We start from the raw sequence: 72,089 nt of genomic DNA on the forward strand, positions 1-72,089 counted from the left end.
TTGGCGCGTCCGAGAGGCCGAAATATAGCTAGATGCTCCGAATGATTCTCACATCAAATGGATATGATGCTGTAAAGCAATGTCTTCAACTGACAACAATGCTAACGCGGCTACTTGGTTTGCAAAATCGCTCTCGGGACATGGCATGCCTCTCCCCTGCATGGTTGTACCTTCCGATGCTCTTAGTCGCCCGAATATTGAAAACACAGTGAAGCAATCGCCAAAAAAAAAACAAATACTAGCAGTTATTTTATAATCATCATCGACTAGGACGCCGGAGACTTGGAAAAAACGCATTGCAAGTAGTAACGAGTTATCGCCGCCGCCGCCGTATACGCGGGATCTAACTTAAACTAAGCATGGAACGTGGAGTCCGAGTGGCACACACTCACAAACGCGTGCACTTCCGCTCAAGAGAGGAAACATTCGCACAATAGGTCTACAACCGCCGTGTAGCGGACGCCGTAGTCAACCACTGGTGAACATGCGGAGAACGCTAGTGACAGCTAGGGAACAGCGGGCGGTCTGCTGACTGCGCGGGGCGATGACACAGTAGACGAAACGCCAAAGTGATTGTTGTCACCATGCCTACAAACCACTCCGTACAACAGAAAAACGAGGCGTTTGACCTATATTCCATGGAACCAGCCATTCAGTTTACGTCGAGGCGAACGCCAGGGCAGCCTTCTATTTCTCGACGTTCTGCTCACAAGGCACAAGAAAGGCTTACGGTTCTCGTTGTAAAGAAAGCCAACCCACAAGAGACAGTGGCTGCATTTGTTTTTCAGTCCCTTACTGTCCGGGACTACTTGCGGACTCGAGTCCGGTATTTGATTATCTCGGGCAGCCCGAAAGCACCGCCCACCTGCCTGCATCGCCATAGCAACGCGTTCGTTTTTCGCCAATGGCAGTCCGCGGGCTACTTGGGGCTGCGGGAAGGGCAGCAGACGACAGCTGCGCGCCGCGCTCGCAGCCATATTGTGTTAGACTCCGTGTACATTTTCTGTACTTTTCGTGTTCCTGGAGCACGGTATCGTGCGTTAAACCTTCACATGAGCTCCGTAGCTGCTCTCTGAGCCATCGTAAGACTTTGTTCTTGCATCTTCGTTCTATTTTCTTGAAATCCACCGCACACGGACGCGCATTCAGAGCTGCGAGCGCGTATTGTTTGCTTGTGTCGTCAAGAGGTTCTTGTTCGCTTGTTTTGCGACATGCTGTCTGCGCGCTTACCTGAAAGCATCGCAGGTGAACGACTCGTACACTGGAGCAGCTGTAGCGCTTGTTGTCAGCATTTTTTGCGAAAGCTTTCGTCTATCTGCCTATCCGCAATGAGTCGGACTGCTTTGTGCAAACTTCGGCGCGAGCAGTAGCGGCGAGCATACCTCCGAAGCTGAGTTCTGTAATGTACCTACGCTAAGCTGACAGTACGGTCTTCAAATCGACTCAGTATCATGATCGAGCGCACGGCGTTGCTTCGGCGGCGTGGTGGCCGTGGCTTGCGTCGTCTGCTAGCAGATGACAGCGTTCTGGTACGGTAATCGAGGGGGAGCCCGGCTCTGGCGGCGAGTTCGCAAGCAGCCAATGGCAAGTATGTCATGTGACCATGACGCTTTTTCCTGTCAGAGCGGAAGCCGAGACCTGTCAGCAAATTGTCCGCGACTGGAAAAACAAATCCGGCCAGTGCCTCCAATTCAGCTCCAACCAAGCAATTTGCCACGTCTGCCGTAAGAACCAACGTTACTAGATTGCTTTTTCAGTTTGCAAACTCCGACGCCGCGGATGTCGCCCTTGCCTGTATCGCCGAGCGGGGGCGCTCTCGTCGCTGTTTGACCGGCTTCTCGATACCGTAGCCGCGCTGACCACGTCAGCGAAGACTACAGCGAAGCGTTTTTGTGCCAGGCGTTTCTTGGGTTAAACTGCGCTGAAAGTTGATCGCTGCTCTTCTGTGTCCTTGCCAGATTTATAAAAGTGCGTTTCGAGCGACGCAGCTCGTGCGACATTGGCTCTGGCTGCAACTCACACAAAAGCGCAACAGCGTCCGTGCACCCGTCCGTGAGTCGGTGTGGCCGAGCTGTCGACCTGTCCGCTCCCAAACCATGGCAATATAAGCGTTCTACGTAATGTGCGACCGCAATTCACACTGGCCATCGCCAAGGCTGCAAACATTTTCTGAAAAGTGTTGGAAGAGCTAGAGAAGTGCAGCCTTGCTCGCTTGGGTTGTGCTGAGCACGTGTCAGCATTCACTTGTCAGGTACTGAATGTTGTTATTGCTGCAAGAATGCACTTTTTCTCTGGCACGTCTCTTGTCTCTTGTAACTGTTTGGCACATTAAAGTGGCTCGCATTAAGAGGTATATGTTTTTTTCATATATGAATTGAATAAACTGCTTTCAATCTGACCTGTGCTATTACCGTCACTTTTCGCGTTTTATGACCTTAATAAAGTCGAAATTTCACGGTGGTAGTCCTTCATCTCCCTTTAAAAAGAACATATGCATCGTTGGCTGTCTTGCTTCCAACCGATGGTATATGGCCTTATATAGGTTTCGATATTTTCGGCAACATGCGACTCATTTACAGTGTCGTGGCTCGCCGCAAGCAAAGATTCATTTAGTTTGTAGGGAAGTAAATGAAACAAAAAACTATACCCCACCAAGAACCAGATGTCTCATCGAAATAGCTAATGATTCACACATCCCGATCGTACCTCTGCCGCCCAGGACCGTTCGCGCAGCATTAATGACACTGTAGTTGCACATTCAGAACAATATTCGTGCCCTATCTTGGAAATATCTTCGTTGAACAGGAATTACCGGCCTAAAGTGGCGTGAAACACGGCGCGCTCGTCTCATAGCGATAGTTCGTGCGACGAGAGACCGGCCGGAGCGGGCCAACAGCGTCGAAAGCGCCACCTCACGAGAGGTAGCCGAATGGGGCCACGTCTGGCCGCCGAACTGCAGCGGAGTTTGCAAACTGACCAGGTAAGAACTTCATTGAAAAGAGCGGACAGCACCTGTTCCGCTCCAGAAAAAAAAAAGAAGGGAAATGACCGAGTTGTCTCGGACCTTTGAAAAAACAAAATCTCGGCCTCCTTCATTAAGTGTATTATCCAGAATCAAAAAACACTCAGTAAAAAACAAATATAATTACACACCTCGCCCAGGCACATGCCATCGGGAAAAATGCGTTTGCGTTCCTTATGTAAAAGCCGTCAATGAAACCTTAGCTCTTATTCCGGAAAAGGAAAGCAACGACACGCAAACCGACTTCCACCGTCGAACGCTGTACCGCCACACAAAAGCACGGCACGCAAAATAAAAAGCCCAAGGCGTTGTATACAAGATACTCTGTTTGAAGTTCTCAGCATCTTAATATGGTGAAACCAAGAACTTCTCCGGAACAATGAAGGTGCCGATATCGGAGATATCGGATGTGAAACATTGAACAGACAGGGATCGATGAGAGTTAGCCGAGCGCTGCAAGACATGTAACGAGAAGACTGAGTTTGATGGAACCATTGTGCTGGACATCGACCCTCGTCCACGCAGGAGGCTTTTACTTGAGCCATGGTGCATTTAACTGACGCGGGGGAATGTTAACCCCTCCCTCGGTACTGTTCCCCCCCCTCTTGCATCAAAGATATTCAGTCAAAGACCCCGCGGCTGAATAAATGTGGGCTTAAAAAGGAAGCTGCAACTCAAGCGCCGGCAGAAATGATAAGGGAACCGAGTGTCATCTGCAACATAGAGTTATTTCATTTCTTATTGATGTTCTTTTCTAAATTCAATTAAAAATTTTTCCTAATCTGACACTCCTCTGTACAACTATTTCATTTCAAAGTTCGTGTTGCATTGTAAGTGTTCAGAATTGGATGAATTGGAACTCCCATGTGCAGGAAATTTGCTTTCATTGCTGAACATAAGCATATCATCAATTCTAGATCGGGATGAAATAGCGAATTTGTTTAAGGAGGTGCGTAGAATAAGCAGGTACATATCATTCGCTATTACTATCGACATCTTCCCTGGCAAGCATGTTTCCTCGCGACTTGAAGATTACTAAATTTACTCCTGTATTTTTTTAGGATTAGCGCTTTGCTAATGAAACTGTGGATATCATGGAACTGCGTCTTACCGTGAGTAATATTCGCAGAGAAGCATCAAGCGCTGACCAGCCATCAGAATGATAAAAGGTGTTATTTTGTTGAGTTTTAATGATTGGTCGGCCTTCGTACTTTTATGGAAGACATTACTAATTTTCGAAATTTATGGTCATTGTAATCTTAGTGTGTTGCATTCTTTAGTTACACACGTTCAGCCAGTGCTTAATATTATTTTTTTGTACCCTCCTAGGGCGTAGTCAGGCTGATGATCACGGTGACGTTTTCGTTATAGCTTTGGGAGTGAACTGTCACAGGTCTTATACCTTTTGTTGCCCGGCTGACTAAGTTTCTAGATCCATTCCACTAAACACAAATAAATTTCATGTATTTCGCTGAGGACCTGGCGAAGAAGTTTATTTTAAAAATTTGTCTTTCCTTTTTCCAGCTTTACAAGTAAGAAAGGGTACCAGAGTGTTTATGCGGACTGGGTCTTGGACGTTAGTGAGCCCTTTCATGGACCCACAAAAGCTTCTACATTTTTTTCCTTTTCGCAGGGGTTCTTTGATTCCGCTTCGTTCGCTTCGCTTAACTTGAAGTAATTCGGTAGGCTTTACCTTGATTTATGGAGCGGCAGCATTAGCCTTATTGCTATAATGCGTAATGTTGTGCAGTTATGTCAATTTGGAAATAAGAATTTCCGGAACATTTGGGCCAGAAGAGTTTTAGTAGTCTCCACAAATTAGGAGTAGAAAAACATACGTAGTATAATTGGATGACAAGAGTGCAACAATTGATGCGTACGGTACGAAACAGGCTGTGAAATCTCACCTGCAATCAAGTCACTTTGATAAAATAGATGATTTGATCGATCTCAGGTGTTTAAGGCGGGATGGTAGGCAAAGTTGACCGAAAGGATTTTTGACTTTGCAATTTAAAAATTACCGGATCCCTTAGGAACATACCGTTTGAATTGCGTGATTGTGCGCATTGGAAAAAAGGTCTTTAAAATGGTTCCAACCGCACCTCGTCAATGTTTAAAGCAATGTGACTTAAGGCAGGCTTCAGTTTTGTCGCTTCTTTTCTTTTAAAATAAACAGAAGATATCCTAAAGCATCTCTTCCTTTTAGAAACTAGACACAGCACCCTGGAGAAAAATATTATACGTGTAATAGTTCCATTTTTGGTAGAAGAGCGCTGTGCTCTAGTGTTGAACCGCTATCAGTTGTTTTACTAGGCATGGAGCCTAGTTTTTTTACTTAAAAAAATCTGAAACCTGCTTGGTGCTTTTTGAACACATTGCGAAGACAGTGATGTCCCAGTTCTCGTAGAATTCCGCGTGAGAAGCGCATATTTTGAGCAAAGTAGTGTGCTCTACAAGGCATATTTTGTGATGTTGTGCACAAGTACGTGAATAACAACTGCAAACAAGGGCATACTTACGCATCAGGTTCATTTCTCTGCTGGTACTGCGCAACGAAAGTTTAAAACTGAGTGGATGAAACCACGGCATTAGTTTATTTAGTTAACACTCTCGTGAACCTTCAGAAACGTTGTACTGAAGCTCTCAAGACTTATCAATTTACGCCTTGCACATTTACTCAAATAGAAAAACCTGGATACGAATAAATGTTTGTTAAAATACATATTTATATCGTGGAAGATGCTCTGAAAAACTGAATGTCAGAATTCAGAAACTGATTTTGTTTTTCAGAATAAACATCCATGTACAATTCCTGTTGTTATGTAAACATTTCACTTATTTGATAGTATTGATGCAAATTTCCCTGCTTGTGATGGCAGTAAGCACTTGAAATTGTACCGTTCAAAAAATTCCAAAGAACGCCTATTGTTCTTCTAATAAATTTGCACTGGCACAATATATTCCAAAAGAACTTTGTGCACTTAACGCAAGCTTACTATATAAGGAACACTCCGGAATTTTTCAAGTTTTATGTCGCAAAACAAGCTCAGAAACCTGCACAAATTCATACCCATATCTTGCGAGGTACCATTCCCACTTAAAGTACAGCCAATTACTTTGTTCACGACCAAAAGTGTTTACGACTCGGACGCCTTGCGAAATCTCATGTAGAGCGGGTTTATTTTCATTGTGCCGCCTCTTTTTGTATGTCTCCTCCTTCAGCAGTTCCTTATAATACATTTGCGTAGCTTGTGTTATTAATACAATAAGATTAATGCTTTGAGGCACAAGTGAAGCTTGCTCAGTTCGAATATTCGTTTACTTCTAATAAGGTCCTTTTTCTTATTTTTCTTCCATCCACCTCCATGAAATCAATAATAAAAAGCTGATTATTTATTTTAGTTAATGCAGCTCTTTTAGTTGAGGTCTCCTATCAACTAGATTATCTCCCGGCGTCGATAAAGCGGCAAATATACTATTCATTAATACATTCCCGTTTAAGCTACTGTTCCCTTGTATGGTTAACGACGACACAGACAAATCTAAATTCTCTCCTTGCAGTTCAAAACCGGGCATTACGAGCTATTGGGAAAATACAGTTATTGCACAGCTGCCGGCCTTTATTTAGGTAATATGTAATACTAGAAATAAGTAAACTGCACACATACAAACTATGTCTCGAAATATTACGCCAGTATAAACTAAACAAAATACCCTTGAAACCCCCTATCACAGTAAACTTAGCACATACGAACTTCGGAAACAGTGTATAGAAACACTTCGTGTACGCACAAATTATGATTTCAGAGGTTAGGATGGCAAATTTCTGACTTAATTAATCAATACCCTATTATTATGGATGCTGCGCGCCACACTACCTCTATACGTAAATACAAAATATTAATTAAAGCAATGCTCATAAATGAAGTTCAAAGATGAAAACTAAACGTATGCCTATCACCTGTATAGGTTTGTAAATATTGCTATGGCCTAATTGTGGTTAAAGTACGCTGTTTGTTTTCGCCGAAAGCCAGAGTTTTCTAAAGATGTCTTAATATATTGTGTAAACAATGAATGTGTTTTTCTATCATGTAATGCTTTTGTTTATTTTTGTAGCCTGTGGCGCAGCCTGTCATCCGGGTGGCGTGTTCATTAGTGACTGCGACATTGCAACTAGCGTGGCCTCGTCAGGCAATGTACGCCTTTTGCTACGTCACCATGGACAACCTCTCCGTTGTCTGAAATAAATTCACAATAAATTAAACTATCGTGATGCGAAGAAATGTGAACAGCGCGGTGACTAGACGTTCTGCTGTTCTGTGTTCACTTCATCGCGCTTGTATTTCAAAGGTAAAAATAAGACGCTTGAGGTGTCTGTGATGGCACTGTGGCCGACTGAGCTACAATCGGGATGAATCAAAACGCGAATAGCGAAGCACAGACTCGCGGATATGTTTACCTTCTCTTTTCATTGTCCCTTTAGAGTACGGCGGGAATGAACGCGAACACGCATACGTTGTGCTTTTCCACTTCGCAGCAAGGAAGGTCATTGCAACTGGTTTATGAAAACACACTTCAATACTGCATTTCCCTGTAGCTACGAGTCAGGTTATTTGTAGACTTCATTACAAGGTACAATCTTTTTTTTTTTTAAAGGCGCTGCTCATGCTTCGTTCCCGCTTCACTGTACACAGTCTACGAATCACAGTAGAATCCACATGCACAAATACCTCGACGCATCTGAATGTTTTTAAAATACAAATCTGTACATGTTCCTGGAGATCACTCCGTACTTCAACAACGAAAATAAAAAAGACGAAAAATATGGGTGCCGTGGAGTTTAACAAATGAAGCGGCCAAAAAAAAAAACACTTTCTGGATAGATTAAATTGCTGCCGTTGTGATAGAAGTGCACTCTTTATTTGGGGAGAGGTATAAAGATCACTCCCGCAGATGCCTCACCATTTGGCTGTGAAAATATGGACGGTCGCTTAATTATCACTAGCCGAAGAAAATGCTATCATACTTTTTCTCAGCATTCTTGAGTACACTGGCTTGCTGTGCCTACATCAAGTTGTTACCCAAACTAGGGTGTGCTCAAAGAATATTGTGGCGCCCTCGGAGCATATAGCTGCGCAAACTACATTGGCCCCCGCGTCCATGTGAAGCACTACAACGCGAAGTCCAAGTACCTGAACGCTAGTGCCAGGGAAAATCATGAGCAGACGAAAAGATAGGAAGGTGGAGATTTGTCAAAATTTGCGCTGACGGTAATTTGCATCGTGTTCTTAGTTGTCATATTCTGGTTCACCTATCAAGTTTTGTTTCGTGGTTGAGCTATGTATTTCATGCGTGTATAATAAATAATTGCGATCAACGTTCACCGAGCGTTTGCGACATTTTGTGTGGCAATGGAATTTTGGATGGAAAAGTGGCAACAATCTCTGCCGGCCCCAGCTTCAATTGGTTTCCCATTTCTGTTTCCAAGAGACAATCCAGGCTTTTTTGTCTACACATTTTGATACTGCGCCTATTGACTCCTCTTCTAAACAATACTCTTTTGTTGCGAAAGCAACACTAGGCTAGTCGCCGAGCCATATCGCGGAGCCGAGGAAAGGCCACACTGCGCATGCGCCAAGAACAGGGACGCCACACGCGGAAAGCTGGCTCGCTGCCGCCGTCGCTGCATGGGTGACTGAGAGGTGCCGCAACCGCGCTCGCCAGTTGCGCATGCGCCGTAGAGGCGCACAGCTAGTGTGCGGGGGCCACGGGCACGCCAGCCATGCGTAGTGACGTCACTTGCTCCTCACGCATGTGCAATATGGTCGTGCAAGAGCACGCGAAACGGCGAGACTGTGGGCAGTGTAGCTCACGCAACAATATATGGCTACGCGCAGATGTTGCTTTCGCAGTCCTCCAGGTTTAACCAGAGGAAAACCACAGCCATTTTTTTTTATCTAAAGAATGTCTCAGATATGCTATTGAAGGGCACATGGGGCAAGTCGTAAGTGCTTGTAGATTTATGATCATGCAATTTTCGCTGGGCTATCTCTCCAATTTGAAACCCAGAACGTTTATTGCATACATAGTGGATATAACGTTTCTATAACCAATGTACAACAGGCGGCAAAATAAGTCCGGACATGCGACAGGAGGCCAGAATCAGATAAAACTTCATTGTGTTTTTGGGGTGGAGACATCGCAGTGCGCGTGCGCTTAATTTCGTGCTTGCAGCTGACTAGCTGCATGCAGCTTTTGGCGGTATGATTCGCTTTATTTATTCACTACGTCACGCTCGCACATAGGCGGGCGCATGGCAAGGGTGAAGCGTTCGCTGCTCGCTTTCCTCTAATTGGACAACGGATAGCAACGAGACAAAAAAAAAACAGAAAACCTAAAGAGGCTCCCGAGAAGGGCACTGCGAAAGCATGAAAATTCATCCACCTAATTAACCAGCTGGTTTTCACTGGTTAGTCTGGAACGGGGCTGTCACGCCGTTCCTTTACCTTCACCCGCTCGTCACGTATTATAAATACATCGGCCAGTGATAATTTGTAGAGGTATGAGACCGTCGAACGGCGAACAAAGGTGGGTCGCCTACTGAACTAGCACCATGTGTTCCGATTGAAGACCGAAGATTAATCGCCAGACTTTCTGCGGAAGGTGTACCGCGGGGTCAGATATGCCGAAGAACTGGTACGTCGAGGACGTCGGTGGACCGAATAATCCATGGCTTTCGAAATGAGGGAAGACTCGCGGACGCCAAGTGGTCTGGCCGGCAAAGCGTTGAGAACAATGAGGACGACATATTGGTTGCTGCGGCAGCTGTCGGGCCTGCATGCATTGTGGCAATACACAATGGCGTCAGGAAAGATGATCTTTATGCCCGCCCGATTGGCACTTGTTCTGTTAAAAAAGCGTGCAAGTATCGCTGCCTTTGTGTGGTGAGTCAATAGAAGCCTATGCGTGGAGGCAATTTACTTCTTTTTCTGGAGTCTGGATGAGCTGTTCTTGCTCGCATGTTTATTCTTCAGCTTGTCGCACGGTTTTTCTTTTTCAAAACTGCAGGGCCTCCCTCTCTGCAAGCTGTGCTTAAAAGGCGACTGAGTTGTCCAGTGGCTTATCTTTTTGTGTGTGTCCTTCGTGAACTTGTCACATGCGTTCCCAGGCCCGTTGTGACTCTGCGGGGGTTGTAGTCATGGTCTCAAGCGATATGCGGCAGTCTTATCGCGACAAGCGCGGCGAGAAATCACCTACCGTGTGAGACGGGGCGTGGTCGTGTGGTGCTCAGCTCTCAACGATCGCAAGTCAGAGAAAGGCCCGAAGCCAATGGTTCACAAACAAAACTTTATGCAGCAAAGAGAGGACAGGGAAGAGTTTCTAATGGCTCGTACGAGTGCAAAGAGACTGGTTCACAAAATAATGTAACTGATGCAAAGTAACACGAAAGAGAGACTAATATGCAACAAAGGCCTTGCACCTAAGGTGCACTCATGGAGGAGAGAGACAAGCAAACAAAACACAATTTGTTCACCGGGCCCCGCGACAGTCCGGCTATCGGAGGGCACCAACGGGGCCGTCCCGTGTACTGCCCCACGCTGTCTCTCCACTCCGAGGCTGGGCGAGTGGTGTCGAATCCGGGAGTTGTGCTGGCGCGCTTCTTCGAAACTCCACGGCGGCAAGGACTGGCAGCGCTGAACGTCGTTCATATACAGGGCGCTTCACCTAATACTTCGCGCACATTTTTAATTTATTTATTTTATGTATTCATTTATTTTACAGGTACTGCCAACCTTACGCAAGGTCTTGGGCACGAGTGGGCGGCTATTATCACATAAGAATATATAGATATGACAAAAAAGCGCACTTGAAGATAACAGGTCGTCAACAGGGACAAAATTCATGTGGTTCTTGTACGGAGTTTGACTGTGACCAGGAGAGGCTTTTTGAATTAGAAGGGTGTTTTTTTCGGCATAGCGTTGCCATTAGTTTAGTGCATCAGAATACCTCTAAAACGTGCTAACAGCAGGTTGGTTAGCAAAGGGTGAATAGTTAACTTTTCCAATATTACTGCGAAGCATGTTAATTATTGAGGGGCCTGTAGCCCACCTTAATATCCATATGAATTTTTGCAATCTCAAACACATAGTTGCCTTCGGCGCCGTAGACCAGTAAATATTGCCTACATTGCGCCAAAGGACATGAGCTTTCGAGAAGCTTGCAGGACAAGCAACCTCTCCAGTGCGCGTAACTCGTCGAAACACCCAAAATTTGTTAGGCTACTGTGTTGAAGGTAACGGCATTTTCGAAACTTAAAGAAAGTGGTGTGGATATTACTTACGGCAAGCTACATGCCACTCAGTAATTAAGGAGCCTAACGGCAGCAGTTAAAAATATAGCTTAAAAGAACGTCTTGCTGGGCAAGTTGGTTAAAAAGTTAAAAGTTAGGTATTCTATATTAGTTAACCATCGTGTAGTTAACACGTCTTAGCGGTATTTTGATGGACTGCGCCGCTGAAAATGCTATGCCGCAAAAAGCGCTCTTGTAACTCAAAAAAGCCTATTTTAAAAATTATGTTAACTCTTGGCTGAGGAACCGTGTAAAGGCGCGCCCCGAGTGTGTTAGTTTTTTCTTTTTGCGTCAAGGCAGGCGCGCACAAACAGTATGAAGCGCTCAATTTCACTCTAATCCTCGCGGCGAACGCGCGTCGCCTCTGTTCAGGCGTGGAGCTGGTTTTCAGGGAATTAGAGTCTGTTCTTTCCGCCCCTCCGTCGCCGGCAGGTGAGCAAAAGGGAGAGGGCATCACTGAACAGGCTGAAGGCCATGCACTCTTCTTTAGCAATGAGCACGGTGTAAGAGCAATGAGTAATATTTTCTCCAAACTTCTGGAATGATCGACGGAGCGCGTGGATGTGATACCTGCCGAGCCGCGCCGGCGAGAGCGGTGGCGAGGGCAGCAACACACGAGGTTACCCGCTCTCCGGGGTTCATTTATTCAGTGCTCCAGAATGGTCTGGGCGCGCACTGGCGAGATAGCTTCCGCGCCGGCTTTTCGACAGTGCGTGAAACTTCATGGCCCCGTCCCGACTAGTGAAGGCCGTGGAAGAGCTTCGTGCGGTTTTCTGAAGAAAGTTGCTTATTTCCACGTTTGATTTCCATCCACACTGTGCGTTTTCTCTGCAACATTTGTTCGACGCGTCAACAAGCTCCATCAAAATGGCGCTAATAGCATCTTTATTCCCTGTTTCTTTGTATTGGCAGCATAATGTCGGCTTTATGGAAACGGTTTAAATTGTGTGTCCCTCTAATATTAGAAGTCGTAATGAAGATCAGTACATTACTTACTTGCGTTGAGTCCATGGTAGAGAGAGGGTGTGGTAGATGGTCCTTTGCGACAAGGTTTCGACAAGGGGACTTGTCTTCGTCTGAAGACAAGTCCCCTTGTCGAAACTTTGGCTCAAGCAACCTGAGGTTTTCCCCTCCCTTGTTCATTTTGTGATTACTTGCGTTGAGGCATACCTGTTTTATCAGCAACGGGTTGTATGAGTTGAAAGCATAGATTCGGACGCCGCATTGCCACAGTCCGGAATTCTGCTGGGAAGCGTACTCCGGCAACTTTTCTTTTTTTTTTTTCATCACTGGTATTACTCACCATATACAAGTGAACAGTAGCAAAGCAGACATTTGGGCTAGTTGGCGTGAATTCATGGTGGAAAAAAACAGCGCTAACTAAGACAGAGAACACAGAACAAGAGGGGAGACACTACATGCGCTGCTCCTGTTTAGATTCTCTTTAATACCATGCACGTAATCTGTTTCCCCGTGGTTATGACGTAAGCAGTTGTGGGCGGTTACTGTATATATTCTGTTCTGTTTTTCTAATAAACCTTAGTTGCGAGTCAGCGCTTGTAGTGTCTCCACTCTTGTTCTGTGCTTTCTTTCTTAGTTTGCGCTGTTTTTTTCCACCATGGAGTGAGCAGTAGCTTGGTTTGCGCTAGTTGGTAACAGTTCTTCGAAAACATAGCGCAAAAAGGACACTGACGACACAGAAGTGGCCGGGTCAGGCGCTAACTTGAAATATTATTCTCGAAAGGCCACCACGTCTAATATATAGGAGCCGATCACCACCATCAATCGATGAGCATGCGCAAAGAAGAGCAAAATCAAGAGTACAGTATGCGGAAAATAAGCAAATAAGAAAAATAAGATAAAATAAGAAAAAGACGGTGCCGGGGGGACAAACGGACACAAAAGATGCATCACGCACTGAAACCTAATTACTGCAAAACTGAGCTTTTTTTAAGCTTCTCAAGGTTGACGCCCATCACATAGCGTGGCAAAAATGAGGAAATAAAAAGATCGAGTAAAAGATGGAGTGTACAAGGCTCCACACTAAGACAAACATGTGCTGACGAAAGGCAGAATGACGATGGGAAAATTACATTTATGAGCGTGGCAAGGGAAGCAAAAGCTAACAAAAATTAGGCCGAAAACAAACAAGGGATCAGAAACTATCTAATGAAATTAAAAATTAAGAACTATAAACTATATGTATATATAAAAATAAAAGAGAGAAAGAAAGAAGAAAAAAGAGAACGATAGAACGAGAAGTATAAAACATGAGTGTACAGTTCTGTGTGGTCCATATCCTTTCTGCGCTACGTTTACGAAGAACAAGTGAACAGTAAGCTTTTCCAGACGATTGCATCCTCTCCTCCATCAAGAAATTGAAAGTCCAAACGCTCTAGCCCTCCTACAAATAGATCTATCGAAAAATTCAGGGGGGCGCTTTGTCGACCTAAAGTGCGGTGAGGCCAAAGCCTTAAAGGGAGACTGAAGCACTTTTTTTGAAAATCCGGCTGGCAGCGGCGTCCTATAGTTTTTCATGCTGTATGCTCGAATATCGCATCCAAATAAGGCAAAAACAAGCGCGAAGTGCCTGTTTTAGCAGAAATATGCGGCCTGTGCCGCGGGGCACGCCGCGCGGCGCGCCGCCGCCCGTGATTGGTCAAGAGAGGTCGTGACGTGACCTCGAGGACTGGAGAAGCTGCCGATGCGGGTCAGGCGCTGCGCTGAGTGCAGATCGCAGCTTTCCTCGGTGTTGTAAAAGCGAATATGGCGACTTTTTTTTTTACTGACCTCCGAAGAAAAGTATACTACAGTTTGTTCATTCCACGTATCACCTGAAAGCAAAAAAGACACGAGCAAAAAAGTCTACGCCTAGCACAAACATACGCTAGCGTGAAAGACACGTAAGCAGACCATGCGTAAAAATCAGGGGCACTTTGACTGTCTAAAGTGCGTAGAGGCGAAAGCGTTTTCCGCTCCACTTTGACTGCTTCTGTGGCACTGGTGGCGTCACATGTAATTGAGTACTAATTACTAAGTGATGACGATCACTAATTAATGGTTAATTACTGATTAATACCTGGATACTAATTAAATGCTAATTAATGACGCTTAAGCTTCGCCTTTAGGAGTGGAACGCGACAGCGTGTTGTAGCGCTGCCAGGGAGTCCACGGAACGCCAACACCCGTTCGGCGCGATGCCTTGCCGTTTGAACGCAACGGTTTTTGAGGAAAGGAAATGACGCAGTAATTCTCTGTCGTCTCGGTGGACACCTGAACCGCACCGTAGAAGAAGGGAGAAGTGGGAGTGAAAGAAGAAAGACAAAGATGGCCCGTAATGAAGAAAATGAAAATTGTATTTGAGGAAAGGAAATTACGCAGTAACTGTGTCACATATCTCGGTGGACACATCTCAGTGGACACCCGTCAAAATTCAGGGGCGGGGGGTGCACTTTTTTGACCTAAAGTGCGGTCACTGATGTGTCGTTAAGATATTAAGCTTCGACTCTAAGAGTGGAACGCGACAGCGTCTTGCAACGCTGCCAGGGAGTCCATAGAACGTCATCGCCCATTCGGTTCTACGCCTCGCTCGTCGGCAAATTGGTTTTTGAGGAAAGGAAATGTATCTGTCTCTCATATCTCGATGGACACCTGAACCTCGCCGGAAGGGAAGGGAGTAGGATGGCAGTGAGCGAAGACACCGTATTCACTAGACGCGCCTGTGTTCATTCCAAACCATCGAGCTGGCATGGCGGAGTGGATAGCATGCTCGTCTCGCACTCCGGAGACCGGGGTCCGATTCCCGTACTCGACAAATTTCCTACTCGGTTTTATTTATTTATACGGCCTCACAAGAAAAGTTAATTAGGCTAATTGGGTAATTAAGTAATCAACTAAGCTCAGTCCCACTTAGAGCATCACTATATGATCCCTTCAATTGATTGTAAAACATTTTATTCGCCGGGAAGAGCTTTTCAAGAGGTCGCGTTAAGTGGTCGAGAGTACATAGCCCTCGACGACTTTGTCAGCCCACTCCACCGCCAAAACTTGCGTTCTGGGGTCAGAGCTAGCCAGCACGGTCTCCCACCGCTCGAGAGAAGGAGCTGTAACTAGATCACCCGGAGGTGGCTCTATTTTGCAGTCCCACAGGATGTGATCGTAGGTAGCACGTTGGCCACAGTGTTTGCAGTTTGGGTTGTAAAGATCTGGATAAATGTGCGCGAGGAGTGATGGGGTGCGTATCGATCTCGTCTGTAGACGACGCCACGTAACCTCTTGCTCTTTAGTAACGCTTTTGTCTGGAGGGGGGAAAATTCTCCTCTCTAATTTAAAATGATTGGTGAGATCATGATATGTGATCATGGAGTCCTTCGTGAAATTCAGGGAGCCAGACTCATCCACTGCCCGGTCGACGAAACCTCGGGCTTTATTGTGGGCTGCCTCGTTCCCCGGATTCCCCGAATGGGGTGGGACCCATATCAATTCGGAATAATTTGGTGAGAATTTGGTTGCGTTAAGGATTCTAAGGGAGGTGTTTGTAATTCACCCTTTAGCGAAATTATTGATACCCATTTTGGAATCGCTGAGGATGATGCTCCCTTGGGTATGTGCTAGGGCGAGGGCTATAGCCGCCTCTTCTGCCGTTTCAGAGGATTTCGTTTTGATTGTCGCCGAGACGATGTGGTCGCCATTCTCGTTCACAACCACAATTGCAAAGGCATTGGTATTTTTGTATTCTGCCGCATCTACATAAAGTGTTGCAGCGCACTGTCTGTATTTGTTATGTAAGGCTTTGGCTCGTGCTTGTCTTCTACCTTCATGGTGTAAGGGGTGCATGTTTTTGGGGAGTGGTTTGATTAGTAGGGCCGTCCTATAGTCGCGGGGTAGGTCTACTTTAGCATCGTTATTCGTAGGTTGAAAATTAATTCTGAGCCTGGTAAGAATACTCCTGCCAGTTCTGGAATTGGCTAATCGCGCTGTTTGAGCCATTAAATGGGCTTCTTTCAGTTCATTGCAGGTGTTATGTATTCCTAACCTCATAAGCCTTTCGGTTGAGGCATTTAGTGGGAGTCCTAACGCAGCCTTATAGGCCTGCCGTATCATACTATCCAATTTGTCCTTTTCTGCTTTCGAAAATTTGAGATAAGGGGTGGCATAGAGTATCCTGCTTAGCACAAAGGCCTGCACTAGGCGGCATAAATCTCTTTCCCTCACCACTTGTCTGCGGTTAGCTATGCGGCGGATTAATCGCGCCGTCGCTTCTACCGTGCGTTTTAGCTTAGTGAGTGTGTCAGTATTCTTTCCATTTGTTTGTAAATACAACCCCAGTATTCTCATGGTCTGTACCTTTTTGACAGATCGTCCATTAACATAGACGTTTATTTGCGAGGGGGATGTTGTGGTACGCCTACCTCTTTGTTTACGACGGATCACGAAGAGTTCAGATTTTTGCTCAGAACAAGTGAGGCCGGATTCCCATGCGCATGCCTCAATGATGTCCACTGCTGCTTCGAGTGTGTCTTCTATGTAGCCTTCGCATCCTTTGGTTACCCAAAGTGTGATGTCATCTGCATAGAACGTGTGATGTAGGTCTGGTATTTGTGCCAGTTTGGGGGGAATTTTGATGAGGGAGAGGTTAAAAAGGAAAGGGGACAGGACAGAGCCCTGTGGCGTTCCTTTACTTCCTAGTGTGATTGGGGCAGACTCTATTGTTCCGACCGTTATCACTGCTGTTCTGTTAGTGCGGAAGGATCGCATGTAGTTGTACGTCCTTTCTCCGGGGTTGATTTCTGACAAGTTTGTCAAAATGGCTTTGTGGGTGACGTTGTCGAAAGCTTTAACAAGGTCTAAACCCAATATTGCTTTCGTTCCTGTTCCCTCGTCAGCTTCAATTATGTCCTTGTTAAGCTGCAAGAGTAGGTCCTGGGTAGATAGTTGGGCCCTGAATCCTAACATTGTTTCAGGTAGGAGGTTCATGTCCTCCGCATAGTTTTGGAGCCTATTGAAGATGACATGCTCCATGAGTTTGCCTAGGCATGATGTTAATGAAATTGGGCGTAGATTCTCAGTGCTGAGTTTCTTACCCGCTTTAGGAATAAAAGTGATTTTCGCGTGTTTCCACTCTGGTGGTATGTTGCCTGCATGCCAGTATTTGTTCATAAGGTCTGTAACCGCCGCGATCGACGTTGCGTCTAAGTTCCTGAGAGTTTTATTTGTTACTTTGTCTGGTCCTGCCGCAGATGTTGTCCGCAGTTTTCCAGTTGCGTACCAGACCTCTGCGTCTGTGATGTCTGCGTCTAAATTTGGATTAGGAGTCCCCCGGTAGTCTGGTTGTGTGGTACCATCATCCGTGTTTAGATAACGTTCTGCTAGCTCTTTGATTAGGTCTTCAGTTGTACCCTCATATTTATGTATGAGTCTGTACAGTTGACTTTGTTGCACGGGACGTGTTTGTTCTGGGTCGAGCAGGTGTCTGAGAAGATGCCATGTCTTCTTATTTCCGAGCTGTCCATTGACGCTTTCACATATGTGGTGCCATTGTTGTGTTTGGAGAGTAAGTGTATGTTCCTCGATTCTCCTCTCGATGTCAGCGATCTTTTTGCGTAGTCGCTTGTTGTGTTTTTGCTTCTTCCAGCGTTTTTGGAGGCCTTTTTGTGCCTGACACAGGTGTAATAGTTTTGAGTCTGCAATCTGCTCCTCCTTATCAACTGGCACCACAACGCTAGTGGGGCTGACATCCTCATTCAGGGAGATAACCCAGTCGCTAAGGTTAGAGATCTCCTTTGGAGCTGTCTTGTCGCGAAGTTGCCTGAACTTGTCCCAATCCGTGGTTCGTATTTCTTTTGCTTTGTTTTTAAGTTTTGTCGTGGGGAAGGTGATGCTAACGATGAAGTGATCACTACCAAGGTTTTGCCCGGTGTTGACCCACTTTGCGTCCTTGACGTTTTTAGAGAGGGATAAGTCTGGAGATGTGTCTACACATACACTGTTACCCATGCGTGTGTGGTCACTCGGGTTTTTTAGCATTGTGAGCCCTAGTGACTGTATGATTTGCCAGAGCAGGTTCCCTTTCGGAGTTGCTTTGGTATATCCCCATGCTGGGTGTTGAGCGTTGAAGTCTCCCACAATTATTAGTTGAGCCCTAGCAGACAGCCTTACTGTGTTTATCAACAAGTGTGGGAGTCCATTGCCTTTGTTTCTGGGCGGGTTGTATACATTAAGGATGAAGAGATTTGAGTCTCCTTTTTGCCTTGGTACTATTTCAAGTAGGGTGTAATCTTCTTCCGAATCATTTATAAAATGTTGAATTGCGGTGATATTTCTATGCACCAGAGTGGCTGTGAAGGAGCCGGCTGCGTTACTAGTATCGTAATGAGGTGGCAGATATGCTTTATAGCCTGGCAGTGTAGCCCTGCCGCTAGCTTCTTGCAATGCAATCACGTCTGGGGTTGGAACAGACGGTGCTTGTTGGATGTGGAGCTGCAAGTGTGCCCGCTTGCGGCGGAAGCCTCTGCAGTTCCATTGCCAAATTTCAAATTTTTGGCGTTGTGCCATGTTGGGTTATAGATGGTTGTGGCGTCGTGGACAGATCCAAGATGGGGGGTAGGCGGGCCTCGATAGTTGTAAGCCCATCCATTATTTGCTGCATGCAGGTGGCTATTTGGGATACCTGTCCCTCTAGTGTTGCAAAGCGAATATCTATCTCTGCAAATTTGGTAGTAACGAGGCCTTGGAAGGTTGCTTGTTCTATTGATATAGCGCTAGTTCTCTCTGACAGAGTATTGATGTCTGCCCTGAGTTTGGTAGGCGCTTTCGATGGCTGCGGGGTGTCGGCTACCGAAGCCTCGGCTTTTCTTTTGGATTCCTCGCCTTCTTTTGTAGGAAGCGGTCTTTTAGTTGCTATTCTGGCGTCTAGGTCCGTCGCGTTATGGGCCGAAGACTGGGACGCGGTGGAGGGAGTGTGGCAAATAGCGTCTGTTTCCATCGCATTATTGGTCGAAGCCTGGGACGCGGTGGGTGGCATTCTAGCCGCAGTGGCATTCTGTACCTGATGCGCTTGTAACAGGCGTTTAATGTCAGCCGACTCTTTTTTAAGGCTGGCAATTTCTCTGTCTCGGAATTGTAGTTGGATCTGAAACTCCTTCTCTCGAGCGTCAATAGATTGGGAGGCCTCTGCTGGCCAGCTCACCTTTTTATTGGAGCGGCTATCGCTGCGTCCGCGGCTCGAGCTTCTCTTGTCATTCCCTGCAGGGTTCCCCAGGGGCGGGAAGGAGCTGGAGTTGTTCCGGCTGTGGCTTCCTCCTTTTCCGGTAGTACCCTGTTCCTTCTTCCTGGACCTAGACTGGTGTCCGTGCAGTGGTGAGTCGTTGTCCCTTTGCTTGGGTGCCTGGTTGCCATGGGGCGTTCCTTGTTTGTTCTTGTTGATCAGCCGGAATTTGCAGTTCCGGCTGCCTGTGTTGTGGCCCCCGTTGCAGACGATGCATACGGGTTGGCAGGTTGGCTGTTCTCCCTCAGGTGGAGGCGAGTGATTTTCTCCGCACCGGCGGCAAAGGTTCGTTGTAGGTTTGTAGCAGACATCGGCCCGGTGTCCTACCCTCCTGCAGTGGTAGCATACTTCATGTTGCTCCCTGAAGGGGTGGACCCGAAAGACGCCGCACTGATAGATTACTTGGCTGGGTAGCTTCTTTCTAAAAAAGGTGATTTGTATTGTTCTGGATTGTCCGATCCTTCGGGCATCCACAACTTCTATTCCTTCGTTTCTGTTTCCGAAGCCTTGGCGAACCGCTTCGGGCGAGTCTCCCGCGTAGGCGTTGTAAATGACCCCTTTTACCGAGTCTTCGGGCGCCGCCACGTACGACGTCACGTTGTAGGTTTGACCTTGGAGGTTCAGTTTTTCAGTCTTGGCGTATGCAGTCGCCCGTTGACGATCGGGCGTGCATAGTGTGAGGTGTTGTTGGCCGTATTGACTCTGATAATGTCTTCATTCTTCACCGTATCATACGGCAGCCTGGCCACCTCGCAGGCGCAGAAGAGTAGTAGTCCGGGCGCAAAGTCCCTCAGATTCCAACCTTGTGGTCGGCAGACGATTTTGTAGTCATCGGTCGGTAAGCGCGGGAGAGGGGCTTTCTTGCTGAGTGCAAGTAGCTTTTTCCCGTTCTTTCGCGATGGAAAATTGGAATTAGACTTGCCTTGGCCGTGCCCCTGCGCAGGCTCGTCGTCGGTTGATGCGGGCCCTTTATTCTTCAGGCCTCGTTGTCGGTCGCGGTACCGAAGAATGGTTTCCCATTTTCCGTCCTCGAGCTCCGACGCTGATATTTTCTCGCCTTCCACGGCGTACTCCATCTTTTCAGGTCCCTGGGAGCTCAATTCCCGGCGGAGAGGTGACGAGCTAGGTCGAGCTCGATGGCTAGGCCGGCAGTCAGCCGGCAATATGCCTAGGTGTCCGTAGATTGGCAAAATCCGGCTTCAGCAGGCACTGGACAATGGCGCGGATGTCGTCCAAAATATTCGAGCCCGAAGGCTGACTCTTTCTGCCGAAAAGTGGCTTCGAGGCGGGAGCCCATGCGAGACACGTCAGCACAGCTCCGTCCTCTTCCTCTTTTTGTGATCCCTTCAATTGGTTGCATGGTTGGCCCCGTTTAAAATTGGCGCACTGTGACGTCACGACCGCTTCGACCAACTGAAAAGCGTGAGATTTCTGTCGACAACTGCTGCTTACAACGATGAGACATTAAAGGCTTTCGCCTTAAAAAGGTGCCAGCACAACCTCGGCTGGTATTCTCGGAAAGGAAGGGGTGCGAACAATACTCAAGTCAATTACCACCACCGGAAGCCTCTTGGCTCGCCCGAAAGAGCGTCATCCTAAAGAAAAAGCCCAAAGCGCTTTGTACAAAAAATCATATTCTCACTACCCGGCGTAGGTTGGGGCAGGAAAGTACTTCAAGGAAACGATGAAGCAGCACAAAGCTGATGTCAAAATTAGCGAAGCGCAGTGGCCAAGCACTGCGAGGCATGTGACCACAGGATATTGAAGGAATCATTGTGCGCTAGAAACCAAGCTAAATACGCGCACAAGGCTGCTGCTTCACTCGTGGCGCGTTCAGCAGATGCCAGAAAATATTAATCGCTGCCTCGGAAACGTTCGCCCTTCCTAGATTTGCAGTTTAGGTTCAGTGAAGTAGTGGCCAACTATATGTGTGTTTAAAAGCCAAGCTAGCTGCAACTCGTTCGCTGCCACAACTTGATGAAGAAACCGACTAAGGTTGCGACACATGGTGTTTTTTTGCAAAAACTTGGTTGGCATTCATTTCTCTGTTAAATTTGCATCCGAAATCAGAACGTCGAACGCTTTCATTTTGATCGCTTAGCAACGATTAAACGAGATGCCGCATATGAAGAGCGGCGATGCTTTCTTGCTTTGCTTTATTGTGTTTTGCTTTGCTTGCTTGCTTGGACACGTCGAACCGAGTATAAAATCCCTAACCGAGCCTTGCTGAGCACGCCTCAAGTGGTCTGGCCGCACCTAAGCTGAGAAGAGCAACACATGCTTGAGCCTCTATTAGGTGTCTGCAGGAGCATGTTTCTAGTGAGCATGTTTCTACTTTTAGAAGAGGCGCTTCTTCGAAATGGTGACACGCCTCTCATGCGCGAGGAAATGAAAGGAACTGCGTCATGGTTCAGACTCGACAGAAATCTCCAGAGATCACATTAGGGACAAGCTCTGCATGTAGCCGGTCTTACGAAAGTGCTTCGAGCAGAGTACGCTTGCTTTGGTCGGCTTGAATTCTTCGTCACAGCAGCGAGCGCTTGTGCTGCGAGCGTATGATCTTGCGGAAAACAGTGGAAGACGATATAGTCGCGGGCGTAGTTCGTGGACATAAAGCAGAGTAGTACCTCGCGTTGAATCTGATTCTCAAGGTCGGCTGACACGCTTTGTACGTAACAACGCACGCAGTACGAAGAACAACGCATGCAGCACGAGAAACAACACGCGCTGAAAGCTCTCTCAGGTGCGCCGAAGCATCCCCGGCTCCTCAACGTGACGTCACGTTAGCCGACATGGACGAGGCTTCCCTCTCCGCTGTTCTCCTCTCCTGCGGTGGCGCGGGGCGCGGGAGATTTAAACATCGCGTTTTTAATTGGTGATTGCGCCACTGTTTTGGCCAAAATCAAAAAAATAATTTCACAGACGTGATCAGCAATGACACCAGCAGTGGCACCAGCAGTGACACCAGTGATCAGCAGTGACTTCAAAACACTAAAAAATTAGCTGATTCGAAAGCCGCCTCAGTATCCCTTTAAGCGCGGCGTTGCTGCTTGTGTCACTGATGTGTGGTTAAGATGTTAAGCTTCGCCTGCAAGAGTGCAAGGCGACAGCGTCTTGCAACACTGCCAGGGAGTCCACAGAACGCCATCGCCCATTCGGCTCTACGCCTTGCTCGTGGGTAAATTGGTTTTTGAGGAAAAGAAAATGTATCTCTCTCTCGCATATCTCAGAGGACACCTGAACCTCGCCGTAAGGGAATGGAGAAAAATGGGTGTGAACGAAGACACCGTGTTCACTAGAGGCGCCTTTTGAGCTGGCATGGCGAAGTGGTTAGCGTGCTCGTCTCGCACTGCGGAGACCCTGGTTCGATTCCCGAACTCGATCAAATTCTTGCGCTGTTTTATTTATTTATTTATTTCACTTCGAGCATCACTATACCATCCCTTTAATTGGTTGCATGGTTGCTAGCCAAACTACAATTGGCCCCATTCTAAATTCGCGCACTGTGACGTCGCGACCATTTCGACATTCTATTTTATGGCTTCCGCCATAAAATAGAATAGGGAAACAGAATAATAGAATCAAAATAGAGTAGAATTACAAAAATCAGCCGTCAACTTTTTCATGTAGCACTCACTGTCAGCATTCATCCTTCGTAGAAATCTGCAGATATCTAGATGTCTTCATTCTTTGATCTTAAATGTATTGCTCACGTTGTATTTACAAGAAAGAAATATAAAAAACTTGTTTATTAAGGTCTTTACGGCAGTACACACATGAAACATTCATCTGTACAATCTTGCAGTTCCCAGCAGTCGTATGAGATCCGTGCACCCAAGCAAGACAATAAGTTTCGTCTTTAATTACTAGAAGTAGAAAAAGTACTGGGAAATAATTTATAGATACAGCAAATTTGGAAAAATTGCAGAGAAGAAAACATCGCAAAAAACTGACGCACGTGCAACTTATCTCCCGCTGTAAGTTAAATCTAAACAGAGATCACTACGTTGAAGATGTCTGTCGACCCCAAACATGACCGCATCATTCTAAGGAGCCTAAAGACATGTCTTGCAGAACTGAAATCGTTCGAGCAAGAAATAACCTTTCCCGAAATGCCGTGGTATCTCCTACACTCGAGTAGCTTTAGGAAACCGTTTTTGTCCGTTTAAACTTTGTATTTTAATATGTGCATTCCTCTTTCTTTAGCTTCTAGAGCGCAGCTCTTTGGCGCCCGTTTCTTCTTCTCGCGGCTTCGTCGCCGCCATTGTCCGTTGTAACCAACAGTGGACACCTTAGTCGCGCGTTAAGCTGCGTGGCGGTAGTGACAGATGTGCGCTGCATGCGTTGGCACTGACAATGTTATGCCAGAAACGCGGCGCTGAAGCCATAGGCCACCGGCGTTCATTGCGTTCATTGGCGTTGGCGTTGACAACGTTTTACACTCCGATCATTTTAAGGAAAGTAAGTGCGCTTGTAGGTACGTGCGGTGATGAGAGAGAGTTGTGGGCTGCATTCTTTAGTGCTGTCAGCGGTGAGCAAACTCTCACGATCAACCATTAACTGCCACCTGCCAGGGTGGCAGGGTGAGTGGGGACTTTAATGTAGATATAAAGACGAAGAGGACCCCCTATGCGGGAGAACATCCCGTTCCTCTCGCTCGTAACGCCTCCCGCGGCTATGGCAACCTCGCGGAATACTTGCGCTGACCTCGTCTTTGAGAACCAAGCATTGGTGCAGAAAGTCGAGCACATATCCATCTATGCCTACGACCACAAAGCTTCCTTCCTGACAATCAAGAACTCTTAGTGGAGTATTGAATTAGAAATATTATAGCGCAAACAAAGACACGGACAAAAAAGAGAGGAAACACACACACAAGCGCTAACTGTCAACTGAATTTATTCGGTGAAAGCCACACCTTTTATAGGCCGAAGGATCGTGAGAAAAAAAAATGACAAAAAACAAAAAGGTTGAAAAGTTTTTGTCCGTGTCTTTGTTTGCGCTATAATATTTCTAATTCAATATGAACTACCAACTCGCCCAACAGGAAGTTTTAATGAATCTTAGTGGAGTGTTTCTTGAAGAAGGAAAATCTGTGAAGCACAGCAAGTTGTCTGTAGTTGTACACACATGGCGTGCTGAAATTCTTTGAATTAATCTATCGATAAGCTGAAACAGCTGATGAGCTGAGCTAAGACTTCGCATTAGGAATTAACGTAATCGTCGGTAATTTTGTTGATCGTGCATTGTGTCCCATTCTTTACCTTCCTTAAGATATCTTTTTTTCATTCTGCGCTTGCAAGCCCGCACTCATAATGTCTCCTGAAATGGCGGTGGACATGGTGACACTGGGAATCTTTCATTGCGCGCTTCTTTTGTGCCTATATTTCTCACTGAAATATAACAATCTTCAGTGCGCACGTTGTGCGCACAACTGGCACACGAAGCTTAGATCTGAATGTTAGAGGTCAGCAGCACAATTTGTTTTTTTATCATTTTTTTCTTCATTTTTGTGGAGTGTAGAACTTTGCGTGCAAGTGTGCCGTTTCTTGGCATTTTTTATTATTTTTATTGCATTGTTAATTCATTTTTGTTCGTTTTCATTTAAATTTTTCATCTTCATTTTTGTAACACCCACTGCTACTAATTACCTTCGCACAAGGGCTCGCCTTATGAGATAAATAAAAAATGGATTGCAGTCCATTGATACAAACTCAGCTAACATATATTGCGAATATATATTGCGGTACCCTGTTGCCTTCTTTTCTTTGTCGTCGTCTTTCTGCGCAGAACGTTGAGCCAAATATGTAGAAACTAGCTTAAAAGAATCGTCTCGCACGAGATTTTTATACTGCTTCACAAATCGTCTATTTCACAAGCACACTTCGACTCTATCCGCCAAGGCCTGGCTTAGATTCAATGAGACTTTTTTGCCATGGTTGTTGGTGAATGCCGCCTGTGCGACCAACAGAGACGATACTACCAATAACTGCTTTGTGTGGTATCATGATGCCGTGGTTCTCTTGGGCATAAAATAAAGGACAATTAAAAAGAGATTGAGCTATCGCCTTACGCTATATTTCCTGCCTCTTCTGAAGGACTGCGGGATTCCGTGACATGTGGAACCGCTGACTGCAATTTTCAGTTTATAGAAGATACTCATGATGCATCGCCATAAAGAACAGCCTCGCTTGACGAAGCCTTTGTACAGAGAATAGTGTGTGTTGTAACTATGCGCAGCTGCCGCTATTCGTTGGCATAATCATGAATGATCAGACTTGATCCAGTCGCTGAAACTTAACTCGGTGAATTTATTTACAGATTAAATACAGTGCAAAGAGTCAACAGCAAGCAACCGCACATCTCTCGGAACGCTCGAGCAGTCAGCGAAGCTAGCTGCTCGTCGTTCGGCGTCCGGAGTACAACTGGTTCTCCCCACGCTGTCCAAAGCCTCTTCCAACCGCGGTACCTTTGGGGGGGGGGGGGGGGGGGGGGGGGGGCATTGCCGCCAGTGCTCACACAAAGAGCTTACGCTTTGGGTGAGCCGGCAAGGCTCCCAACTGATTTCTTCGGAACACCTGAGCGCGAGCCCCCCCCCCCCCCCCCCCCCCCCCAGGCGCTCCCCGGGCCAGAAGGACATTTGGCGGAATGCGACAAGTGGGAGATGGCACAAAAAAAAAAAACACTAATGGGCGGTAGGGTGAGCCCGTCCTTGACCGTCGCGCCGGAAGGTCGCAACAGTGTGCCTCTGTGCAGCGCGTTTATGCTGCTCAGGTTTATAATCCTGAATGGGTGCCGGTTCTCTTAGAAGGCATAACCTCCTGCAATTTTGTTGAGCGGGTGGTGTGAGGAGTACGAAGAAATGGGAATACGTGTCGTTATCGAGGAATTCTACGAACCTAATGCCTTTGGCAGCTCAGTTTCGCATATTTACACGGTAGCAGACATAACCTTTTGAACAACGCCCACATTAGCTTTATTGCGCGATGCATTCGAAAAGGGAGGCCCTATAAGCAGCAGATGAATGCTAATAAGACAACTGAAATACGAGAACGAAATCAGAAGTTAGAAGCTAGCCCCAAAAAGCTGTATACTAGCATCGGGGAATCTTATTTCTAAGACACGAAGACTGCCGTTTCAACTGCCGTGTTACTCACCCTCGTTAAGGTTTCGTTTCTAGGAGTCGATGTGTAATGTTTATTTTTTTTTTGTGTGTGTACTGGCGTTTCAGCTTTCTTGCTGGCGTGTGCACAGCGGCATAGGAGGCAATCACCGCGCGGATGAGGTCGCGCGAACTGCTCACCAGTAAAACGGCGAGTTGAGCTAGTTGGTACATCTTGAGAAAACAGGGACACAAGAAAACAAAACGACGGAACAGGCGCTGACTAGCAGCTGAAGGTTTATTGCACGGAACACGAAAAAATATACTCTACAAACAACCAGGAGCACGCAAGATCGACGCCAACAACAGGGATACGATGTTACAATCAGCCATGATCTTCAAGAAACGATATCTCACACTCATGAACGAGGACGGATGGAGTGCTTACGCATGTGTCTGCTCACCACGACGGCGGTTTGTGTCGATCCCCCTTTCGAGATCAGACGCAGCGGGCAGGCTACGCGCACGTGCGCGGGACATCACGTTTGCCGCGTGGAATTCCGGCCAATTTGCAATTCACATTTAAAATCCTTGGACCCAGATATGAAGCTCCGGCTTCCATGAGATGTAGCTTTCACCAACCATTACTCATTCTTAATCGGTATGGCTGATAGCCCTCCATGTGCCATCTGCGGGCATGACGAGACTATAACCCACATTCTTTGTGAGTGCCCTGCCTACAGCGCCGAAAGGCCGTCTCTCAGCCGTGCGCTGGAGCATCTGGATCCACGCCCACTGACCGAAATAAAGATTCTCAGCCACTGGCCGCGGCGATCGTCGTCGGTAAAGGCCTCCAAGGCACTGCTCCACTTCTTGGGGACTTCTGGCCTGCGCGATAGGCTGTGACTTCAACGAACACTGACTTCTTAGAGTGACTTCAATTTTCTGCTACTCCCCTTTCTCTTTCATTTTTATCCCCTCACTCCTTTCCCCCCGTGTAGGGTAGCAAACCGATTATTCTTCCGGTTAACTTCCCTGCCTTTCCTCTTCTTCCTCCTCCTCCTCCTTGTTGGCGTGTCATTTTCAGGGGATGCTACGTAAACCAGTACAATTTTATTTTTGGGTGGGCAACAGTAGCTCCTTGGCCCCGTAACTTTTTACCCAACACAAACCGTTTGTGACAAAAGCAGCCGTGCAGTATGCATCTGTCAGCCCAGCTATTCTCTCTAAAAGTTGCCACACGCGTGCTTCTTATAAGATTTCAGGGGAAGAAAGCGCTGTCAGGATGCACCTTTTGGAATTTTTACGGAAAATTGAAGTAAAGGTTTGGGCGACCTAAGGAGGTCTCCGCTCTCGTATGTTTTAAATAAAAAGAAAGAATAAATAAACACTCTCAAGGAAAGTATCAGCTGGCAGTACTAAAGTGAAGTAAAGTGTCGGCACTCATTGCAAACATCTGAAGGGCGTGCCAGCGCCGCCCTCTTTAGTTGGTATGGGCGAGGCGGACGTCATGTGCCTCACAAGGATGTGTTTAGACGTCTTTCATATTTAAAACTGTGCAAACAAAACAAGGACCGAGCAAGAACACAGTAACAGACGTGAAAGACATGAGAGCGCAAAACGGGGACACGGACGAGGAAGGGAACAGGACGAGCGCTGCATGGGTCTCGCCTTCACACACGAACTGCCTAGCAGTAATAACAAATTACAGTTTTTAGATCTCACCCTAACCTTTCACCCTTCACACGTTTGCTGGCAGTACTGTCCACGCGCAAAGAAAGATTTGTTGCCTTTCCATTCGAACCATTCTAAGACCGTTAAGAGGGCTATCGCTTCCCAGTGCTTAGCTTCCGCACTAAAGAAGTCTTGCCACCATGCCATGCACGCAAGCTATGCTTCCCAGGTGTCCAGGCTGCTGAAAGCAGGCTTCCCGGCTTCCCTAGTTCTCTCCGTGGCGCAGACCTTGCTGAAAAAGCTGAAGGGCAGCAAGGAAAACAACCGACCTCAAGAGAAAAAGCAGGCAAGGCCGGAAGTTGTACCTTACGTACACCACACTTCTCATAACCTCAAGAAGGTGGCCAATAAGTATGGCGTCGATGTGGTATTTTCAGCGCCGCGAAAACTCGCCAGAATGTGTTCACGCATTGGAAGAAAAAAAGTACAAGAGTGCACCATGTTGTGACCGTGAATTTCCAACACCGGAACGCTCCCAAGGATGGCGTCCAGGCCTGCGTCTCAACGAGCCCGCGCGTAGTCATCGTGGAGCGCGTTGTGCGTTCGGGCCGGACTGCTACTGGAACGCTGCCCGGGTTGGCGTTGAAGCCTTGCCGGCCAATCAGCCAACAGGACGCTCCTGATTGGACGAAAGGGGGCGAGAGTCTGTGCCGACTCTATTTAAGGGCTCCCGTCTCCTGTGTCTGTGTCTTTTTCCTGTTGAGATACATCGTGCCATGTATCGTGCTTCTCTCTACTTGTAAATATGTAAATGCATATAACTTTCTTTTTCACGCTGCTCCTTAACCCCCCGTCTCTTCATTGCTCCGGCTGGTCGGCGACAGCCGACCCGCGTCCCGACGGCAACTGAGAGCCCGCGTCTCAACAACTGGATGGCAGCGCTGGGATTGAAGTCAGCTCTTCGCATCGCCTAGCAGCGTTCGCAGTTGCAAGAGCTCCCACGTTGGTGGACCCCATGATCGCGGCTCTGTGAGTGTCCGACCTTTCTTCCCTGAGGTATTTTGCCAGGCTTTTGAATTTAGCGTCAATGCTGGCAGGCTTTCCTTGGCAGTGCTGTGAGTACTGATTGTTGTACGCATTGCTAAGAAGAGATAGGGGACCGGTCGAGTGTCTGAGCGCATCATGGACCTGAAATCTTTGCAAAAGCCGGATCTAATTTTGATCAGCAAAGAATTAGGGGTTGAACTTGTGAAGGCCGTGCGGAAACCGCAAATTATAGAGGCAATAATATCTTGCGGTGCGGACGATGAAGAGCTTATCGAGACATGGAATTGATTAAGGAAAGGAAAGTAGCTGAAGAGAAACGGGAAGCGGCTGAGAAGGAACAGCGCGAGCTGGAACAGAAGCAACGCGATCGCGAGCTTCAGCTTCGAGAGAAGGAGCTCGAGTTAGCACGCCGACAGCAGGAAATTGATCAAAGGAAACTGGACGCGGAGTCGAAAAGAGCCGAAGCCGGCGTCGCTCAGCCACCATCCCTCAGCCCAGGAGGGAGAGAAACAATCAAAATCAAAGATTTCATGCAACCCTTCCAGCTAGGCGAGGACATTGGTATTTTTTTGGTGAACTTTGAAAGTACATGCGAAAAAAACAATCTTGGGAAAGATGGGTTGCCACAGCAACTATTGAGCCTGTTGCCGTGTCAGGTAGCGGACGCGATCGGGAGACTGAGTGCGGAAGAATCGGAGCACTATGAGACCGTGAAGGCAAGCATCCTAAAGAAGTACCGCCTGTCTGCCGAGGCTTTTCGCCAGCGTTTCAGAAAAGCCACTAAGTGTAAAGAAGAGTCTTACCTCGAGTTTGGTTATAACTTGAAAACAAACTTAGTGGAGTGGTTAAAGAGCGCAGGCGTTCACGCGGACGCAGGGAAGATCGTGGAATGCATGTGTCTAGAGCAGTTTTATGACACAATTCCGGATCGAATGCGTTGGTGGATTCTCGACAGGGCCGAGGTAAACACTGTTGAGAAGGCTGCTGAACTCGCGGAAGAGTATGCGTCACGCCGCGTGTTGCTTGAAAGTCGTGGTACAAGCAACAGGTACAAGCAACGGTACCCCGCTAGGCATCATCATCATCATCATCATCATCAGCCTGACTACACCCATTGCAGGGCAAAGGCCTCTCCCATGTCTCTCCAACTAACCCTGTCCTTTGTCAGTTGCCGCCACTGTATCCCCGCAAACTTCTTAATCTCATCCGCCCACCTAACTTTCTGCCGTCCCCTGCTACGTTTGCTTTCTCTTGGAATCCACTCCGTCACCCTTGAGGACCAGCGGTTATCTTGCCTTCGCATTACATGCCCTGCCCAAGCCCATTTCTTCCTCTTGATTTCAACTAAGATGTCATTAACCCGCGTTTGTTCCCTCACCCACTCCGCCCGCTTTCGATCTCTTAACGTTACACCTATTATTTTCCTTTCCATAGCTCGCTGCGTTGTTCTTAACTTAAGCTGAACCCTCTTTGTTAGCCTCCACGTTTCTGCCCCATAGGTGAGTACCGGTAGGATACAGCTGTTGTATACTTTTCTCTTGAGGGATATTGGTAAGCTACCATTCATGATCTGAGAGAACCTGCCATATGCGCTCCACCCCATTCTTATTCTTCTAGTTATTTCCCTCTCATGATCCGGATCTGCGGTCACTACCTGCCCTAAGTAGACATATTCTCTTACTACTTCCAGCACCTCGCTACCAATAGCGAACTGCTGTTCCCTTGCTAGGCTGTTGAACATTACTTTGGTTTTCTGCATGTTAATTCTTAGCCCTACCGTTCTGCTCTGCCTGTCTAACTGATTGATCATGCTTTGCAGTTCTTGTCCTGAGTGGCTTAGCAAGGCAATGTTATCAGCGAATCGCAAATTACTCAGGTATTCTCCATTAACTCTTATCCCCGACTGTTCCCATTCCAGTCCCCGGAATACCTCCTGTAAGCAGGCAGTGAAGAGCATTGGCGAGATCGTGTATCCCTGCCTGACACCTTTCCAAATTCGAATTTTATTGCTGACTTTATGGAGAACTATAGTAGCTGTGCAATCGTTATAAATATCTTCCAATATTTTCACATAGCACTCTTCTACACCCTGATTCCGCAATGCCTGCATGACAGCTGAGGTATCCACTGAGTCAAATGCTTTCTCGTAATCAATGAAGGCTATATATGGGGGTTGGTTATATTCTGCGCATTTCTCTATCACCTGATTGATAATGTGAATGTGATCTATTGCCGAGTATCCTTTACGAAAGCCTGCCTGATCATTTGGTTGGCTAAAGTCCAAGGTTGTCCTGACTCTATTAGCGATTACCTCAGTAAATACCTTGTAGGCAACGGACAATAAGCTGATTGGTCTGTAATTCTTCAAGTCCTTGACGTCTCCTTTCTTATGAATTAAGATAATGTTAGCGTTCTTCCGAGCTTCTTGTACTCTCGAGGTCACAAGGCATTGCGTATAAAGGGTGGCTAGTTTTTGTAGCACAATCTCTCCTCCGTCCTTCAACAAATCTGTTGTTACCTGATCCTCACCAGCTGCTTTCCCTCTTTGCATTGCTCCTAAGGCTTTCTTTACTTCCTCCTTCGTTACTGGCAGGATGTCCCATTGCTGTGCTCGACTGCCTCCCTCAGTAACTTGATGATTACATTCGCTACTGTATAGATTTTTGTAGAACTCTTCGGCTAATTCAACTATCTTATCCATATTGCTGATGACATTGCCCTGTTTGTCTTTTAGCGCATACATCTGGTTTTTACCTATCCCAAGTTTTCTCCTCACTGATTTTAGGCTACCTCCGTTCCTTGTAGCATGCTCGATTTTCTCCATGTTAAACTTTCTTATGTCGGCTACCTTGCGCTTATTTATTAACTTCGATAGCTCTGCTAGTTCTATCCTGTCTGTGGAGTTAGACGTTCTCATGCTTTGACGTTTCTTAATCATATCTTTAGTCTCCTGAGATAGCTTGCTGGTATCCTGTCGAACAATCCTACCACCTACTTCGGCGGCGCACTCTGTAACGATAGCTGTAAGATTATCATTCATTGTTTCAACACTACGGTCGTCTTCTTCAGTTAAAGCGGAAAATCTGTTTTGCAGCGACATTCTGAATTCCTCTACCTTCCCTCTTAATGCTAACTCGTTAATAGCCTTTCTCTTCACCAGTTTCCTCCGTTCCCTCTTCAAATCTAAGCTAACACGAGACCTTACCATTCTGTGGTCGCTACAACGGACCTCACCGAGGACCTCCACATCCTCTACGATGCCAGGGTGTGCACACATATGAAGTCTATTTCATTTTTAGTCTCACCATTGGGGCTCTTCCACGTCCACTTCCTGTTTGCTCGTTTGCGGAAGAAGGTATTCATAATCCGTAAATTATTTCTATCTGCGAACTCTACTAATAACTCTCCCCTACTGTTCCTAGAACCTATGCCATAGTCACCTACCGCCTTGTCTCCAGCCTGCTTTTTACCTACCTGTGCATTAAAGTCGCCCATCAGTACAGTGTACTGTGATTTTACTTTGGTCATTGCCGATTCCACATCCTCATAGAAGCTTTCAACTGTCTGGTCATCATGGCTTGATGTAGGCGCGTAGGCCTGCACCACCTTCAGCTTGTACCTCTTATTAAGCCTAATTACGATAGCTGCCACTCTCTCGTTAATACTGTAAAACTCCTCGATATTGCCAGCTATATCCTGATTAATGAGGAAACCCACACCTAGTTCTCGCCTATCTGCTAATCCACGATAGCACAGTACATGCCCGCCCTTTAGTACTGTATACGCCTCATCTGTCCTCCTAACCTCACTAAGCCCTATGACATCCCATTTAATACCGGCTAATTCCTCCAATAGCACTGCTAAGCTAGCCTCACTTGATAAGGTTCTTGCGTTAAACGTTGCCAGGTTCAGTTTCCAATGGCGGCCTGTCCGGAGCCAGAGATTCTTAGCACCCTCCGCTGCGTCACAGATCTGACCGCCGCCTTGGTCAGTTGCTCCGCAGCTGCTGGGGACTGAGGGCCGAGGGTTAATTGGTTTGTTCATAGAAGGTTGTGGCCAAGTACTACACCAGGGTGGCCAAATCCTATTCTGGTGAGGAAGTGCGTTGTCGGTTCTGGTCACCGAAATCAGGCCGCACTCCAAGCCAGGGTATGCAATTCCATCGACACGCGGAGTTTTTTTTTTCTTTTTTTTTTGTTCCGGTGGAGAATTGCGTGGCACCGGGATTCGAACCCCGGTCCTCTTGCACGCGAGGCGGATGCTCTACCTCTACGCCATCGCTGCACCCTCCCGCTAGGCATAGAGCAGACGAAACAGGTGCGAAGCCAGTTTGTAAGAGTGCCGGAGCAGTAAAAGGGGACGACCGTCCAAAAGGAGAGGCGGACGCTAAAGTCCGAAGTGATAAAAGGGGGCAGCGCTCCCATCTGTGTGTCCGCGACCAGCCTAGGAATCCCGCTTGGTCAGCTGGGGACACAACCGTTGCTCAGGGAAGTAACGGCAGGGAAGGTTTAAGCCCAGAAGTAGATGTTGCTTTTATAAGTGAGTCAGTTATCTCTCAGGAAGAGAGTAGTGAGCTCACAGGCCAGCGCAGTGAAGGATTCAAACGAGCCGCTCCTTCGATGCGGCTGGTGAGCAATAGTAGCCATTTATTGGAGACGCTTTGCTGTAATCTGAGTGACCGTGAGTCACCTAAGTGCGTCGCTGAAACCCCAGGCCAGAACGCAACGTTAGCCAAAGAGTGTGGTTCAGATAGAGTTGCGGGCCAGGTAGTTAGTTTCATGGGGTCGGATAGCAATCCTCAGGAGAGCAGGCTGCGTAAAGTAAAGTGCAGTCGGAACAATTTGTGGCTACGACGTGCAGTGACTCTTCGAAAGGGCGAGCCGATAGTTTAAATTCAGATGGGAAAGGCGGCTCGATGCTGAGTCAAAAAGCAGATATGGAGGATGAAGGCACCACGATAACGAGAGGTGTGCAAGAAAGAACATCTAGAGCAGTTTCCGGAAAGCGGCCTCGCGCAAGGAGAGCCAAGCCAAGGGGTAGTCCACAGAGAAAGGACAAAGGACGGGCCAAAAAGGTCATAAGGGTGAAGGCACGTCGACAATGTAATCGTGCAAGACTTTCACCACGGCACTCCAGATGCGATAGGCACCGCACGCAGGCCAAATTGACTAGATGGTTTCAAAGAACGCGAAAGCCACCTGCCCCATTGTGGCGACACTGCAGAAAATTTTGCACGAGGAGTGAAACGCGCAGTGGGCCACAAAGAAGCGCGCACTGCTACCGCGTGAAAGAAGGCAGCAGAACGCGCGCCTGGAAAAAAAAGGAAAGGAAGGGTGTTCAGGAACTAAGAAAGGAAGGCTCCCAGACATTTTTTTCATATTCGATCGTCCTCTCCCTCTCGCATTCAACTTTTCATGTGCTGCTCAGGCGTTGGAGACGCGCGGCCGAGGGCGGAACGAATCATTGTCGCGTGGCGTCTGGAGCTCGCAGGGGTCAGCGCCCACTTAAGACCTTCGGTTTTTGTCGTGTACCGCCTGCTAAAGCTACTTTCGGTCTGCGACCGCGCAGGGCGCGGCTGAAGAGTGTCACGCTGCTAAAAAGAAATGGGCTGTTGTTTTGTCGCTATCAGGCAAATGCCAACGCAGATGGCTTAAGGTGGCGGTTCCACTGCCGCCATCTTGCGAGTAGTTCATATTCTGCCACCAGGCTACGACACTGATCCATCACTGAGAAAGTGTCTACCCGTCTTGCCCCCAGCGACCCGAGACTGGTTTTGGTTGAGATGTTGAGATACGTGTCCGGTCCTTTCTTGACCCGTGCACCCGTGCTGCCTGAAGGCTTTTCTTTTGTTGCTGCGCCTGCCTTCAGAGGATTACAAACGAACCATGGCAAGCCCGGCTGCTAGTCCCCGTCGTGCGTGGGGGGAGGTGTTGGCTGGGGTGGTTCAGCATGCTTCTTTCTCTGCCTGTCCCTCGCCAAAGCCAAAGAGAGTGGGGCTTCCTTTATTCGGTCTATGGTTCCGGAAGGGTGAAGGGAAAAAGTTGGAGAGCTGGGGCAAAGAGGGTACCGTCTTTGTCCAAACGGCGTCAGAGGTGAGGTGATCCTTGTTCGGGATAAGGATGCCAGCACGGGAACAGAGGACCGTTTCCTTCTCTCTCTTGTTTAGCCTTGGCTAAATAGCCGCAGAAAGCTGTACCGTCGATGTTACTATCTGGAGGGCCTCCTTTGAGGGAATGTGCCGTTTCGTTCTTGAGTTTTACGCGACTACAGACTTTCCTGTTTTCAATGTCGTGACATATATTAGTGGGAGCAAAGAAAAAGAAAAAAATAATGCTGCCCAGCCCGCATCGCAAAAGGCACAACGTCACACAGTGGAAACTTGGGACAGTTAGTGATAATTGTCGACATAATTGCACAGAGCAAATTAGTAAGTAAGCGAAAAGAGGAAGCGGACGCCAAAAATAAGGAAGGTGTGAAATAAAGAAAATTAATTATGTTTATGTCCCATGTATATATTTCTAGCGTTTTTTTTTCAATGAACCTTATAGTTGAAATCGGTGCCTTTCTTGTGTCCTTCCTTCTGCCCTCGTCTTTTGCGCGTTCAATCACTTCGTCACTGTTGATGCATAGTAATATTAGTAGTAGTCGGAACACTCCTGGTCTAGAGTGTAACCTGCTAACTATAGCGCTGAAAAAAATATGTATATTTTTTTATCAAATGATATTGCATCTATGATAAGAAAACTATAACAAAGACAGCTATACAATTTAGTCAACGCTCAGCGTATGCCTGTCCAACCTTATAAACTATGGTTGGTAAAGAAAAAGGCAGAGAGAAGTAGGCAATTGTCAATTTCTGTTTACCCTTGAGATGAATCGACATTGCGCAAGAGACGTGAAATTGCTATTGAGACGGTTAGCACCGCAGGGTGTCGGAATGTGTTTACCTCAGAAGCAAATATTCGTCGTACATGCGGCGGCACCTTGCAACCAATTCCGATCAACTTCGACGGAATTTTGCCAAGGCTCACAAAAATGCAGTATACAGATGCCTACCATTCACGAGGCGGACTCGAGACTTTTTTATAGACATTGTACGAAGAAGAACGGGGGGGAGGGGGGGGGGGGCGAGGTGTGCAGGAATGCTGCCAAAAAAAAGGGGTCGGCTACAAAGCGATAGTTCTGTAGGCACTTAGGGTGACCCCCTCTCTCGTTTGGACCCTCAACTGCGTGCTCTTATTCATTTTAGACGTACGTCTTTCTTGTATCCAGTTTGCATCGTTAGGTTGCTTATTCCCTCCAGAATTTTCCATCGCGTGCTGAAATGTATATCTTTCTAACCTTGCGTCGATTTGCCTCGATTTGGTTGGATCAAAGATTGAAAAAGTGCGCCCGCGTATGTGTGTGTGTATGCGTGCGTGTCCACGCGCGCGTACCTGGAAACTGTAGGAACAGCTGCTATTTTCACACCGTCTATTGTCAGGAAACTATAGCCTCGTTTACATGAACCCGACTTCGGCGGGTCGAGCCAGGAGATCGAGTTGAGCAAGGTCAGCCCAACTTGACTGCATGTTTACATGAACTCGATTTTAGCGAGTCGCGACCGGTTCAACAGCAGCGGCACCAAGCGTCGAACGGCGCAGCGGGAATGGGCAGTGGCAGCCGGGAAGATTGCGGCATGCACGACTGCCTCGCAGGCGCTACGGCGCAAGCGAATAACAGGTTCGCATTTATCACCCCTCCTTCCACTAACCCGACTCAGACCGGTTTACGTGCTATCTGCTGTTGGGGTCGAGTGAGTCAACCCACCCCCTGCAGCGGAGTTGACTGGACTCGCTCCCTCGACTCCCGGACCCGACTCGTTTACATGAACCCAGTAACCGGTTTTCAGCTCAAATCCTCCACTCAACCCGTCATGTAAACACCGCTTATAACGTGCTTGTAATCATTTTCCGAGAATTCCTTTTCCTGCGGCGCTAGTCTACCCCGCCTGCAGGAGGGGCGCGCAGCAAGGGGAGGGGGCGGTCCTTTGTGCCAGTTCCCGAAAAGGGGACTTCTCAGCACTATAGTCGGTTACAAAAAAAGAACGAAGCGGCACACGCAACTCAGACGGAGCTCTCCAGCCAATCACGTCGATTTGTGTGGCTGTGCATAAAGCTGTGCACGGGCCGCAAATTTCAGCCCGCGCCCGGCCCGAGCCCTACACTACTGACGGAGGCCCGGCCCGGCCCGACACTGAAGAAACCTAAGCCCGCCCGGGCCCGGTCCGAGTTAAGGCCCGGCCCGGGTCCGGCCCGACCTGCATAACTGAAATTGAAGTGACGACGAAACAGAAAGAGATAATTTAAGGAAAATCAGTTTATTTCAATGTTTTTAAAATGCTCGGCTCTCATGGTCTAGATGAAAATTGGTGAGTATATGCAAACACGGCGCATGTAGAGAGTTACCGCTCCAAGGTATTAGGTAAAAACAACAAATCGTCCATTGATGACGGCTTGAGGCAAGTGCGGCGCTCCTGCAGATTAGTTTCGAGCCTTGCAACAGTAGGGCGGCTGGAGCCACGCAGGAGCAATCGCGATCGCGAAGCCCGGCCGGCCCGTTCGAGACAAAAATACCGTGGCCCGAGCCCGGCCCGGGCCCGGGTGAATAGACTTCCGCAAGGCCCGAGCCCGGCCCGCGGGCCGGGCCGGCTACGGGCTTTCGGGCCGGCCCGAGCCCGTGCACAGCTCTAGCTGTGCATGCAGCCAAGCCTGCGAAAGAGAACGAAGGAGTCGGCGCTTTGTCCCCGTGTCGCCGACGGTGGATGTCCTTTGTTCGGGATAAGGCTAAAAGAATAATAACGCAAAAAGAAAGGAAAAGATTTTGCTTCCCCGGCATCCGCCATCGTCTCTAGGAGCACCTGAGCTGGAGCAGGGGAAAAGACAGGGAGAAAGGCGAAGGTACTAGTAGGTGTGGTGCCCCCGTTTATTGTCTCAGCTGCACTGGCCACTAAAGGCGGAGGGGGGGAAGAGAGGGCTGGGCTGCTCACCTTTCGCATAGATCCGCGCGAGAGCGTCTTTTTCGCAAAAGCGCTGAATGTTACAGGTGGGGTCATATTCGGCAACAGACGGTCGTGGCAGCTTGTCTCCACTGCTGTCGCGGCGCACCTGTGGAGACCGAAGAGAAAACTGTTCGGTCGACGCGCTTGGCTGGGCGGTCTCCTTTAATGGGCATGTGCTGCTTCGTTCTTGAGTTGTACCCGACTTATATACCACATGGATTCATTTCAGCGGTGGAACATGGCGCCCTCTGAACCACGGCATTCGTTTGAAAGAAGTGCGAGTCTAGTTCAGGAAAACTGCACCTGCTCCATGGTTAGTGCTGAAATAGTGCAGCTGCAGCCGCCATGGAAGCAGATGATGGTTTGCGGGTTGTGATAAACGGCGGAGACTCAAGTAACTTTCACTCGTCGACAAGCTAGAACGCTGCTCGAGTTCTCCAAAGAAACGGACCGAGGCTGGTTCATGGCAACATGTTATTGTGATGTGCGGCTTGCACGTTTCTTCATGAGATACGAGAGGTTGGCTGTCGCTGATGTAGGCTGTAAACAGCTGGCTGCAATTCATTGGCATCGCAAAGGCTAGCGACGACCAGGCCTGCACTCGACCATCCGTTTTGGAAGCAGACAGTGCCAAACTGCGCTCAAAGTGCCGGAACTAGCGGTACACACCCGCCGCACCGCCGCTGCCGCAGAACTTTGCCGAACTGGTGCATTGAGTGCAGGCGAATCGAGCGCTCTCCAACTTCCCCTCCACAGCGCTAGCCGGAACAACGAACAACCGGCAGCACGAAGCGTAGCCTGTCTCTTCCCTTTCCTGTCGCTTTAGCAATGCCAAAGCTGTCCTCGAAAAATAATACGACGCCCAGAATGCGTTTCGTAGCGTCAGGTGAAAAATATTTGCAGTGGCTTAGCTCTGCTATGCCTGGATATACGTAGCGTAAAGAGATCCGGTGTTTCGGCCGCACGTTTCGCCTTGGCTGCTCGACGGTGAACTGCCAGGCGACAACCTCGGGATCGGAAGATTTACATTTTCCAGTCTTCTGCGCCGTTTGGCAGCGGCTCGACTCTCCTTAGCTTACCAGAGCTTACATGTTGAGCGCGACCGTCATTTCTCCGCGCACCCTCCTCGCGCATGCGCAGTAGCGCGCGGCGCAACTGTCGTAAACACGAGGTCACGCGTCGGAGAGTAGCGCACGCCGGCGGCGCCGGCAGCGAGGAGCTTGCACCGGCTGTGGCGAGGAGGCGACGCACCGGCGGACCTGCGCCTCTCGTGACGTCACGCGGTTCTCGCGCATGCGCATAACAGGCGGCGCACACTCGCGCAAAACTCGGCTCTGACCCGCGTAGTGTGGCTTTACTAGCTTTACGCTACAAAATAATCCAGCAAAGCAATATGGCGAAAATCTGCTTGGAAGTTCGACACACACTACATAGGGCAAAATCGAGGGAAACGTCCGAACATCGTAGAGGTATCGTTCCCTCTCGTGAACACCTCCTGATTGTAAATGTTTAGCAGCGCCACACTCGTTATTTTTTTGAACTGTGATTATTTAGTACACGTGCATGTGTGTAGATGGCGCTACTTACTAAATTTATCTACATTTATCGCATGTCGCTGCGTTATTGCTATTATTGTTTGTATTCTGTGGACTTTGTTCTTGGCAATTGTTACAAGTTGATTAAAGGAATGAGAGACCGACATTTTAAGAGTATATTTGCCAGAAAAAAAGAAGCCGCGGAACGTTTCAAGAGCTTGTGTCCTTCATGAGGAGAACAAAAAAGGTAGCTAAAATCAACTAGACATTGCGCATTCCCCAAAAGCCGTAGAGTAAAGGCGATGCTTAGCCGCGTAGAGCGAAGTATTAAGTTTCTTCACGCAAAATCTCAAAACTGCCACGCGCTGGTTACCTGAACAGTTTTGCATTCCGTTTTTAACTATTTCGAAAAAACGCTAACTTTGATCAGGAATAACTTTTAAACTAAACAAGGCAGACGGATGAAATTTTCAGAATGGAAGGGCGATTAGACGATCTCAAACTGTGCAAAAAGGCGCCGCAGTGCAATGCATATCCCAAAAGTTATTGCAGATTACATTGTTCTGTTTTCTATGCTTTTCAAACATGCGTGGCTAATAAACTAATCTATACACGTACTTCTAAATGCTTAAATATGTTGATTAGCATCCGATCTCAAAGTATCTCGAAAGATATTTCTCTAGGTGCCAGAGGTTTTTCACAATTTTGCATTTCCTGAGACAAGTTGAGCTCAGCTGCCAGTTTTCATCTTTGCGTTTTCTTTTACAGTTGAAACAAATTTGCAGCTACCGTTAAACAAAATGCATCTTTTGAAAGCAAAGAAAAGTAGCTTTTCGGAGATATCTGAACCATATTTATGAAGCGAACGAGCGAGGTACAGTCGACGTACAAATATCACCAAAAATGGTTCCCGCTCACCGTCAGAGTGGGACCGCCACCTTAAGCCATCTAGGTGGTGTTGCTTAAGCTGATGCTACTGGAAAGGGAAAGGAATAGAAGGGATTTGGACAGGCTGTTATTTTTTTGCGTTTTGTAATATTCTGTTTCTTTTTTTCTACTCGCGAAGAAAATGGTCTGTGATGCGACGGTGCACTCGAGATTGAACCTGTCGCCTGTCAGCGAAATTGTTGGTAGGATAGAAGCCTGGCAGATCTCTGGGGAGATGGAAGGGCATTTGCTGGCTGTTGTTGTGTTCGGTCCAGACCACCTCCCTTCCAGACCTGTAAAAACCGGTTGGCGAGCCGTTGACGGCCGGCGGACAAAGACTAAGCCCCGACCTCGGCACTTCGAGAAGTGGCTGCGGACCTCTTCCCTTCGTGCACGATTTTCCGGGCGGGGGCGAGCTGTTCTGACCGTGAATTTCCAACACCGGAACGCTCCCAAGGATGGCGTCCAGGCCTGCGTCTCAACGAGCCCGCGCGTCGTCATCGTGGAGCGCGTTGTGCGTTCGGGCCGGACAGCTACTGGAACGCTGCCCTGGTTGGCGTTGAAGCCTTGCCGGTCAATCAGCCAAAAGGACGCTCCTGATTGGACGAAAGGGGGCGGGAGTCTGTGCCGACTCTATTTAAGGTGGCGGTCCCACTCTGACGGTGAGCGGGAACCATTTTTGGTGATATTTGTACGTCGACTGTACCTCGCTCGTTCGCTTCATAAATATGGTTCAGATATCTCCGAAAAGCTACTTTTCTTTGCTTTCAAAAGATGCATTTTGTTTAACGGTAGCTGCAAATTTGTTTCAACTGTAAAAGAAAACGCAAAGATGAAAACTGGCAGCTGAGCTCAACTTGTCTCAGGAAATGCAAAATTGTGAAAAACCTCTTGCACCTAGAGAAATATCTTTCGAGATACTTTGAGATCGGATGCTAATCAACATATTTAAGCATTTAGAAGTACGTGTATAGATTAGTTTATTAGCCACGCATGTTTGAAAAGCATAGAAAACAGAACAATGTAATCTGCAATAACTTTTGGGATATGCATTGCACTGCGGCGCCTTTTTGCACAGTTTGAGATCGTCTAATCGCCCTTCCATTCTGAAAATTTCATCCGTCTGCCTTGTTTAGTTTAAAAGTTATTCCTGATCAAAGTTAGCGTTTTTTCGAAATAGTTAAAAACGGAATGCAAAACTGTTCAGGTAACCAGCGCGTGGCAGTTTTGAGATTTTGCGTGAAGAAACTTAATACTTCGCTCTACGCGGCTAAGCATCGCCTTTACTCTACGGCTTTTGGGGAATGCGCAATGTCTAGTTGATTTTAGCTACCTTTTTTGTTCTCCTCATGAAGGACACAAGCTCTTGAAACGTTCCGCGGCTTCTTTTTTTCTGGTAATATACTCTTAAAATGTCGGTCTCTCATTCCTTTAATCAACTTGTAACAATTGCCAAGAACAAAGTCCACAGAATACAAACAATAATAGCAATAACGCAGCGACATGCGATAAATGTAGATAAATTTAGTAAGTAGCGCCATCTACACACATGCACGTGTACTAAATAATCACAGTTCAAAAAAATAACGTGTGGCGCTGCTAAACATTTACAATCAGGAGGTGTTCACGAGAGGGAACGATACCTCTACGATGTTCGGACGTTTCCCTCGATTTTGCCCTATGTAGTGTGTGTCGAACTTCCAAGCAGATTTTCGCCATATTGCTTTGCTGGATTATTTTGTAGCGTAAAGCTAGTAAAGCCACACTACGCGGGTCAGAGCCGAGTTTTGCGCGAGTGTGCGCCGCCTGTTATGCGCATGCGCGAGAACCGCGTGACGTCACGAGAGGCGCAGGTCCGCCGGTGCGTCGCCTCCTCGCCACAGCCGGTGCAAGCTCCTCGCTGCCGGCGCCGCCGGCGTGCGCTCCTCTCCGACGCGTGACCTCGTGTTTACGACAGTTGCGCCGCGCGCTACTGCGCATGCGCGAGGAGGGTGCGCGGAGAAATGACGGTCGCGCTCAACATGTAAGCTCTGGTAAGCTAAGGAGAGTCGAGCCGCTGCCAAACGGCGCAGAAGACTGGAAAATGTAAATCTTCCGATCCCGAGGTTGTCGCCTGGCAGTTCACCGTCGAGCAGCCAAGGCGAAACGTGCGGCCGAAACACCGGATCTCTTTACGCTACGTATATCCATGCATAGCAGAGCTAAGCCACTGCAAATTTTTTTCACCTGACGCTACGAAACGCATTCTGGGCGTCGTATTATTTTTCGAGGACAGCTTTGGCATTGCTAAAGCGACAGGAAAGGGAAGAGACAGGCTACGCTTCGTGCTGCCGGTTGTTCGTTGTTCCGGCTAGCGCTGTGGAGGGGAAGTTGGAGAGCGCTCGATTCGCCTGCACTCAATGCACCAGTTCGGCAAAGTTCTGCGGCAGCGGCGGTGCGGCGGGTGTGTACCGCTAGTTCCGGCACTTTGAGCGCAGTTTGGCACTGTCTGCTTCCAAAACGGATGGTCGAGTGCAGGCCTGGTCGTCGCTAGCCTTTGCGATGCCAATGAATTGCAGCCAGCTGTTTACAGCCTACATCAGCGACAGCCAACCTCTCGTATCTCATGAAGAAACGTGCAAGCCGCACATCACAATAACATGTTGCCATGAACCAGCCTCGGTCCGTTTCTTTGGAGAACTCGAGCAGCGTTCTAGCTTGTCGACGAGTGAAAGTTACTTGAGTCTCCGCCGTTTATCACAACCCGCAAACCATCATCTGCTTCCATGGCGGCTGCAGCTGCACTATTTCAGCACTAACCATGGAGCAGGTGCAGTTTTCCTGAACTAGACTCGCACTTCTTTCAAACGAATGCCGTGGTTCAGAGGGCGCCATGTTCCACCGCTGAAATGAATCCATGTGGTATATAAGTCGGGTACAACTCAAGAACGAAGCAGCACATGCCCATTAAAGGAGACCGCCCAGCCAAGCGCGTCGACCGAACAGTTTTCTCTTCGGTCTCCACAGGTGCGCCGCGACAGCAGTGGAGACAAGCTGCCACGACCGTCTGTTGCCGAATATGACCCCACCTGTAACATTCAGCGCTTTTGCGAAAAAGACGCTCTCGCGCGGATCTATGCGAAAGGTGAGCAGCCCAGCCCTCTCTTCCCCCCCTCCGCCTTTAGTGGCCAGTGCAGCTGAGACAATAAACGGGGGCACCACACCTACTAGTACCTTCGCCTTTCTCCCTGTCTTTTCCCCTGCTCCAGCTCAGGTGCTCCTAGAGACGATGGCGGATGCCGGGGAAGCAAAATCTTTTCCTTTCTTTTTGCGTTATTATTCTTTTAGCCTTATCCCGAACAAAGGACATCCACCGTCGGCGACACGGGGACAAAGCGCCGACTCCTTCGTTCTCTTTCGCAGGCTTGGCTGCATGCACAGCTAGAGCTGTGCACGGGCTCGGGCCGGCCCGAAAGCCCGTAGCCGGCCCGGCCCGCGGGCCGGGCTCGGGCCTTGCGGAAGTCTATTCACCCGGGCCCGGGCCGGGCTCGGGCCACGGTATTTTTGTCTCGAACGGGCCGGCCGGGCTTCGCGATCGCGATTGCTCCTGCGTGGCTCCAGCCGCCCTACTGTTGCAAGGCTCGAAACTAATCTGCAGGAGCGCCGCACTTGCCTCAAGCCGTCATCAATGGACGATTTGTTGTTTTTACCTAATACCTTGGAGCGGTAACTCTCTACATGCGCCGTGTTTGCATATACTCACCAATTTTCATCTAGACCATGAGAGCCGAGCATTTTAAAAACATTGAAATAAACTGATTTTCCTTAAATTATCTCTTTCTGTTTCGTCGTCACTTCAATTTCAGTTATGCAGGTCGGGCCGGACCCGGGCCGGGCCTTAACTCGGACCGGGCCCGGGCGGGCTTAGGTTTCTTCAGTGTCGGGCCGGGCCGGGCCTCCGTCAGTAGTGTAGGGCTCGGGCCGGGCGCGGGCTGAAATTTGCGGCCCGTGCACAGCTCTATGCACAGCCACACAAATCGACGTGATTGGCTGGAGAGCTCCGTCTGAGTTGCGTGTGCCGCTTCGTTCTTTTTTTGTAACCGACTATAGTGCTGAGAAGTCCCCTTTTCGGGAACTGGCACAAAGGACCGCCCCCTCCCCTTGCTGCGCGCCCCTCCTGCAGGCGGGGTAGACTAGCGCCGCAGGAAAAGGAATTCTCGGAAAATGATTACAAGCACGTTATAAGCGGTGTTTACATGACGGGTTGAGTGGAGGATTTGAGCTGAAAACCGGTTACTGGGTTCATGTAAACGAGTCGGGTCCGGGAGTCGAGGGAGCGAGTCCAGTCAACTCCGCTGCAGGGGGTGGGTTGACTCACTCGACCCCAACAGCAGATAGCACGTAAACCGGTCTGAGTCGGGTTAGTGGAAGGAGGGGTGATAAATGCGAACCTGTTATTCGCTTGCGCCGTAGCGCCTGCGAGGCAGTCGTGCATGCCGCAATCTTCCCGGCTGCCACTGCCCATTCCCGCTGCGCCGTTCGACGCTTGGTGCCGCTGCTGTTGAACCGGTCGCGACTCGCTAAAATCGAGTTCATGTAAACATGCAGTCAAGTTGGGCTGACCTTGCTCAACTCGATCTCCTGGCTCGACCCGCCGAAGTCGGGTTCATGTAAACGAGGCTATAGTTTCCTGACAATAGACGGTGTGAAAATAGCAGCTGTTCCTACAGTTTCCAGGTACGCGCGCGTGGACACGCACGCATACACACACACATACGCGGGCGCACTTTTTCAATCTTTGATCCAACCAAATCGAGGCAAATCGACGCAAGGTTAGAAAGATATACATTTCAGCACGCGATGGAAAATTCTGGAGGGAATAAGCAACCTAATGATGCAAACTGGATACAAGAAAGACGTACGTCTAAAATGAATAAGAGCACGCAGTTGAGGGTCCAAACGAGAGAGGGGGTCACCCTAAGTGCCTACAGAACTATCGCTTTGTAGCCGACCCCTTTTTTTTGGCAGCATTCCTGCACACCTCGCCCCCCCCCCCCCTCCCCCCCGTTCTTCTTCGTACAATGTCTATAAAAAAGTCTCGAGTCCGCTTCGTGAATGGTATGCATCTGTATACTGCATTTTTGTGAGCCTTGGCAAAATTCCGTCGAAGTGGATCGGAATTGGTTGCAAGGTGCCGCCGCATGTACGACGAATATTTGCTTCTGAGGTAAACACATTCCGACACCCTGCGGTGCTAACCGTCTCAATAGCAATTTCACGTCTCTTGCGCAATGTCGATTCATCTCAAGGGTAAACAGAAATTGACAATTGCCTACTTCTCTCTGCCTTTTTCTTTACCAACCATAGTTTATAAGGTTGGACAGGCATACGCTGAGCGTTGACTAAATTGTATAGCTGTCTTTGTTATAGTTTTCTTATCATAGATGCAATATCATTTGATAAAAAAATATACATATTTTTTTCAGCGCTATAGTTAGCAGGTTACACTCTAGACCAGGAGTGTTCCGACTACTACTAATATTACTATGCATCAACAGTGACGAAGTGATTGAACGCGCAAAAGACGAGGGCAGAAGGAAGGACACAAGAAAGGCACCGATTTCAACTATAAGGTTCATTGAAAAAAAAACGCTAGAAATATATACATGGGACATAAACATAATTAATTTTCTTTATTTCACACCTTCCTTATTTTTGGCGTCCGCTTCCTCTTTTCGCTTACTTACTAATTTGCTCTGTGCAATTATGTCGACAATTATCACTAACTGTCCCAAGTTTCCACTGTGTGACGTTGTGCCTTTTGCGATGCGGGCTGGGCAGCATTATTTTTTTCTTTTTCTTTGCTCCCACTAATATATGTCACGACATTGAAAACAGGAAAGTCTGTAGTCGCGTAAAACTCAAGAACGAAACGGCACATTCCCTCAAAGGAGGCCCTCCAGATAGTAACATCGACGGTACAGCTTTCTGCGGCTATTTAGCCAAGGCTAAACAAGAGAGAGAAGGAAACGGTCCTCTGTTCCCGTGCTGGCATCCTTATCCCGAACAAGGATCACCTCACCTCTGACGCCGTTTGGACAAAGACGGTACCCTCTTTGCCCCAGCTCTCCAACTTTTTCCCTTCACCCTTCCGGAACCATAGACCGAATAAAGGAAGCCCCACTCTCTTTGGCTTTGGCGAGGGACAGGCAGAGAAAGAAGCATGCTGAACCACCCCAGCCAACACCTCCCCCCACGCACGACGGGGACTAGCAGCCGGGCTTGCCATGGTTCGTTTGTAATCCTCTGAAGGCAGGCGCAGCAACAAAAGAAAAGCCTTCAGGCAGCACGGGTGCACGGGTCAAGAAAGGACCGGACACGTATCTCAACATCTCAACCAAAACCAGTCTCGGGTCGCTGGGGGCAAGACGGGTAGACACTTTCTCAGTGATGGATCAGTGTCGTAGCCTGGTGGCAGAATATGAACTACTCGCAAGATGGCGGCAGTGGAACCGCCACCTTAAGGGCTCCCGTCTCCTGTGTCTGTGTCTTTTTCCTGTTGAGATACATCGTGCCATGTATCGGTCTTCTCGCTACTTGTAAATATGTAAATACATATAACTTTTTTTTTTTTCACGCTGCTCCTTAACCCCCCGTCTCTTCATTGCTCCGGCTGGTCGGCAACAGCGGACCCACGTTCCGACGGCAACTGAGAGCCCGCGTCTCAACAACCATCAGACACCGAATGCCACATGTTGGCTGCAAGAAAGGAGTAGTCTATGAGTTCCTGCTTACATGCGGCAAGGTGTACGTTGGACAAACCGGACGGTGTCTTAACGAGCGCCTGCTTGAACACAAGAATTCATTAAACAAGAGAGGGCATCTTCCAGACCACTGCCAAGCCTGCTCGAAAGAGAAGCGTGTAGCCTGCAAGCCTCGACTATCTGATTGCAAAGTGCTATTGAAAAGCCGAGATAGGACAGAACGTGAGCTTGTGGAAGCCTTCTATATCAAGAAGCGAGGTGATTGTTGTATTAGTGACACGTCAGTTGTTCTTCGCCACAGTGAAATGCTGTTTCTTGATGCGTATCTGTGAGAGGCGATTGTCTGCGATCAGGAGCATGGATAAGGGCAAAGGCTATTTAAACGTTCTTCCCTGAATAAATCCTGTTGAAAGTGCAACGCTCGTCCTGTTCCCTTCCTCGTCCGTGTCCTCGTTTTGCGCTCTCATGTCTTTCACGGATTTCTGGATGTCCACAACTTTCCTATTGACGGCTGAACGTTTCAAGCTACAATTAAAAAATGATTTATTTATCTCGACTAATTATTCACGTAGGTCGAACAAAAAATTGTACTGTAACTTTAGATAAGGCCTAAGAACATCCTCGAAATTTCAGTTCTGAGGAATGCTTGGGGTTTTTTTTTTTAAATCTTGGTCTAAGTTAGCTGGGACACCCTGTATAAACTACGGGTGCGCTTCTCGAGGCCCGCCTGCCAGCCTCGATGCCGGCCGTTGGCACCAGAAAAATGCGCTACTGTTGTTTGTTCACGTCCATACTAAGCCCTGGGCTAGAGTATCGTTGACCAATATCGAGTTGTTGGTAGAAGCGATAACAGTATACAAACAAAATTTCTTCCCATAGCCGCTTTGCTGATGTTCGATCCGTTGCAGCTCGCCTTGCCTCTGCTAGCGCCGCTCCTGAAGGTGTGGCAGAAACCGAGCATATATTTATTTCACTATGACAAAAGGTACACTGTATGTCGGTGACGACAGTAGCGACTCAGCACTAGCCAGTTCCGAAGTGCAGTCAGCTCCTGCATCAATGTGAAACCGACTATGCTCAGCGACGACTAGGGCAGCCAGGAAGCAGCGCAGTTCGTCGCCCGGCGCGGCCGCGGGTGGCGTCGTTGCCAAAAGCTCGACTCGCTCACTGCTTGGATCAGCACCTTGCGACGGTCCTGCGACTGAGCGCGACTTTATGCACACGTCTGCACAGCAGGTTAAAAACTTTTACCGCAGATAAGCTGGGAATATCAGCATATCGCAGCGATTCTGCGAAGCACGGCTTCTCGCGTTTGGAAAGCAAGTTGCAAAGGGTAGACCTCTGCTTTCCCAGAGTTTCATCTCTGGAATCTTCGAACGTGACTCAGTCAATCGCACACGGTGCACAGCACTCCAAACCCGTCTTGCAGGAAGTCCTTCGCGAAGTAGGCGCTATCCCCGCAAGTACACGGTTATTCTGGCACACCGCAACGCCTAACTGCAAGCGCGTTTTCGAGCTCCAACCTCGTGGTCCTGGGCGGCTTTTGCGGGTGCGCCATTGTCGGGCGGGTTTCCGCATCTGGCGGGAGTGGCTCGTCGGTGCTTTGGTTCCAGGAGCTCCTATTTTGTACGTGGATGTCGCTTGCGAAGCACGATTTCAACTTCTCGTTTATGCGGCTCTGCTGGGGGCATAAGACTCTGCTGGTCCAGCTGCGGTGAGGACGCCTCGATGCTTATTCTTGGAGCTCGCTTGGGAGCGCGCACCGTAAAGACAGACGCCTCACGAATTCTGGATGACGTAGACAACGAATGCTGCGCGTTAAAAATGTAAATCTCGAGCGCAAGGTTTGATAGGGGATGTTGTAACCGCGAATATCCATTTTCTGATTCCTTAGAGTAGAAAGGCATCGCTGCACTTCTTTTAGAGCGCAGCTCTTAAGCGCCCGTTCCTACATTCACGTCGTTGTCGTCGGTGTCTTGGTTGGCGGCGTAGTCGGCGTAACACTTCACCTGACAAGTGCCAGTGTAGGTGTGTGACAGGTAGCGTGTTATCACGTACTAGCAGAACCAAACGCCCCCTGTCATAGCGAGAGTGGAGGAATGCACAACCGGAAATTGGCTATCATGGGAAGATTCCGTGGGGAGACTAGCAGTGTCACATGCCGCTTGCCAGCAGGGGCAGCTGGCGTGAAAGTACATGCAGGGCTGCTCTCCAATTCAGCATTACCGGCTATCGCAGTTGTCAGTTCATTTTAATCTATATTGTGTGGAACAACAATAACACTCACTTTACTCAAACCATGCAAAACCGAACTGCGTTCTCTGAACCTGTCGTAAACTTCCCCACGTCATCGTGCTCAGTGCAGCCGCAAAAAATGCAGCATACACAGACTTCCATCAAAAGGGTAGCCGGTCAAGAAGCTGATCACGCCACAAAGCACATAGCTCTCGCAGGAAAGAGTTCATTGAACGTGCTGATTCTCCCTCTGGATGCAGCATGCAGCCTTAACTAAACATGGAACAGTCATCATGGAGCCATAGGTGGCGATTCACTGACCATGAAATAAACTTCCCCTTGCTGAGAAGACAGTCTTTGACAGAGAAGGTGGATATGGAATGATGAATAATTTAATAGCTTTTTTTTCCGCCAAACTAATACACACCAATGGCTTTCACTTCTTACACCGTTGTCACTGCTGTCGCGGTATTACACTGTTGGGGAGGAGGCTAGAGGATGTGATTTTGGTATGTAAAGGCTGCACTGACAAATGTTTAACACACATGCATGCTTCCTCATATTCAACATTTATTAACTTTTAAGGGACCCTGGGACCGGTATCAGATAAAGGGGGGACACAAGGAATAACATAATAGGGCACGATCTTTAACCATGGTCGCAGTTAGGAAAGATACAAATCTAAAAATTGCTTCAGCCATGCTGACAGGCGCGGACAAGCACAGAACGGAAAACTGAAGTTAAAGCACACAGATGACCTCCCCTTATAAGGGCTTAACTTCCTAAAACGACTGAGGTTATGAAGGACGCCGTATTGCAGGGCTCCGTAAATTACGACCACATGGGGTCCTTTAACGCGAACTGACATCGCACAGTGCACAGGCCTCTAGAATTTAGCCTCCATATATAATTTGGCCGCCGCGGTTGGCATCGAACCCGCGTCTTTCGGGTCAGCAGCCGAGTGCCGTAACCACTGAGCCACCGCGGCGACTGAAATTCACTTAGGTTTTCAGGTATGATATGAGCGATTGCCGGAAATTACATGGATTGTTATATATAACCGCACAGGCAGGTAACGAGTTCCATTTTTCTGTGGCAACAGGCAAGCATGATTTGTTAAATGCGTTAGATGAGGTGTGGATCCGTAATCTTATCATGGAGCTGAAGAGCCGGCGCAATGTTCTGAGGGTGGGTGCACTGGGTGTCCCGAAGTGATGGAAAGCAGTAGCAAAACTTCTGAAAGAAAGATGAGCAGGTGTATTTGCGCCTGAGCACAACGCAATAGATCACAGTCGGTAATGTTGCGCTGGCACTGCTGGTGTGGCTGTCGTAATCATGTGAAATGAAGTGGATCGCACGGTTTTGTATGGCTTGTAGACTGTGAAACAAATAAGCTTGATGTGGTTTCCAAATTAAGGAGGCAAATTCTTGCTTAGTGGTGACGAAAGATTGGTAGGACAGGCTGCGGTCGGCAGAAGGGCTGAAACTCTGTTACCATTTGATAAACCCGAGTGATTTTGAAGTCTCTGCTGCAAGTTTCACGATCAGCTCAGACCACGCGAGGTGGTCGGTGATGTGGATTCAATGATACTGGTGCCATTCGACATGGGAACCAGTTGCTTATTTAAATGAATATGCGTACCTGACTTTAGTGCGCTAGCGTGTTACCTGCGTGTATTTGCATTCAGACACGCTGAGCTTCATGAGAGATGTGAAATGCTAGTGGTCGATTATTTTCACTCATTCGAAACAGTGGGCACGCGGACAGCACGGCGCCAGCCATGTCTGACAAACACCCTGTTCTATTGCTCTAGGTCCTGCTTTCTGTCTTGGTGCACGGTGGCTTCCAGCTCGGCAGTGGACCCAATCCCAACTGCTTCATCGAAAGCCGCTATCCTGCGGCCAACCTCGTTCAACTACAGGCTGACATCCCTCTGCCTCCAGGCGACGCAGAAGCGCTCCTGGCAATCCCCGGTAGCAGTTTCTTTACGTGGCAAGCTGCATCATCATCTACACACTCGGAACTGCCGGATATAAACCTACAGCAACGCCCTGCACCCTTAAGTGGGCACGCGGACAGCACGGCGCCAGCCATGTCTGACAAACACCCTGTTCTACTGCTCCAAGTGCGTAACTGTATTTCTGTATAAGCAAAAAAGAACGCAAATCGTTGCCTGTTGCTGTTCCCGTGCCCACGGGTTTTCTTTCATATATTATCCGAGTGTCTAAACAATTGCCTTCTGTTATTGATGTCGGGAGATGTCGAAGAAAACCCCGGCCCCTCGACACGCAATGTTATCCGTCAAGATTCGAAAGATAGCCCCCCCCCCCCCCCCGATAAAGTCAGACCATCTACGGCTAATACTTCAGAAGTAACCTCACAAAACGACGAAATACTGCGCATCCTCCAAGTGCTACAGGACCAGTCTGCTTCAATAACAGCCAGTAATCTTGAAATGAAAAAAAGTATTGAAAAAGTCCGTCAAGGTCAGCGAAAAATCGAATCGGTTCTCGGGAACTTGGGCAGCAGGCTTGCGGACGTTGAGCGCAAGGTGGAAGCCATAGACAGTCTTAAAGAAAATATGGAACACACTATCAACGATCTTAGGAAACAAAACGAGCTTTTGCAATCGCGTATGAACGAGCTCGAGGTCAGAAGCCGGCGAGACAACTTGTTATTTCACGGAATTCCTGATGAAAACGAAGCATGGGCACAAACCGAAGAGAAGGTGCTAAACTTGCTCGGTAACCAGATATCTTCAGCTGACATTCAGCGCGCGCATAGAGTAGGACAACACCACTCCTCCCGTAACCGCCCCGTTATAGTAAAATTCGCCAGCCACAAGTCAAATGAAAAAGTTTTGCAGTTAAAAGCTAAACTAAAAGAAAACGAAATCAGCATAACTGAGGATTTTTCACCAGCGACTCGTGAAAATAGAAAGAGGCTGATCGAATATGCTGAATCCCTACCAAACTTGCCATTTTTCAAGCTTAAGTACAATAAGCTAGTCATCGATAACAAGTGCTTTACGTACAGACCTATTACAGATGTTATATCTGAGTTACCCTACACTAGCCCAAAACGTTCTGTCACCCGTAACCCGCTTCCTAGTCTTGCACCCTCGCCTGCCTCTTCCGAGGAGCAAAATGCGTTATCATGTGATTAGCGGTTACAAAGGGGCAGTGGCTGCCACCTTCGCCCAACACACGTGTCCGTCTTGTATACCAACATAAGAAGCGGAATCAGGAAAAGAACTGAACTTTCATCTCTTGTTTATTCATGCCCTGCTGATATCTTAGTACTAACCGAAAACATGGCTTCATGGGCACATTCGCGATTGCGAAATCCTTGACTCACCTAACAAATTTCAATTTTATCGTCGTGATAGGAATGCAAGGCAAGGCAGTGGCGTCCTTATCGCCATCAACAAAAATTTCGAATCTTTCGCCCTTAATGTCACGACCGGATTAGAGATAATATGGGTATATCTGAAACTAACGCACCGTCAATTCATTATAGGGGCCTGTTATCGCGCACCAAACGCATCGTCCTCGTTTGTCTCTGAGCTTCATGACACTATCAACATCGTAACTTCACGATTTCCGACACCTATATTTTTACTGGGCGATTTTAATCTTCCTGGCATTGATTGATCAGTGAGTACTGCTTCTATATATTCAACTTCCTCTACTTCCAAGGAATTCACAGATATTTAAGGCGAAAGCCTTTAATGCCTCATCGTTGTAAGCAGCAGTTGTCAACAGAAAATGTCACGCTTTTCAATTGGTCGAAACGGCCGTGACGTCACAGTGCGCGAATTTCAAACGGGGATAATTGTACTTTGCCTAGTGATGCTCCAAGTAAGTGGGACTGAGCTTAGTTAATTGCTCAATTACCAAAATAGTCTAATTAAGTTATCTAGTCAGGCCATATAAATAAATAAAACCGAGTAGGAAAATTGGAAAGAGTCATTAATTAGCCGTTAATTAGTATTCAGAGAGAGAGAGAGAAAACTTTATTTACAGAGGAATTCGGGGCACGCCCCAGGGTCCCCGCACGACCCCACTGCACTCAAGTGTTTATGTTCCGAAGGTCCATAACACTGGCAGCACGGCCGGCGGCGATGGTCTGCACGGCCGGGTCCTCCGAGCGCAGCAGGGTCTCCCAGTCCTCCCAGGTCTTGAGGTTCTCTAGGTCCCGCGGGGGAGGGTCCGCCGGGCAGAGGGAAAGGATGTGGAGGGAAGAAGCAAAGGGTTCTGGGCATAGGGCGCAAGCAGGAGTGGGGAAGGAGGGATGATAGTGGGTTAGGGTAAGGGGCGAGGGGAGAGTATGTGTTTGTAATCTGCGCCAGAGTGTTGCGTGTCTGTTATCTAGGGAGGGCTGGGGCGGGGGGTAGAGCTGGCGAGAGGCTCTGTATGCCTGGGTCAGCTCACTGAATGAGTGCATGCGATCCTTCGTGAATCCCCGATCCGAGGCCACCTGAGCCCGGTTTAAAGAACCTCGGGCTAAAAGGTGGCGGCCTCGTTTCCGGGATTCCCGGAGTGCGCGGGCACCCATATCAGCTCCACTTGGCGGGGCGGGGGGGGCATCGGGCGAGTCCAGTATGCCAACAGCAGGGACATGGACTCGGCCTCGAGCAAAATTTAGAATCGCAGTTTTAGAATCGCTTAAAATGTACCGGGCTTCCGTGCGGGTTATAGCAAGGGCAATGGCGGCTTCCTCTGCAGCCTCTGGGGACGTGTCTGGAGGGAGAGGTAGTGTGAGGAGAGCGGATAAAGAGGAGTCCACCACAGCTGCTGTCGCTTCATCACCCGTGCAGGCAGCGTCCACCCACACGGCGTCCGGCTGGGGGCCGTACGCTCGATGGAGTGCCTTCGCACGGGCTTTGCGGCGCTGCTCATTGTGGGACGGGTGCATATTCCTCGGGAGCGGCCTGATGAGGAGCTCTCGGTGAAGGGATCGTGGGATGGCGAGAAGGGTTGGGTCGTTGGCCGGTATTTTGATTCCGAGGGTGTCCAGGATATACCGACCTGTGGAGGTTTGTGTGAGCCTGATGTATTGGGCCTGTCGGCGGGCCTCCACCAGTTCCCCGATCGTATTGTGGAGGCCCAGGCCTAGTAATCTGTCTGTGGGTGTGTTGAGGGGAAGGTGAAGTGCTACCTTGAATGCCTTGCGAATCAAAGCATCCAAAGCGTTTATGTCATGTTTGGATAGGTGTAAGTATGGGGTAGTGTACAGCACATGGCTGAGGACAAAGGCATGAATGACATTAATCAGTAATAAAACCATTAATTAGTGGTTTGTCATCACTTAGTAAATAGTAATCATATATGACGCCACCAGTGCCACAGAAGCAGCAAAAGTGGTTCGGAAAACGCTTTCGCCTCTACGCTCTTTAGACAGTCAAAGTGCCCCCTGAATTTTTGTTCGTTCTTTAACCTCACGCAAATAGTTACACAACCTACCCGAATAACGGACACCACTGCTAATACATTAGATTTATTCGTGTGCTCGAGCCCTGAATTATGTTCAGAAATAATATACCTGCCAGGGCTGAGTGACCATCTTGCATTGAATTTTACTATTAACATACCAAAACAAAGAGTAAAGACAACTAAAACACTGCGCAATTATCACCGTGCAGATTTTACCCAAATCAACAGTGAGGTAAGCCTCTTTTTAACAAAGTTCCTAGAAGGCCTCGAGCAACGCTCTGTTGAAACGAACTGGACACTCTTCAAGAATAAGGTTACCTGCGGGAAAGTCTATATAGGACAAACGGGCCGATGCCTTAACGACCGACTCCGAGAACATAACAATAATTATGATAATCTGCGCAAGAGAAACATACGAGAAGGAAATCTCGCTGTGCACTGCAGCGAATGCAATAAGTGCATACCACGGTTCCAGGACACTACGATTTTAGGTAGAAGCAGCGATCAGACCACGAGGGAGATTATCGAGACAAAAGCCATCCAACAGAAAGCGGACATGTGCGTTAGCGCTGTGTCCTTAGTGCTCCTGGATAAAGAACTTGAATTCTTGCAGGCCGCAGGCGCGCACCCGTAAATTTCGACACTCTTCAAATAATGGGTTTTATGCTGTTTTAGTTAATGTTTTTTTTATACCGTTTCAGTCCTGTTTTTTTGACAATTTGTTTTCTTTTTTCTTTTACTTTTTGTGACAACGGGAGCCCATATACAGCTTCACCCTGCTTTTGCATTTCGGTATCATAGTTTTTTTGTTAGTTTTTTCGATTGTTGTTCCTTCACCGTTGTTGATCATGACACCCTTTAGTTGGTTTAAGCGGCATGTGTCTTTCAGTGTTTTCCATTCATGTTTTTTCAGGGTTTTTATCTAGAGTATCAGTGATTTTAGATGGCACATGTAGTAGGACGTTTTGACATCTTCTGAGTCACATGTTAGAATTTTTGTGTAAAAGACGCTTATTTTTCCAATAAAGCTCAGTTGAAAGTGAGCGCTGTGTTTCGTTCCCTTTTCTGTCCGCCCGTGTTTCGTGTGCGCTGCAAACACCTAGACCTTATCAGTCTATTTATTCCCATCCGAAATATCTCGTATAATCCAAAGGCACCTTGGTATAACTCGTACATTAGGCGCTTATCTAACCGGAAGAAGCGCTTATACCTGCTTGCTAACACCTCATGTAGTCAGTTTCGTTGGTCTTTATATCGTACTGCAAACGACGCTTATATTTCAGCAGTTAAAAATGATAAAAAAATGTTTCTTGCGAAGACCTTATCCGATATATTGGCAGATAATCCTAAAAAGTTCTGGAAAATTATCAATCCCACGGAGCGGTCTAAAATTATTTTAACAAGCGCTAATGACGAACCTGTTCCTGACGATGAATGCTCCACTGTATTAAATGATGTCTTCTCCAGCTACTTCACGAAATCCCTGCTAAACGACTTACCTTATTGTTGCGCCCATAATTATCTGCCAATGTATCCTGTTATAGTCAACCCGGATGGAATCGCCAAAATCATTGACGGCCTGAAACCATTTTCAGCCGCCGGCATCGACTGCATTAACTCAAAATTTCTGAAAAGCACTAAGATATATTCCTCCATTATTCTTTCTAAATTATTTCAGCAGTCTCTAGAAAATAGCGCGATGCCGGCAGACGAAGATAGGGAAGGTGATTCCAGTACATAAATCTGGAAACAAGCACTCACCTTACAACTACCGGCCTATTTCAATCACCAGCATCCCCCTGTAAGATCCTAGAACACGTTCTTTTTTCACATATAGCAAATTTCTTAGAGACAAACTCGTTTTTTCATCATGCACAACACGGTGTTCGTAAGTCATATTCATGCGAAACGCAACTTGTTCTCTTTACTCATAAATTGCATGCAATTCTTGATCATCGTTCCACTGCAGATTGCATATTTTTAGATTTCGCCAAGGCTTTTGACAAAGTTTGTCACCGGCTTTTGCTACTAAAACTGCGCATGATAGGGCTCGATACTGCCGTACTAAAATGGCTAGGGTGCTTTTTAACAGACCGTCAGCAGTTTGTAGCAACAAATGGAACTAACTCACATTTACACCCCGTTCTTTCTGCCGTTCCTCAAGGTACCGTGCTTGGGCCTTTACTCTTCTTAATATTCATTAATGACCTGCCTGATTCTGTTACATCATCAATTAACTTATTTGCAGATGACTGCGTCCTTTCCCGTGAAATAATAACCGACGATGACGTACGCGCAATTCAAACTGACATTAACAACATGTTCTCTTGGTGCAAAGCATGGGAAATACCCCTAAACGTTAACAAGTATAAATTCCTGCGCGTATCAAGGTCATCTAGCAACTCACCTACGTATCACGTTAACAACGTAGCTCTCGAATCAGTAGCGTCATACAAGTACCTAGGCATTCATATCGCTTCTAACCTTAGCTGGAACAGTCATGTCGAATTCATTGTCAACAAAGCTAACCGCATGCTAGGCTACTTAAAACGGGCCGCCGCGGTGGCTCAGTGGCTATGGTGCTCGGCTGCTGACCGAAAAGACGCGGGTTCGATCCCGGCCGCGGCGGCTGGAATTTCTTTGGAGGAGAAATTCTAGAGGCCCGTGTACTGTGCGATGTCAGTGCACGTTAAAGAACCCCAGGTGGTCGAAATTTCCGGAGCCCTTCACTACGGCGTCTCTCATAGCCTTAGTCGCTTTGGGACGTTAAACCCCACAAACCAAACCAAACCAAACCACTTAAAACGGAACTTTCGCTCGGCCCTTTCTAGTACCAAGCTTCTCTTTTACAAAACGTTAGTTCGTTCGCAACTTGAATACGCATCTTCAGTTTGGGACGCGGGCACTACTGATCTCATTAACCAGCTAGAAATGATTCAAAATAATGCAGCTCGTTTCATCTTCTCTAATTATCACCGCACCGCTAGTGTATCCTCAATGAAATCTAATCTCAATCTGCTACCCCTCACATTTCGTCGAAAGCATGCACGGTTATCCCTCTTTCATAAGATATTTTACCATGATGACTTACACGGTGAATTGCTCATTCCGCCTTCATATGTATCATCACGCGTTGACCACGCTCACAAGGTTGGCATAAATTCATGCAACACTAAATGTTTCCGATTCATTCATACCCCGCACATCTGAAGACTCGAACCGCCTTCCCTCTTCCGTTGCAACAATCGATAAATTTTGGTTATTTCAGTCTGCCGTGACCAATATAGACCATGCGAGTTTTTCTTAACATTGTATAAAACCTACCTCTCTTCCTGTGTGGTCATATATTATTTAATTTCACCACTGTGTACACTCAAACGTTATCGCAAATTTCATTGTGTTATATTAATTAAGTGTTATGGGACTTTGTTTAGATCATTTCTTAACCAAACTTAACTGCCACTTACAGTATTACTTGTATGTTCTTGTTGCTGTGCATATTTTTTGTTTGTTTATTGATTAAAACCCACTCCCCTCTGTAATGTTTATACCCTGAGGGTAATAATAAATAAATAAACAGTCACTATTTATTGTAAGTGGTTAAGGGGTGGCACAGAACAAAGTCATCTGAGAAAATAAATATGGAAGATATAATACCGGCTGGATGATCGTATAAAAAATTAAAAACAGAACTGGGCCGAGCACCAATCCTTGCCAGATTAAGTCTTTGTTGGAGGCGAATGATTATTACCGAAAACAGCAAACTGACAGCGATCCATTAGTAAACAACGAATCTATGTTAATATCAGTTATTCGAGGCACAAGCATGAAAGTATGGCTATAAGGTGCTTATGGTGTGCAGGCACAAAGGCTTTTGAGGTGCCCGAGACCGATGACGTCAATCTGAAGTGAAAAATCATAATATATGTAAAGGTCGGCATAGATTTGTAAAAGTTGGGTTCTGCGACAGTAATCGCATCGGAAGCCGCGGTGATTCGGAAAAAAGGGAGCTCTAATCAAGATCAGATGCTGTTAGTGAACGTACAGCGAGTTCAAAATTACACTTCATTGATTTTTTTAAAATGTGAAACGCTGTATGCAAATGCCTCTTTCGTAGTTTCGTAATGCGGCCAGGCGGACACAAACTGGGGAAATATGTCGCCCCGAGAATTTAGGAATTAACTATAATTCCTATTATTTGACTCTTTATTGGCTGAAGTTAGCGTGCATATTTATGTTGAGAACTTGGAGGCAGTTTCTTTTAAGGGCTATTCTGATTTGAAGAATCTTAGTAACGCGCCTATGCCCTGAAATACGCACGTCTAAAATTTCATCCCAGTTGATCCACCCATGCGAGACAGAGGCTGTCGACGTGACGCACCTCCCTCGTGGGACACAGCTGCTGCGTATCGCAGTCGGCCTTGCAAGAGTGGGCAGTGAGCGGCGACGCAAATAACATAGAGTAACATAAAAGTAAAGAGCGGACACTCGGGCCCTTTCGCGGCCGAGTTCGGCGCTTCCCCGTTTCCGCCAGATGGCACTGAACGTGCAAATAAAAAAAGGAAAAAGAGTATGGTCTTGGCATATCTTGGCTTGCAGTGACGTGCGCTGCGCGCCTACGGCCGCAGTTACGTCAGCAACAGCGGCGTCTTTTAAGTGCGTCAAGCCAACGGGCAAGCACGCCCAGGCGGCAGTGTGCGACGGACCGACGGTGTGAGCGGCTGTATTTTTTTGCGGCGTCTGCAAGCTTCGTGGGCACGTCCGTTTTGTGTACTGCTGTGGTGCTGCGACGGTTGTTTCTTCCACCCCGTGAACTGTCCAACAAGAAGCTGCAGCTGTCGGCCTTAAAGGCGGCGGCGGCGGCTCTTCCTAAGCACTTCCAAAGAGGCAACAAAGCTGCGTCAAGGGCAGATGCCCACCACCAGGTTTTGAAAGTAGAGCCTCCAAGATTCCTCTTATTGCCTATCATCTCTGAGGCCAGTGCGTTTCCCCGGGTCCGCTAGGTGCGCTGTGCACAAAAGACGGCCGCTGGGGCCTACGGGAGTGTCCGCTCTTTACTTCTATATTACTCTATGCAAATAACTTTTCGTTCTGACCCAGCGTTTTCTTTCCTGGCGATCGAAACCGATGAATCACTGTGCTGGCGGTGGATTAGAGCCAGCGATGATTTTATAACTTAGCGACTAGGCTTGCTGCAGCCGTATAAACATGAATGAGATAAAGTGGGTCATGCGATGCTTTCTTGTGGTAGTTTTTCTTTTATTATTGCGGAGGATTGCAGAGCCACTAAAAATGAAAGCGGTTTCATCATAGGTGAGTTCTTTTTATAAGATTTCAGCAGCGCGAACACGGTTAGGAAAAGACAGAACGCGAACAGGACAGAGCGCTGAACTATCAGCGTGTGTATTTAAGAGCGGGGCCTTGGGCATTCTTGAAATAAAGTTGATAGTTCAGCGCTCTGTCCTGTCCGCCTTCTGGCTTTTACTAACCGCGTTCGCGCTGCTGAAATCGTACGGATTCCCACCAACTAGCCCGCCAGATTGTGTTATGCGAGTTCTGTTTGACGTGCAAAGGCGCATGGTTTCACACATTAGCGCCCGGTTTAGCTCTCTGCTGTTGGTTAGAAATGGCATTATCAAACGAGGTTCTTCTATAACTACACTTCAACAAGAAATGACACACGAAACGCTACCCTTCAATCGTTCCACTTGACGAGATGAGTCAATGTCTTGTCAAACCATAATGCAGCCCTGTATAGCAATGCTTGATTTGGTTTGGTCCCCTTAGAAACGATAGGCTAGGCACATGGACGGACACTGGTGAAATCGGTCTTCACAGCTACAAGTGCTTTCGCACTGATATGGGGCAAGCGCACAGTCACAATCGAAGGCGACCACTGTTAGCACTTTTTCAGCCAGGTTATTCGGCGCACCCGTCTGCTTTGAGGGCGCTTCATTCTCTTATTTATTTATTTAGTAAGGAACCCACAGCGCCGTGGCATTACAGTGGGGGGGCAATGTACAACAAAGAAGCACACATGACACCTCCGCTCGCAGGCAGAGTTACAAGCATAAAACTTTCACCATGTACATCTCACTTCAAAAGAACACATCACAATCACATCACATCATTAAGATGCAACTGCAAGAAAATCGAAGAACAAGTGTGAGGTTTTGTGCTATGTGCTATTTTTGTGATATGAGTGACGAGTATTTGTATTTTCAAAAAAGTGGTGAAAGAGACGGGCATCAATTTGTAGCGAGCGCTGGTGACTTCGGGCTTATTGCTTTGTGCGGCCTTTGCGAACGACTGCTGCAGCTTTCCCCATGCATTGAAAGAAGCACGACCCTCGCTGAAGCCTTCTTCGTTGGAAAGTGGATAGGTCAAAGTATTCGACAGCAGAAAAGCTCAATGTCTCGCATGCTGTCTCGCATGCGCATTTAGAACAAACTGGGAGTAAATTTCAGACGTGAGCATCACAGGACAGAGGGGCGTTACTAAAATTGTACAAAATGGAATAGCCCTCAAAAGCAACTGCCTTCAAGTTCTCAATATAATTATACATGCTAACTTCACCCAATAAAAAGTTCATTATCAAATTCTATTTAGTTACTGAATTTACGGGCATAATTATTGCCCAGTTTTTGTCCGCCTGACCGCATTACCAAGGTGCAAAAGCGTTCTTAACCTGCGCCATTAAAAATTCTAAAAAAAATCAGTAATGTATAAGTTTGCTGAAATGTATAATGTGCTGAAATAGTTTGCTGGCAATGCATGTTAATTAAATCGGACGACACACGAATGAGAAGGATTGCAAGCTCTGAAATCTGGAACGACTTAGATTCCAGACATCTACAACTCGTCCAGTGGTAATCGACTGCGTTAGGACGATTGGCCATCTTTGGCTGCAAATATCCTTGCTCCATTTCAGTAACTTAGCTGTTATACTATGTGCTCTGGGCTCTTGGTATCTTAGTCTTATTAATGAGATTTACGATACCATGAGCGGCGAAAATGTAAACTAAGATATGGAGGGAGGGTGGATATTTATCGTAGGGTTCAGTGTTAAAAATAGAAGAAAATAAAGAATTGAGTTTATCCGTTGGAAGCTCGGAACAGACATGATTAACTAATAGATTATGTGAATACCTAATAACTGAAAAGTGAAAGTTTCCAGAATTATCTCAGGGGAACGTAATTGATGTCCATTAGATTACGGTGATAAAATATTCTTTTTGAGCTTCGCAGTAATCCCGTGAATTCGCTAAGACATGAGAAATACATTTCCCACCGCAGAGCGCTGGGCGAAAGCTTTGCTGCGTGGAAGAGTCACTTGTTTTCCTCCAAAGGTTTTCTGCGTGCACTGGAGAACCAGGGTCCACTGGCGTCGCCTAGAATGCATAACAGGGGCACGACAGACCGACGAGTGATTTCACTTTTTGTTTCAAAGGCAAAAAAAAAATTACAATGTCTTGTTGCAAAGAACGACAAATGGAAGTGATTTTAAAACTTCTACATCTCGGTGATAATGCTTGAAATGACGGCCTTCTTATAGTCCCCAATATAGTTGATCGATGGCTGGCTAGTAGCAATGGGCACAGCTAAGCTGAACAATCAGCTGGAATGGTCACTGAAGCAGGCAGTGCTTGATAATGTCTTGACAAATTCAGTTTTAAGCAAAAACAAGGTCAGGGGTATAGCTCTGGCGAGTTGGTATGTCGACTGCCTGCGTAAGGCTGAAATAAAATTAAGGAACTTTGCGAATAAGTTAAACCAGTTAACGTGGGAGAGCCGGAATTGACCTGAGCGTAAGTTTCAAAGCGAAAGGGGGCTTTTAGGTGCGGTGGTATTGAATGCAGTTCGTTAACCAAATAAATTTCGCAGTCTTGAACACGATAGCCTGCCATTAATATCAGGCTATGAGCGACGAACAGGCTTCTGCAGGTTGCGCAAGTTCAGCACGCAGAGAAGGCGGAAAATTCTTGAAGTCTTCTGGAATCCCAGTGAAAAAGACAAACGCATCTGCGGTCCTTGTGTTGCTTTCGGGAAGAAGAAATAGGTTATCTGAAGGCAGGATCGTCCGTCGCGTCAGGCAAGTTAGTAAATGAAAAAATGCACAGTTCGAAAGCATGGAAACCGACTTACCTTTACATTTGAAACACCGAATCGCAATGAAGTTTCTTTTTTGGATTTAGGTGTCATCTTTTGTGGATACCATGTCTGTTGAGCGCACGTACTCCAAGTGCAAAAGCAATTCTTGTGTTATCACTCCCAACAATATAACAATCAGAAGCATGGTTATCGCATGCCAATAATCTTCGCTTGTTAAATCGTGGGCGTATGAAGCGCAGGCAACATTTGGTAAAATTTTTGGAAAAATTTTGATGCATTAGCGATAGAAGCGCCTTCATTACGACAAGGCAGTATCAGTCGTATCTGCGTGAGTGTGAGTCTGTAGTGTTGTGACCCTGGTTAAATAAATAAATAAAAGCCTCGGAAACTGATACCAGCAAGCGGGATTTAAACCCGCGCCGGTGCGATCAGGTCAGCTTGGCTGGCAGCAGCTGTAGAGCACTCTGCAATCGCCGCTGTCTGTCATCGCTCGAGCTAGATTGCCATGCTCCCACGCTGCGTCAACACCGAGAGCACTTGTTTCCACAAATGCGCTCAGAGGGCGTCGCAGGTTCAGGGCGCACGCGCAAGTTTTCGTGTGGAAGGTGTCCGAAGTGGGTCTGAAGTGTTTGAGGCAAGTTATTTGCAGTAGGTTGTGTAGCATAATAACTCCTTTTTAGAGGAATCGATCCAGTCCTTTTCCTGTGCGTACTAGATGCAAACCAACAGATAAAGAAAGCACACACAAAAAAAGCAGGAGTCATCCTAACATATAAACATTTGATAATTGAATTTGTGTGACAAAATTATTTTTGACTATGGGGTACCCTTTGTTGATGGCAACGGCTGTTGCCAAAACCGTCCTGCAAACAAGTGTTCAGGTACAACGAGTTCGAAGAGGAGAGAAGGTGAAAAGAGTGCGACTGGGCGTTTTCCCCAACCTGTACAAAGTGTCGCACGGCATTAAGAAAGCTGCGAGCAGGTTTATCGTATCCGCGGAATTTTTGGCCACGAAAAAGTTTGCCAAACCATGCTCTCCTCTCTCGGGCAAAAAAAAACAAAGAAAAAAGCTTGCCCGGCACACTATGCAGTGTTTATCAGGATTGGTGCATGAAATATTCTTGTGCGAAAAACCTGCGCCGGCGAATTTCGCCGGTGTGCAAATGACCGGTTGAGGAAGCAAGAACGAAGTTTAAATCACAAGAAAAGTGCGCTTCATTGCAGATTGCGTGCTTTTCCAGCAGCGTTCGCCACATTTCGACTGTGTGAAGAGTCTACGTAAGAGTGAAGACAAGACAGGAAACTGGCGCATACAAAGACGAAGACAACAGAAGAACGGCACAGGACACACGCTCCCCTGCATCCTGTTGGCGCTACTGTGTGTACAATAGTATGTGCAATGTAGCCCAAATCGAAGTTCTCATGCACTAACGCCGGAAACGTACGTGAACTGCTGAAAGCTTGTCACACAAGTAAAAGGGCTAATGGCTCTGTAGGCCATGCCTCAATTTTCCTCTACGGATCGGAATTCGGGCTTTACTCAGCCACAATACAAGATATTTCTTAAGGTGTATGTCGCCTCTACGTTTTCCGCTCGCATATTAGTGCGCCCTGTGCGCCCACCGCGACGCACATCTTATATTTAACAAGCTTCGTTTGGAATAAACCAGTTGTGAGTGCGGCGTTTGCCCGTGTGCCTGTTTCTTCGGTATGTAGACGTGCTTCTTGCGCTTTAGTTGTTTCTGAACATTTAGATGTCGAAAACACGACGATCACCTTCTTATGGTGGAGTGAAGAATCATTATATACCTCATAGTTCAGACCAGCATGTTAAAGTACACACCCGATGACTTGCGAATATCAAGAGATTTTATTGTAAGTGGAATTTTGAAAAGCGATCCCTTCGTCATAATATTAGTGGCCTTACTCCAGTCTTGGCGACAGATTTACTTGCTGAAACAGGAGTGGATCGCAAGGCAAAGGCGAGCTGATATTTCTCTGCTTTTGGATCAGTTTCGCTTCAAAGTTGACATTCTTATGATTTCTGTGACATGGTATTCAACTGCTTGTAAAATGGTAAATATATATGGCTACGGCAATTTTTTTCTTAATCGTCCAGTAAAACGAGGTGGTGGCTTGGCAGTTCTTGTCAAGAAAACAAAGAAATGTTACCTGCTGTCGGATTTCAGCACTGTAACGGATGACTATGAAATCGTCACCGTCAAAAATAGGAGCGATATCTTCTCCGTGCTATATCGCCCTCCGAATGGTAATATTGCACGCTTTATGGAATTTTATGAATCTTTTTTCGACCATGTTTGTGATAATAACCTTCATCTGATCTGCCCAGGAGATTTTAATATTAGTATGCTTTAAGAACGCAATTCTGTTTCCGAGTTTAATGACGTTTTGGTTTCATCTGGTTTCAAAAATTTAATAATCACGACAACTCGTATCACAAGAACTACATCATCAGTACTTGAACTCCTCGTAACTAATATCGATACCACCGTTTACAATTCTGGCGCTATATCGTCCGACATAAGTGATCATTGTCCACTTTTCATGGCATATTATACCCACTCACCCAAATCTATCAAACAAAACAGTCCTTTATTGCTCAGCACATTACCCAGAATGGTTTACAGGCATTTCGACAGGACATTCTTTCACAAGACTGGTCACCTGTGACCAATAAAACAGATGTTAATAATGCCTATAATGAATTCATTACACATTTTGCGCGTATGTACGCTAGTCAGTTTCCATTCAAGGTGCACAAACCTTCAAAAAAAGCCAGGAAACCATGGGTAACTCGAGGCCATTTAAAGAAAATTACAAATAAAAACCGCCTCTACCATTCTTTCTTGAAGACACGCTTAGAAACGACCTTAAAAGAATTTAAGAAAGTTAGAAACGAAATGAACAGTGAACTTAGACGGGCAAAGTGTGCATATTGTGAGCACCTGTTTGCACGTGTTACCCGTCAGAGCCCAGGCATTGTTTGGAACGCTATGAACAACGTCCTTGGTCGTGAGAGCAAAAACTATATGCCAGATACTGTAATGGTAGATGGTAATGAATTACGGGACAAAACTCTAGTAGAACACTTCAAGCGTCAGTTTGTAAACGCTGCTGCCGCATGTAATGGCACCCCCTTCACAAATTCTCACCATAGTGTTGTCACTGAAACCATGGGCACGGCGGGAGCCTTGGAATCATGCAACTAAAGAACCCCTTCTTGTTCTTAATCCAGGCCGTGTTTTTCGTGAGCTCGAGAGATGCGGCTACAGCTACCGAATGCGGCGTGGATGCGGTGACGGCGACAATCTTGAACGAGCACCTGTACAATGCTACTATGGAACGTCCTGACGGCGATACCTCAGGCATGCGCATTTGGACTACGCAATTTGACCCGCACCAAACGCCTTCATCCGCTACGTCACCACTCACCGGATGTATAAAGTCAACTGCACAGCGGCAATCGAACAGTGGGCACGGCGGGAGCCTTGGAAGCATGCAACTAAAGAACCCCTTCTTGTTCTCAATCCAGGCCGTGTTTTTCGTGAGCTCGAGAGATGCGGCTACAGCTACCGAATGCGGCGTGGATGCGGTGACGGCGACAATCTTGAACGAGCACCTGTACAATGCTACTATTGAACGTCCTGACGGCGATACCTCAGGCATGCGCACTTGGACCACGCAATTTGACCCGCACCAAACGCCTTCATCCGCTACGTCACCACTCACCGGCTGTATAAAGTCAACTGCACAGCGGCAATAGAGCAGTGGGCACGGCGGGAGCCTTGGAAGCATGCAACTAAAGAACCCCTTCTTGTTTTTAATCCAGGCCGTATTTTTCGTGAGCTCGAGAGATGCGGCTACAGCTACCGAATGCGGCGTGGATGCGGTGACGGCGACAATTTTGAACGAGCACCTGTACAATGCTACGATGGAACGTCCTGACGGCGATACATCAGGCATGTGCATTTGGACCACGCAATTTGACCCGCACCAAACGCCTTCATCCGCTACGTCCCCACTCACCGGCTGTATAAAGTCAACTGCACAGCGGCAATCGAACAGTGGGCACGGCGGGATCCTTGGAAGCATGCAACTAAAGAACCCCTTCTCGTTCTTAATCCAGGCCATGTTTTTCGTGAGCTCGAGAGATGCGGCTACAGCTACCGAATGCGGCGTGGACGCGGTGACGGCGACAATCTTTTACGAGCACCTGTACAATGCTACTATGGAACGTCCTGACGGCGATACATCAGGCATGCGCATTTGGACCACGCAATTTGACCCGCACCAAACGCCTTCATCCGCTACGTCACCACTCACCGGCTGTATAAAGTCAACTGCACAGCGGCAATCGAGCAGTGGGCACGGCGGGAGCCTTGGAAGCATGCAACTAAAGAACCCCTTCTTGTTCTTAATCCAGGCCGTGTTTTTCGTGAGCTCGAGAGATGCGGCTACAGCTACCGAATGCGGCGTGGACGCGGTGACGGCGACAATCTTTTACGAGCACCTGTACAATGCTACTATGGAACGTCCTGACGGCGATACATCAGGCATGCGCATTTGGACCACGCAATTTGACCCGCACCAAACGCCTTCATCCGCTACGTCACCACTCACCGGCTGTATGAAGTCAACTGCACAGCGGCAATCGAGCAGTGGGCACGGCGGGATCCTTGGAAGCATGCAACTAAAGAACCCCTTCTTGTTCTTAATCCAGGCCGTGTTTTTCGTGAGCTCGAGAGATGCGGCTACAGCTACCGAATGCGGCGTGGACGCGGTGACGGCGACAATCTTTTACGAGCACCTGTACAATGCTACTATGGAACGTCCTGACGGCGATACATCAGGCATGCGCATTTGGACCACGCAATTTGACCCGCACCAAACGCCTTCATCCGCTACGTCACCACTCACCGGCTGTATAAAGTCAACTGCACAGCGGCAATCGAGCAGTGGGCACGGCGGGAGCCTTGGAAGCATGCAACTAAAGAACCGCTTCTTGTTCTTAATCCAGGTGAGAGGCTACGGCCATGTTCCTGGCTATCGTAGTGATGATGTATTCTTGCTGCTCTTGCCGTGCCCACGGTCGTTTTTAGAAGTGCTGAAAAATGTTTACAGCTGCTTTGTTGACCTACTGCCTTTCTGTGGTGATGTTGAATCGAATCAGGGTCCCTCTACCGCGGAAATGCTTATAACGATAATGGATGCCTTAAAGGAACTAAAGGAAAGTGTTGCCTGAACAAACAGTCGCCTAGACGAAACTATTGATAAATTAACTTCCACTGATCAAAAAGTGAACGATATTTCAACGACGGTTACGAATTACACAACAAAGGTAGAAGAATTGCAAAAAACTGTCCACAGCCTTTTTCTGAAAGTTGACGATCTCGAGAATCGAAGTCGTAGAAATAATTTAATCATGTATGGCTTGAAGGAAGAAAGCGAAGATGTTTCACATTCATTGGAACAGAAGGTGTCGCAAATTATTGAAGATAAACTAAAGATCCCTAATTTGCAAATGGAGCGCGTCCACAGAATTGGGAAAGCGTGTGAAGATAGATGTCGACTGTAATATTCAGGCTTTCAGACAACAGGGGAAAATCAAGGATACTCAAAGCATGCAGCGCCTTTAAAGGCTCAGAATTCAGCGTTTCGGAGGACTTTTCGCCCCGAGTCCAAGCGATAAGAAAAAACTTTGTGCCTATACAAAACCAAACAGAGACAAAGGCGACAAGGTAGTGTCATCATTCGACAAGGTCAAAATAAATGGGAAGGTTTACAGATGGGACGAGGGACTGAACAAGGCCGTTCCGCTGGAATTGAAGTGACACACCTGGCATAATTCTAGCAAAAAGGAACGAAACAGCGCCTTCCAGCCAACAAAACCACACCCAGACAGAGCACCGCTATCTGTACTAAATGTAAAAGCTAGAAGCGTCGTGAACAAAATCGATGAACTCGAAAGCCTTCTTCTTGGTTGCGGCCCTGACGTCACGCTTCTCACGGAAACATGGCTTCATGACAGTCTCCCTGATACTCACGTTATACGAGGGGCGTTCAATAAAGATTTCCCCTGACTCACTTCTATTTGTTGCAGGATGCTGAAACTGCCCATGTGTAATGACTTATGTCACTTAAGGTCATGCTCCAATGTGCAGCTCTGAGCTAATAACGGTCTCTCTTTTACAGATGCTGAAGTGGTGTGAGGTATGATAATGGATGCCGTGGAATACAGAGCAGTCATCAAGTTCCTGTAATTGAAAGGCCGCACCCCAAGGGAGACGTTCGATGAGATAAAAGAGGTTTATGGGGAGGATTCCCCATCATATGATGTAGTGAAGAACTGGCATCGTCAATTCAAATGTGGTAGGACTTCGGTGGAAACGGCTCCGATTGCTGGGCGACCCCACTTCGCTATCGATGAACACACCATCCAGCAAGTGGAGGCCGCCCTTTTGGAAAATCGCCGCGTAACCGTTCGAGACTTAGCCCAAAATGTCAAGATTAGTGTCGGATCGGTGTAAAAAATCATTGAGGACCATCTTCACATGCGTAAGGTATCTGCTCGCTGGGTTTCCCGGCTGCTCACTCCTTTCCAAAAGCAGGAACGAGTCGAATGCTCCCAGGCTGTTTTGACCATGTGCCATGGAAACCAGCAGGACTTTTTCAACAGACTGATTACACAGGATGAAAGCTGGGTCCATCACCATGATCCGGAGACTAAAGTCCAGTCGATACAACGGAAGCACTTCGACTCACCGCCTCCAAAGAAGGCACGCGCCCAGCCCTCGGCGGGCGAGGTCATGCTCACAGTCTTTTGGGACCAGCACGGAGTAGTCTTGATGAATTTCCTAGCAAAGGGTGCCACAATTACTGGGGCATACTATGCTTCACTGCTGCGGAAATTGCGGGAGGCCATCAAAAGCAAGATACGTGGCATGCTCACCAAAGGTGTCCGCCTTCTGCAAGACAATGCCCCAGTTCACAACTCACATGTTGCTCAGATGGAAGCACGCTGCTGTGGCTTTGAAATTCCACTGCATCCCTCCTATTCATCCGACCTCGCACCAACGGACTTCCACCTCTTTACAACAATGAAGTCATATTTGAAGGGCAAGCATTTTCCAAACGATGAGACTCTGATTTCTGAAGTCACAACATGGCTTTTGGAGCAACCTGTCGACTTCCACAAGCGAGGCGTTTACAGTTGCATAAAAAGATGGGAGAAGTGTGTGTCCCTGGGTGGCACCTATGTAGAGAAGGACTAATAAACGTGCAAAGTTTCGTTGCTCTCCGCCCAGAGGAAGAGGGTCTGGGGAAATCTTTATTGAACGTCCCTCGTACCTATCTCGCATGATATAATTCGACAAGACCGTGGCTCAAGGGGAGGTGGCGTCGCGGTCATAATTAGGAAGGGCATTAACTACACATTAATTCCTCACAACACATCTGTCGAGATGGTTTGGATTCACGTACAACTGCACCAAGGCAGCCTTCTTATGGGTGTAGTATACAGGCCTCCAAATGCTGACATGTCGATTTTAGAATCGTTGTACAACTTTCTTCATGAACACAGAAAACGTTACCCTTATGTTATCTTATGCGGCGACTTTAATCTACCCATGATAAACTGGGATGAACTATGCGCAAGGCCTTCATGTCTGCACTCTGAACTGCTGCTTGATATTGCTTTTTCTTTTGATCTTAAACAGATAGTGGAAATACCAAAACGTGTCACTTCGACTTCGAAATCAATTCTCGATCTTGTTTTTATTTCTGCAGAAGTAAGTGGTTCAGGATTTGCTGTTGAAGTCTTGCCAGGCATATCCGGTCACGAATCAGTTCTTTTTAAAAGCAATTTAACAAGAAAGGTGACACGAAGCATCCCCAAGAAATTCTTGGATTTTAGAAATGCTGCCGACGAAAGCGTGATTGACTACTTAAAACAGGATTTTGACTCCTTTCTTGAAAAACACAATCTGGGATTCTTTAGCGTCAACGATTTATGGAAGTATTTTAACATTCAGTAAAAGAATGCACTAAGAAATTCGTTCCCATGAAGTGTAAGAAAGCACCTCGACACAGTCCATGGATTACTCGGGACATACTGCACCTAAAGCGTCGACTAAAACGCTGTTCACGCCTCACTTCTTGCACCACTCGCTCAAGGCTGCAGTCATTGCGCACTGAACTTAAAAATAAAATAAAATTATCGAAATACCACTTTTTTAACGTTAAGATGCACCATTTTCTTACAAACGCGCCAAGAAAGTTTTGGATGCATTTAACAAACAAAAAAGCTCCGGTGACCAAAGTCAGACTGAACGGTACCGAGACCGGTGATACTCAGTGTATTGCCGAGGCTTTCAACGCGTATTTCGCTTCCGTATTTTTACAAGCTGACAATCTTAGTCCTGAATATGTATGCCGAAAATATGAGCTGCCGAACCTCTTTATTACGGAACAAGGCATTTTTTCGTGACTGTTAAACTTAGACACAAAAAAATCTGCCGGACCAGACGAAATATCCAACAACTTTCTATTTAGGTACGCAGAATGGTGCTCGAAATGCCTGC

The 72,089-nt window shown here is 47.4% G+C and overlaps 1 long non-coding RNA gene across 1 annotated transcript; it reads left to right on the plus strand.

Moving 5' to 3' along the window:
- The first annotated feature begins 29,133 nt into the window (after positions 1-29,133).
- Positions 29,134-48,061, plus strand: LOC149327107 (uncharacterized). Its single transcript, XR_016286356.1, has 3 exons — positions 29,134-35,116; positions 41,004-41,605; positions 47,468-48,061. It is a non-coding gene; the product is annotated as an uncharacterized LOC149327107 (long non-coding RNA).
- Positions 48,062-72,089: the final 24,028 nt, after the last annotated feature.

This window comes from Amblyomma mixtum, chromosome 10, assembly GCF_055824585.1.
Source record: "Amblyomma mixtum isolate Tamu chromosome 10, ASM5582458v1, whole genome shotgun sequence".
In the NCBI taxonomy this organism is placed as follows: domain Eukaryota; kingdom Metazoa; phylum Arthropoda; class Arachnida; order Ixodida; family Ixodidae; genus Amblyomma; species Amblyomma mixtum.